The following is a 72089-nucleotide window of genomic DNA, read 5'->3' as shown; positions in this document are numbered from 1 at the left end:
ATTAGGAATGTTAATTCCCAGGTCAGGCGAGGATTTCATTGATAAGCCATGCAATGTACTAGTCTGTTCTGGTCCAGGAAATGGTTCCCTCTTGTTGCTTAGTCTCATATCTAGAGTTACACTAGAGTTACACTATTACAAACATTGATCTTATAGAACTATATTTGGTCAAGTGTTCCAAGTTACCTAGCCATCATTATTTTTATTGGAAGTTCAATCATACTTTGGTAATGCAAAAAACAATAGTCTTGTAAAATAGGCAGACTACAAGTAATATAACTAATACCATTGTGTTTTTCTGCTTGTTTATTTTTTGGCCATACCATATGGCTTGTGGAATCTTAGTTCCCTGACCAGGCATTGAACCTGCAAACTCAGCAGTGAAATCATGGAGTCAGAACCCCTAGACTGCCAGGGAATTCCTAGCTAGTAACATTAATAGGGTTATAAGTACATACTTATATAAGAACTTTAAGTGTGGCCCAGTATATCCCCAGGTCTGTTCCATACCAATCTCTGTCTTCAAGGTAATGATTATTTTGGCATTGCCCATAAGGCACCCAGCTCAATTACCTAGTGTCATTAGGCTGATTATCCTTAGTATGATTCATTTGTTCCTAACATTAGGGGCTGTAAACTTAGATGATCATAGCCTGATGCTAATCATATTAATCTATTCCATAACTGAAGAAGGTTATATTCTTTGATTGAAATTTAGCTAGTTTCTCTGACTGAGCTTGAATAACTTGAAAAGAAAAGCCATTTATGGTCATGCTCATAGCAAGTATGATTGATTGGCCAAGTGAGGGAATCCCATCTACTAATTATCAATACTGGCCAAAACAGAACTATAACTTCTTTCGTCTAGAATAAATTTCCTAAGGGCCCTCCAATTAGAGCCTTGGAGAGGAGAAATCCATCAAGGTAACCCAGAAGTATTGGATGTAGGTAAGTGTGGGATTGAGGATCTACGGAAAACAGGCAAGGAGAGGGAAGAATGAATGCTTATCAGATTCTTTCTTTGTCCTCCAGAGGCACCCCTACCTGACCCTTTCCCCACCACTCAGCGGGCTACCTGTGGGGAAAGGGGACTGAAGTGTGGGGAGCGATAGAGGATCAGCTAGAAAAAACATTGATTTATGCAAAACTCCAAGAAATTGAACTTGGGCAAACTCTGGGAGATAGTGAGGGACAGAGAGGCCTGGTGTGCTAGAGTCCATGGGAGCCAAGGAGCTGGACACAACTTAGCAACAAAACAGCAACAACCAAGAAAATAAGAAAGCACTGTAAATATACAGGGCAGGTCCAGTACCTTGGGACAGTTTTCTGCTTCTGATGTCATCTTCTCATCATGATGTGGGTGTAGTTCCTCCTATGTTGGAGCATTGGGTTAAGGTGATTTTGAGATCAGCAGTCTTCTGTACAGACCAGTCCAATGCAGGAGCACTTTCTAAGTGAGAAATATGAATCCAGAGTCAATTCCATTCAGTTTTGCTGTGTATGAGCTAGGTAAGAGAACCTGATAAGGGTCCTTCCTTCTAGGTTGGAGGCAGTCCTTTAAATGGTATCTTTTCCAGTATGCATAATATCCTAGTTGCAGGTCATGAGGCATCTGATCTTCATTCCAAGATAGATTACTGTGATGAGCTCAGAAAGAAACTTATTATAGGATATCCTTTTAGTAATTTAATTAAACTTTACAATAGTATAACACTGCAACAAGGAGTCATCTAGGAAGTGAGTCTTAGTCAGTGAATGCCAAACCTCAGGGGCCTCCCCGATGGCTCAGTAGTAAATAATCCGTCTGCCAGTACAGAAGATTTGGATTTGATCCCTGGGTTGGGAAGATTCCCCTGGAGAAGGAAATGGCAACCCACTCCAGTATTCTTGCCTGGGAAATCCCATGGACAGAGGAGCCTGCTGGGCTACAGTCTATGCAGTCACAAGAGACATGACTTAGCGACTAAAACAGCAACAACAACCAAACTTCAGCACTAGAACTTAATATCCACAAAAGTGTATTATTTTTAAAATTAAAAAAAATTGAAGTGTAGTCATTTACAATGTTGTACCTATCTCTGCTTTACTGCAAAATGACTCAGTTATACACATATATACATTATTTTCTTAATATTTTTTTCAATTATGGTTTATCACAGAATATTCAATATAGTTCCCTGTTCTATACAGTAAGACTTTGTTGTTTATCAATTCAAAATGTAATAGTTCTCATCTACCAACCCCAAACTCCCAAACTTGCAGTCCATCCTTTTCCCTCACCCCTTTCTTGGCAATCATCAGTCTGTTCTCCATGTCTATTTCTGTTTTGTGGATAAATTCATTTGTGTCATATTTTAGATTACACATATGTGTATCATATAGTGTTTGTCTTTCTTTTTGTGACTTATTTCACTTAGTATGATAATTTCTAGTTGCATCCATGTTGCTGCAAATGGCAGTATTTCATTCTTTTTTATGGCTGAGTAGTATTCCATTATATATATATCTTTATCCACTCATCTGTCTATAGACATATAGATTGTTTCCATGTTTTGGCTATTGTGAACAGTGCTGCCGTGAACACAGGGGTGCATGTATCTTTTTGAATTATAGTTTTGGCTGAGTATATTCCTAGGAATGAGATTGCTGGATAATATGGTAATTTTATTTTTAGTTTTATGAGGAATCTCCATACTGTTTTTTCCATAGCGGATGTACCAACTTACATTCCCACTAACAGTGTAGGAGGGTTCCCTTTTCTCCACATCCTCTCCAGCATTTGTTATTTGTAGACTTTTTGATGTGGACCATTTTTAAAGTCTATTGAACTTATTACAATATTGTTTCTGTTTTCTGTTTTGTTTTGTTTTGTTTTGTTTGGCCAGCATATGGGATCAAACCTGTATTCCCTGCTTTGGAAGGTGAAGTCTTAACCACTGGACCATGAGGGAAGTCCCTGTTACTTGTAAACTTTTTATTGATGGCCATTCTGACTGGTGTGAGGTAGTACCTCACTGTAGTTTTGATTTGCATTTCTCTTATAATTTGTGATGTTGAGCATCTTTTCATGTGCCTACTGGCCATTTGTTTGTCTTCTTTGGAGAAATGTCTATTAAGGTCTTCTGCTGATTTTTCAGTTGGGTTGTTTGGTTTTTGTTGTTGAGTTGTATGAGTTGTAAGTCCTTGTCTATCACATCATTTTCAAATATTTTCTCCAATTCCATAGGGTTGTCTTTCCATTTTTAATGGTTTTCTTTGCTGTGCAAAAGCTTGTAAGTTTGATTAGGTACCATTTGTTTATTTTATTTTATTTTTTCTATTGCCTTGGGAGACTAACCTAAGAAAACATTGGTATGATTTATGTCAAAGAATGTTTACAAAGCTGTATTATTGAAACATAATTTTTTCTGTCTAAAATTACCCTTATTTCTACTAACTAAAGCTAAATTAAGACTATTTTATGTGTAAAATAAGTCTGATTTCGATAAACTTGGCTTGATTATTTACATATGTGATTGAGCATACAGAGTTTTTCAAAAAACTGGCTTTGCTGGAACTTTTCATAATCTTAGATTCAAATTTCAAAAGATCTCTTCAGGCCAGGAAAGCCATGGCATGGACTTGTGATCAGATATCACCTGCAGTATCTATAGACTTGGATGACTTCCTCTCTTTTTCAGGTCCCCAAGATATCTTGAGATTCTTTCATCTGTCAGGAGGTGGCCTTTCTTAGGCCTGATAATAGCCTGTTAAGGCTGTTGGAAACCTAAGAATTTCCAATTAATGGAGGGATCATTCAGAGAGAAAAAAGATAAACTTTTCAATTCTGCTTTGGTGTGTGTGTGTGCTCAGTCCTGTCTGACTCTTTGCAACCCCATGGACGGTAGCCCGCCAGGTTCCTCTGTCCATGGAATTTCCCAGGCAAGAATACTGGAGTGGGTGCCATTTCCTTCTCCAGGGGATCCTCCTTACCCAGGGATCAAACCTGAGTCTTTTGTGTCTCCTGTATTGGCAGGCAGATTCTTTATCATTCGTGCTACCTGGGAATCAATTCTACTTACAATGGTATTAATATAGAGCTTCCCTGATGGCTCAGACAGTAAAGCATCCATCTGCAATGCAGGAGACCTGGGTTCAATCCCTGGGTTGGGAAGATCCTCTGGAGAAGAGAATGGCAACACACTCCAGTATTCTTGTCTGGGAAATTCCATGGACAGAGGACCCCGGTGGGCTACAGTCCATGGGGTTGGAGAGTCGGACATGATTGAGCGACTAGTGCTCTCACTTTTTTTCATAATTAGCTTAAGGATAAAGGTTTCTTTATTTCTGGAGTACACAGATTAGAAGCCAATAATATTTCAGACCAAAAAATCCCATAAAGTTATAACCATATTTATCAGTTCACTCAGTCATATGCAGCTAATTCTTGATCTTTTGTTAACAGTTTTATGAAACCATCAGGGTTTCCATTCAGTCAGTTCAGTCGCTCAGTCATGTCCAATTCTTTGCAACCCCATGGACTGCAGCATGCCAGGCCTCCCTGTCCACCACCAACTCCCAGAGTTTACTCAAACTCATGTCCACTGAGTTGGTGATGCCATCCAACCATCTCATTCTCTGTCATCCCCTTCTCCTCCCTCCTTCAATCTTTCCCAGCATCAGGGTCTTTTCTAGTGAGTCAGTTCTTCGCATCAGGTGGCCAAAGTATTAGAGCTTCAGCTTCAGCATCAGTCCTTCCAATGAATATTCAGGACTGATTTCCTTTAGGATGGACTGGTTGGGTCTCATTGCAGTCCAAGGAACTTTCCAGAGTCTTCTCCAACATCACAGTTCCAAAGCATCAATTCTTCAGTGCTCAGCTTTCCTTATAGTCCAACTCTCACATCCATACATGACTACTGGAAAAACCATAGCTTTGACTAGACAGACCTTTTTTGGCAAAGTAATGTCTCTGCTTTTTAATATGCTGTCTAAGTTGATCATAGCTTTCCTTCCAAGAAGCAAGCATCTTTTAATTTCATGGCTGCAGTCACCATCTGCAGTGATTTTGGAGCCCCCCAAAATAAAGTCTTTCACTGTTTCCATTGTTTCCCCGTCTATTTATCATGAAGTGATGGGACTGGGTGCCATGATCTTAGTTTTCTGAATGTTGGATTTTAAGCCAACTTTTTCACGCTCCTCTTTCACTTTCATCAAGAAGCTCTTTAGTTTTTCTTCACTTCCATTAAATTCTAATGGGTTTCCATTAGAATTATTTAAGTTCTTACCCAATTCAGTGGTATGATCTGAAATTTGTTGGAAACATACTTGTCAAAAAGTCCTTTCTATGAATCTTCTTGAAGATGAAGCATTTTTGCAAAGGCATCAGAGTAGACAATAACTGTCAATGAATGACAGACTTAAAAAGTTAAGGACCTGATTATTACCTTCAACAAAGGAAGCAAGAATATGCAATGGAGAAAAGATAGTCTCTTTGGTAAGTAGTGTTGGCAAAGCTGGACAGTTGCATGTAAATCAAAGAAGTTAGAACACTCTCTCACACCATACACAAAAATAAACTCAAAATGGCTCAATCTTTATAGAGCCAGAGAGCTATTGATATTTTTTACTTGACAAAGGGTATTTGAAATCAAGGACACATCTTGGTATAAGGTTACTGCTATTTTTGAGGAACAGATACTTTAGTTAATGATTTTTGTGCTTTTCTAAGGGCTTCCCTGCTGGCTCAGTGATATTTGCTTGTAATATATGAGACGCATGTTCGAGCTTGGGTTGAGAAGATCCCCTGGGGAAGGGAATGGCAAGAATCCCATGGACTGAGGAGCCTGGCAGGCTACAGTCCATGGGGTCGCAGAGTTGAACACTACTGAAGTGACTGAGCATGCATGCATGCTAAATATAGGACGATGCAAGAAATTTGGGTTCATAAAATTTTCTCTTGGAAATATCTAACTCTCTAAGGGCCAGTTTTGCCAGTTTTCCCAGTGAACAAAGTGCCTCATCCTGAGCTTTGTCCTGAATTCATTTCAGGGTGTACTGTAGGTCAGTGACTGTAGTGGCTGATAACTTGATTCTTGTAGAACTGAATAGTGAGCAACATTGTTTTATGATTACCCTCCCCTTTGGTCTTCATTTTGACCAAAGTTTGGGAGGCATTTCCTTTTGTCCCACAGAACTAAGAATGCTCATTCCTAGGTTCGACCAGGATTTCATTGTTAGGTCACTCAATGTGCTATTCCTGGACTAGGCCCTGTTAACAGTAGCCAAAAGTCTCTGGACCACCTGTCTTACTAGACAGTTATCATCCAGGAAAAGATTCCCTCTTGTTTCTTCGCATATCTAGAGTCAAAGATAAGGTGTCCATAGGTGTGTGGATTTCTCTCTTGTCTTTCTACTTTGTTCCATGGATCTATATTTCTGTCTTTGTGCCATTACATACTGTCTTGATGACTGTGGCTTTGTAGTATAGTCTGAAGTCAGGCGGGTTGATTCCTCCAGTTTCATTCTTTCTCAAGATTGCTTTGGTTATTCAAGGTTTTTTGTATTTCCATACAAATTGTGAAATTATTTGTTCTAGTTCTGTGAAAAATACTGTTGGTAGCTTGACAGGGGTTGCATTGAAACTATAGATTGGTTTGGGTAATATACTCATTTTCACTATGTGGATTATTCCACTTCTTTTTTAGATGGTGAGCTTTCAAGCTTGAGCATCAGGTGGATTTTAATTGGCTAAGTAGTAGAGTTTATTTTTTCATTCACTGACAGAATAAATGTAAATATCGCAATTGTACATAAATAGTATTTATTATTATAAAGTGCCATTAGCATTAACACCCTAAACTCCATGGTTTAGGGTAACTGCTTGAAGTACAGAAACTCCATGGTTTTTGTAACTGCTTGGTTATAAAAAATTCAATGTTCTATAGATCAGTGCCTTTTGAACTTAAATATGCATACAGATCACCTGGGGGAATCTGTTTAAAATGCAGACTCTAATCCAACCAATAGGTACAGATTGGAGCCTAAGATTCTGCATTTCTAACAAGGTTTCAGATGGTGCTGATGCTTCTTGATCTCAGATTATGCTTTTGAAAAAAAATTATTTGGCTGTGCTGGGTGTTAGTTGCAGCATATTGGATCTAGTTCCCTGTCCAGGGATTGAACCCAGGGCCCCTGCACTGGGATTATGAAGTCCTAGCCACTGGACCACCAGGAAAGTCTCTCAGATCATACTTTGAATAGCTAGAGTATGGATTATTCCACTATAGCTATTTTTGGAATCCCCAGGGAGTGCTTCTAGCTATCTGGGAATTTGTCGTCCCATATAAAGGAGTTAGAACTCTTAAGTTTCTGATCATAGCTATTTTTAGACAGGTTCTCCTCTACACCAGAACTCTGCTTATGGTACCATTTCTATATCATTATATGAGTGGATTTGGAAATCTGCCATGTCAGATATTACTGGATCTGCAAGCTATTACAGTCCCTTGATGTTAACAAGTGCTGTCTGATCAGCAATGGAGGCCAAAAAGAGAGGGAATCAGAAGGGAAAACACTACAGTCTTTTCTGCTGCTTGAGAGGCAGGGGAGAGAGAGGGAGCCCTGGACCATGGCTAGCATGGTCCATTCCACGGGGCAAACATACACCTGTAGCATAAATGAAATAACTGCATCAAATCACAGCTTGATGGCACAGACCGTGGAAACTATCCAACTCAGTCCCCTTGCTCTGATTCCATGCTTTTTAGGCAAATAAGTGATCACTGAAGATGGCAGTCAAGAACCATCATCTCTATTAATGTTTCTCCCAGCGTTGGTAAGTGCTTAACAAACATGCCTTCTAGTCATTCATTCAGATAAGCAAAGACTAATAATACTAATTTTCATACTGTTATGGGATTCTCAAGGCAAGAATACTGAAGTGGTTTGCCATTCCCTTCTCCAGTGGACCACATTCTGTCAGACCTCTCCACCATGACCCTCCCATCTTGGGTGGCCCCCTAGGGCATGGCTTAGTTTCATTGAGTTAGACAAGGCTGTGGTCCGTGTGATCAGATTGGCTAGTTTTCTGTGATTATGGTTTCAGTGTGTCTGCCCTCTGATGCCCTCTCGTAACACCTACTGTCTTATTTGGGTTTCTCTTACCTTGGTCGTGGGGTATCTTTTCATGGATGCTCCAGCAAAGCTCAGCCACTGCTTCTTACCTTGGATGAGGGGTATCTCCTCACGGCAATCCCTCCTGACCTGGAAGGTGGAGAAGCTCCTCTCGGCCCTCCTGCACTGTACAGCTAGCTGCCACTTCTTGGACGTGGGGTTGCTCCTCTAGGGCTGGATCATGGAAAAAGCAAGAGAGTTCCAGAAAAACATCTATTTCTGCTTGATTGACTATGCCAAAGCCTTTGACTGTGTGGATCACAATAAACTGTGGAAAATTCTGAAAGAGATGGGAATACCAGAACACCTGACCTGCCTCTTGAGAAACCTGTATGCAGGTCAGGAAGCAACAGTTAGAACTGGACATGGAACAACAGACTGGTTCCAAATAGGAAAAGGAGTACGTCAAGGCTGTATATTGTCACCCTGCTTATTTAACTTATATGCAGAGTACATCATGAAAAACGCTGGACTGGAAGAAGCACAAGCTGGAATCAAGATTGCTGGGAGAAATATCAATAACCTCAGATATGCAGATGACACCACCCTTATGGCAGAAAGTGAAGAGGAACTAAAAAGCCTCTTGATGAAAGTGAAAGAGGAGAGCGAAAAAGTTGGCTTAAAGCTCAACATTCAGAAAACGAAGATCATGGCATCTGGTCCCATCACTTTATGGGAAATAGATGGGGAAACAGTGGAAACAGTGTCAGACTTTATTTTTTTGGGTTCCAAAATCACTGCAGATGGTGACTGCAGCCATGAAATTAAAAGACGCTTACTCCTTGGAAGAAAAGTTATGACCAACCTAGATAGCATATTTAAAAGCAGAAACACTACTTTGCCGACTAAGGTCCGTCTAGTCAAGGCTATGGTTTTTCCAGTAGTCATGTATGGATGTGAGAGTTGGACTGTGAAGAAAGCTGAGCGCCAAAGAATTGATGCTTTTGAACTGTGGTGTTGGAGAAGACTCTTGAGAGTCCCTTGGACTGCAAGGAGATCCAACCAGTCCATTCTGAAGGAGATCAACCATGGGTGTTCTTTGGAGGGAATGATGCTAAAGCTGAAACTCCAGTACTTTGGCCACCTCATACGAAGAGTTGACTCATTGGAAAAGACTCTGATGCCTGGAGGGATTGGGGGCAGGAGCAGAAGGGGATGACCGAGGATGAGATGGCTGGATGGCATCACTGACTTGATGGACATGAGTTTGAGTGAAATCCGGGAATTGGTGATGGACAGGGAGGCCTGGCATGCTGTGATTCATGGGGTCGCAAAGAGTCAGACATGATTGAGCGACTGAACTGAACTGAATAATACTAATTAGTAACTTCTGTGAGCCAAATACTGGATAAGATTCTAGATATAAAGTATCTCTACCATCAAGAAAATTTCAGCCTGGAGGGAGACACAGATAAGTCACCTGCAGTGCATAGTAATGGGTGTAGGGTTATCATCAGAGCCCATAGCAGAGCCATTACACCAAATTTGGGATAGGTGGTGAGGAGGCGGGGCAGTTATAGGTACTGGTTAATGTTTAACAATCAGTTCTCTGGGGGGAAAGAAAGCCCTGATTTGTTAGTGCATGCTGATTTTTGTGGTGTAAATACTTCCCTTATCACCAGTTTCAAGCTACCAAATGATGTCACTGAACATAATAAGCTGTTAAAAGTCAGGGCAGGTTAATTCTAGCACATTATTAGGTTAGAAGTCATCCCAACGTGAATTATGTCTCAGAAGAGACTTAAAGGAAAGCTGAAGTTAGTCTATCAAATGCACAGGACAGACCAAGGGATTCCAGGTAGGAGAAACAGCAAATACAAATGAATCAATGTCAGAGGAAATATGTTGCTTTGGACTTAAGTGTTGATAGCCTGAATTTAAGTGTAGGAGTGCATAGTGTTAAATTTCCTAGCAGACAGACTAAGCACATATTTAGGACACTAGCAATGTGGGGGAACCAAGAAAAAGGAAAAAAAATTAGTTATGATAAAGTTATTAAGCTTGCATCAATACATTTGGAAGGAATGTTAAAAATTATTTTAACACTTGTTAAAATGGTAAGGAAGACTTTATTCAAAATTATTGCAAGAGAGGAGAGACTATTGCAGTAAGAGAGAGAGACTGATCTCAACTCCAAATACAACGACAACTGGGGATTTATAGCCTATGAGCACAGTGAGGGGGGTCACTGGATAGAAAATTACTAAGAGGAGACATCAAGGATATGGATATTCTTTGCAAACTATCTTAACAGGATTCTTTGCTAAAGGTAGGCTGAGGTTGAGTCTTAGTCAAGAAGAGAGCTCAGCGGAGCCTAATTAAAGCTTGGTCAAGGAAGGAGTCTTTGTCATGAGCTATTTTAATTTTAACATACATGTGAGTTTCGTACTATTGAATTATAGTAGAAATGAGAGTACCACAATATTTTTTAATTCTTACGGCTTCTGGTTCCAGGGATGGGGAAAAGATATTTGGAGAGAGTCAAAAGATATTCAGTTCAGTCGCTCAGTCGTGTCCGACTATTTGCAACCGCATGAATCGCAGCACGCCAGGCCTCCCTGTCCATCACCATCTCCCGGAGTTCACTCAGACTCACGTCCATCGAGTCCGTGATGCCATCCAGCCATATCATCCTCGGTCGTCCCCTTCTCCTCCTGCCCCCAATCCCTCCCAGCATCAGAGTCTTTTCTAGTGAGTCAACTCTTCGCATGAGGTGGCCAAAGTACTGGAGCTTCAGCTTTAGCGTCATTCCTTCCAAAGAAATCCCAGGGTTGATCTTCTTCAGAATGGACTGGTTGGATCTCCTTGCAGTCCAAGGGACTCTCAAGAGTCTTCTCAAACACCACAGTTCAAAAGCATCAATTCTTCAGCGCTCAGCCTTCTTCACAGTCCAACTCTCACATCCACACGTGACCACAGGAAAAACCATAGCCTTGACTAGACAGACCTTAGTCGGCAAAGTAATGTCTCTAGATAGTATTATCTAGGTTGGTCATAACTTTTCTTCCAAGGAGTAAGCGTCTTTTAATTTCATGGCTGCAGTCACCATCTGCAGTGATTTTGGAGCCCCCCAAAATAAAGTCTGACACTGTTTCCACTGTTTCCCTATCTATTTCCCATGAAGTGATGGGACCAGATGCCATGATCTTCGTTTTCTGAATGTTGAGCTTTAAGCCAACTTTTTCGCTTTCCTCTTTCACTTTCATCAAGAAGCTTTTTAGTTCCTCTTCACTTCCTGCCATAAGGGTGGTGTCATCTGCATATCTGAGGTTATTGATATTTCTCCCAGCAATCTTGATTCCAGCTTGTGTTGCTTCCAGCCCAGCGTTTCTCATGATGTACTCTGCATATAAGTTAAATAAGCAGGGTGACAATATACAGCCTTGACGTACTCCTTTTCCTATTTGGAACCAGTCTGTTGTTCCATGTCCAGTTCTAACTGTTGCTTCCTGACCTGCATATAGATTTCTCAAGAGGCAGGTTAGGTGGTCTGGTATTCCCATCTCTTTCAGAATTTTCCACAGTTTATTGTGATCCACACAGTCAAAGGCTTTGGCATAGTCGATAAAGCAGAAATAGATGTTTTTCTGGAACTCTTGCTTTTTCCATGATCCAGTGGATGTTGGCAATTTGATCTCTGGTTCCTCTGCCTTTTCTAAAACCAGCTTGAACATCAGGGAGTTCACGGTTCACGTATTGCTGAAGCTTGGCTTGGAGAATTTTGAGCATTACTTTACTCGCATGTGAGATGAGTGCAATTGTGCGGTAGTTTGATCATTCTTTTGCATTGCCTTTTTTTGGAATTGGAATGAAAACTGACCTTTTCCAGTCCTGTGGCCACTGCTGAGTTTTCCAAACTTGCTGGCATATTGAGTGCAGCACTTTCACAGCATCATCTTTCAGGATTTGAAACCGCTCAACTGGAATTTCATCACCTCCACTAGCTTTGTTCGTAGTGATGCTTTCTAAGGCCCACTTGACTTCACATTCCAAGATGTCTGGCTCAGATTAGTGATCACACCATCATGATTATCTGGGTCGTGAAGATCTTTTTTGTACAGTTCTTCCGTGTATTCGTGCCACCTCTTCTTAATATCTTCTGCTTCTGTTAGGTCCATACCATTTCTGTCCTTTATCGAGCCCATCTTTGCATGAAATGTTCTCTTGGTATCTCTAATTTTCTTGACGAGATCTCTAGTCTTTCCCATTCTGTTGTTTTCCTCTATTTGTTTGCATTGATCGCTGAAGAAAGCTTTCTTATCTCTTCTTGCTATTTTCTGGAACTCTCCATTCAGATGCTTATATCTTAGAAATAGTTTTGTGGCTGATTAGGGGTAAAGAAAAAGAATGAATCAAGAATTACTTTGGTTTTCTAGCTTCTGCAAGTGATTGGATGGTAGTGCCCATGAGATAGGTAACATTTGAAAAGGAGCACACATTTGGAAAGAAGATAATGACTCTACCATAAGACATGTTTGAATTTGAAATACTCAGAGAACATTAAGTGGAGATGTCCAGTAGGCAGTCAGGTATATGAATTTAAAGCTCAGCAGAGAGCACTGGGCTGGAGTTATGGTTTTGGGAGTCACCAGTATCATGAGAATGCCTTTTAAGGAAAAGATATAAAGTGGGACATAAGAAGAGGGTCAAGAAAAGATCCCTGAGGAACCCCAACATATGGAAGAATCCAGCAAAGGAGACTGATAAAGACAAATGGGATAAGAGGAAAATTAGTAGTCAGTGATATCCCAGGATTCAAGAGAGGTAACTGTTTCAAAAAGGGCTTCATCAGCTCTTAGGGCATCAAGTAAGAAGACAACAGAGATATGTCCATTGGATTTGGCAACATAGAGGTCTTCAGTACTCTTGACAAGAGCAGGCTCAGTGGTGTGATATAGACAGGAGCCATTCCAGAGTGCACTGAACAGTGAATGGGAGATTAGGAAGAGGAATCAATGAGAATAGATAATTCTTTAGAAAAATTTTGTTCTCAAGAACTGTTGAGAAATTAAGTGGAGAAGAATATGGATCAAGGGAGGGCTTTTAAAGGTGAGTGATACTAGAGCCCACATTTCCTGCATTGCAGGCAGATTCTTTACCGCTGAACCATCTGGGAAGCCATACTATGTTTAAGATTCTGGCATTTATTTCAAGACACAGGGGAAGACATAGAAGGGATTTAGGCAGGGAAATGAGCCTGACAGGATTTACATTTTGCAAACATTCTAGCTGCACTGCTGAGAATTGATTGGAGAGGGTAAGAGTGGAGGGATGGCTAAAAGAATTGAGAGGCCATTGCTGTAGTGTGGATGAGAAATTATGGTGGTGTTTGCTAGGATTATAGAAGGAGAGATGGAGAGAAATGGAAGTATTTTAGAATTATTTGCAAATTAACAGCTCTTGGTAAAGAATTGGATATGGAGAATACGGGAGAAGGAGTCAGTGATTCCCAGGTTTCTGGCTTGAATGACTGGTTCCAGATGAGACACTGGCAGCTGTTGCTGAGAGAAGAAAGGCAGAGGAGGAGACTAGGGGTGATGATAGAGACTACAGATGATCAAATTTGGTTTTTAGAAGAATTAACTTGCTGTCATCATTCTCTTACCAATGCATTTGGTAAATCTCCAAATACAATTGCAAAAATACCTGAAAAGTTCTGTTGTTGTTCAGTCACTCAGTTGTGTCCTGCTCTTTGGGACCCCACTGCAGAACTGCAGCACGCCAGGCTTCCCTGTCTTTCACCATCTCCTGGAACTTGCTCAAACTTATGTCCATTGAGTCGGTGGTGCCATCCAACTATCTCGTCCTTTGTTGTCGTCTTCTCCTCCTGCTTTCAATCTTTCCTAGCATCAGGGTCTATTCCAAGGAGTCGACATCAGGTGGCCAAATTATTGGAGCTTCAGCTTCAGCATCAGTCCTTCCAATGAATATTCAGGGTTAATTTCCTTTAGGATTGAGTGGTTTGATCCCCCTGCAGTCCAAGGGACTCTCAAGAGTCTTCTCCAACACCATAGCTATAGCCCACCAGGCTCCTCTGTCCATGGAATTCTCCAGGCAAGAATACTGGAGTGAGGAGCCATTCCCTTCTCCAGGGGATCTTCCCCACCCTGGGAGCTAACCCAGGTCTCCTGCATTGCAGACAGATTCTTTACCATCTGAGCTACTAGGGAAGCCTGAAAAGTTCTAGTATTCCTTTCATCGTGTTAACATCTTTAGTGCCCATGAATGGCCAAAGGGTTTAGCTTATGTTTGTTTTTTTTTAACTTACTGTGCTTGACCTTCATAATTCGTTTAATTATACTTCTTTTTCTGACCTTGTTACTGCATTTCTACCAAACTAGAGCAATGGTGCATTTATGTTCAGGATTAGTTCAACTCTTAGTAAGGGCATGAATTTATATTAGGGACACTATAGATGTATGCTTCTTATTTTTTCTTATGGATCTTTTCAAACATATATGCATAAAAGTAGATAGTAATGGATTACCATATTCTCACCAACCAACTTCAATAATTATCAATTTATAGTCAATCATATTTAATCCATCCAAACAGTATAGACTTTAAAGAAAAAATTGGATATGAATAACATAAAACAATTAACAATATTTCTTAATATTATGATATTTCCATTTAGTATTCCAATTTTCCTGAATGACTAATTTTTCTTTTATAGTTTGTTTGAAACAGGAATCAAATAAGCTCCATATGTTGTATTTCGTGGATGTCTCATAGGTCTCTCAATTCATTGATTCCCTGTCTCTGTTTTTATTTTAAAATTATTTCAATTTATTTGTTGAAGAAAAAGGTTGTTTATCCTGTAAAGTTTCTCACATTTTGGATTTTGCTGATCATATCTCTGAGATGTTGATTAGCATATTCTTTTGTTCCTTATACTTCCTGTAAGCTGGTAGACCTAGAGCTTTGATCTGATTCAAAGACTGATTTTTGGGGGAGCAGGAATATTTCATAAATTTTGTGTATGTTTCTTTCCATTGAGAGGTACAGAATATCTGGCTGAGTCTCTTTTCTAGGATATTAGTGGCCATTGATAATCATTACCCAGATTCATGATTTCATTAGAGGTTTATAAGATGGTGATATTCCAGTTCTATAATTCTTCCTTCATTTACCAGTTGGGATATGTCTATACAGGAAAAATTCCTCTCGAAAACTATTTCATCACTCTGAGGGGCAGCTTGGATTCCCTTAGCATCATCCTGTAAAGGTGACCAATGGATATATTTTTTGGAATTGTTATCAACTCATTGGTTTTTAACATTTTTGATATGTTTCAATTCATGAGGTAACTGCAGTTTTTATTCTTAATGATATTCTAATTGTCATTGTGGCCCTTTTCAAGTTAGTTCCCGAATGCTTTTGACATTATCCAAATTGTCTTTGACAGCTTTCTTTGCTTTCTGATATGATAATTGATGAAACAACATAAATAAATGGCTTTAATTATTTATGACAAGTTAACTGCCTGATTGCAGCTCTAAATTACCATTTAGATAGACTTTGTATAACAGGATGTAAACACTACCCTTGCCTTCAGTCTATGGAATGCTAAGCTGACACGCAGGCAGTCAAAGCTTCCTTTAATTCAATATCTCACTAATTTATGGCTTTACAGAAAAACAAACAGCCAGTTCATGACTTCACCTCCAAAAAGAAGCATTTATACTTCTCTAAACATGCTTTTTAAATAAGACGAAGTGGAATTTCTTCCTTCTTCAATTACAATAAATAAATTTATATAAAAATATGTCTCTGGAACTACCAAACATTTGCATATTCTAAATAGGTGATTAAAAAAAAAATCTTTCCTCCATATTGTTGAGGGAAGAAGGTGCTGGGACCACCGATAAGACTTGGTTTAAGTATGCCAGACTGACTTGACTTCTTTATATCCTGCTGCATCAGAGGCCATGCTCTCCTTTTCTTGTTGTTTTTTCTTTCCTGCAGTCTTCAGTGTCTTGGTTAACCACCCCAGTCCTAGTAGATTTCCATTTTTCTCCTCCTTTGCCTCTTGCTTGCACATTTTTCCTGAAGCTTTATTCTTTCTTGTTGCCTTTTGTTTCTGGCTTAGTTTCAATGTTGGAAGGGACAGGTTTGGCTATAATCTATGAATCTCCTCTTGGCCTCTTTCCTTATTGCCTCTACAGCTAAACTGACCCTCTTAGAAATCTAGGTGGTAGCTTCAACGGGGAAGATGTATGGCTGGGTGCCTAGGGGTTTTAGCAAAGCTAGGCTACTTTGCTGCTGCCAATCCCATAGCCTGAACTCCAGGGGCCCAAGATGGGAGCAAAGGGAGAACCAGATGAAATGGATGAGAAGTCTGCCCATCATTTTAACTTGATATCAGGAATCTATGTAGCTATCATTGTCTATCTCTGTCGTCTACATACTGTCAACCACAAATTGGCACGTACCAAGAGTATTGCCAAAACCTTCGACTGTGTGGATCGCAATAAACTGTGGAAAATTCTGAAAGAGATGGGAATACCAGAACACCTGACCTGCCTCTTGAGAAACCTGTATGCAGGTCAGGAAGCAACTGTTAGAACTGGACATGGAACAACAAACTGGTTCCAAGTAGGAAAAGTAGTACATCAAGGCTGTATATTGTCACCCTGCTTATTTAACTTATATGCAGTGTACATCATGAGAAATGCTGGACTGGAAGAAGCACAAGCTGGAATCAAGATTGCCGGGAGAAATATCAATAACCTCAGATACGCAGATGACACCACCCTTATGGCAGAAAGTGAAGAAGAACTAAAGAGCCTCTTGATAAAGGTGAAAGAAGAGAGTGAAAAAGTTGGCTTAAAGCTCAACATTCAGAAACCTAAGATCATGGCATGCAATCCCATCACTTCATGGCAAATAGATGGGGAAACAGTGGAAACAGTGGCTGACTTTATTTTTGGGGGGCTCCAATCACTGCAGATGGTGACTGCAGCCATGAAATTAAAAGATGCTTACTCATTGGAAGAAAAGTTATGACCAACCTAGATAGCATATTAAAAACCAGAGACATTACTTTGCCAACAAAGGTCCATCTAGTCAAGGCTATGGTTTTTCCAGTGGTCATGTATGGATGTGAGAGTTGGACTATAAAGAAAGCTGAGTGCCGAAGAATTAATGCTTTTGAACTGTGGTGTTGGAGAAGACTCTTGAGAGTCCCTTGGACTGCAAGGAGATCCAACTAGTCCATCGTAAAAGAGATCAGTCCTGGGTGTTCATTGGAAGGACTGATGTTGAAGCTGAAACTCCAATACTTTGGCCACCTGATGCAAAGAGCTGACTCATTTGAAAAGACCCTGATGCTAGGGGGGATTGGGGGCAGGAGGAGAAGGGGATGACAGAGGATGAGATGGTTGGATGGCATCACCGACTCAATGGACATGGGTTTGGGTGGACTCCGGGAGTTGGTGATGGACTGGGAGGCCTGGCGTGCTGCAATTCATGGGGTTGCAGAGTTGGACAAGACTGAGCAACTGAACTGACTGAACTGAAGAGCATTGCCAATGACTGAGCAACAAAGGCATTTGCCATCTGCCTCTACAATGATTGAACCCTGTGCCGCTATAGCTGTTGACTTTCAACAATCCCTGAGGGGGTTCAGGGTGGAGTGAGGCACTCTGTGCTCCAGGGAATTTGGTGAAACAGGTCTTTAGATCAGTTCAGTTCAGTTTAGTTCAGTCGCTCAGTCGTGTCCGACTCTTTGCGACCCCATGAATCGCAGCACGCCAGGCCTCCCTGTCCATCACCAACTCTCGGAGTTCACTCAGACTCACGTCCATGAGTCAGTGATGCCATCCAGCCATCTCATCCTTGGTTGTCCCCTTCTCCTCCTGCCCCCAATCCCTCCCAGCATCGGAGTCTTTTCCAATGAGTTAACTCTTCGCATGAGGTGGCCTAAGTACTGGAGTTTCAGCTTTAGCATCATTCCTTCTAAAGAACACCCAGGGCTGATCTCCTTGAGAATGGACTGGTTGGATCTCCTTGCAGTCCAAGGGACTCTCAAGAGTCTTCTCCAACACCACAGTTCAGAAGCATCAATTCTTCAGCTCTCAGCCTTCTTCACAGTCCAACTCTCACATCCATACATGACCACAAGAACAACCATAGCCTTGACTAGACGGACCTTAGTCGGCAAAGTAATGTCTCTGCTTTTGAATATGCTATCTAGGTTGGTCATAACTTTTCTTCCAAGGAGTAAGTGTCTTTTAATTTCATGGCTGCAGTCACCATCTGCAGTGATTTTGGAGCCCCAAAAAATAAAGTCTGACACTGTTTCCACTGTTTCCCTATCTATTTGCCATGAAGTGATGGGACCAGATGCCAGGATCTTCGTTTTCTGAATGTTGAGCTTTAAGCCAACTTTTTCACTCTCCTCTTTCACTTTCATCAAGAAGCTTTTTAGTTCTTCTTCACTTTCTGCCATAAGGGTGGTGTCATCTGCATGTCTGAGGTTATTGATGTTTCTCCTGGCAATCTTGATTCCAGCTTGTGCTTCTTCCAGCGCAGCGTTTCTCATGATGTACTCTGCATAAAAGTTAAATAGGCAGGGTGACAATATACAGTCTTGACGCACTCCTTTTCCTATTTGAAACCAGTTTGTTGTTCCATGTCCAGTTCTAACAGTTGCTTCCTGACCTGCATACAGGTTTCTCAAGAGGCAGGTCAGGTGTTCTGGCATTCCCATCTCTTTCAGAATTTTCCACAGTTTATTGTGATCCACACAGTCAAAGGCTTTGGCATAGTCAATCAAGCAGAAATAGATGTTTTTCTGGAACTCTCTTGCTTTTTCCATGATCCAGTGGATGTTGGCAATTTGATCTCTCGTTCCTCTGCCTTTTCTAAATCCAGCTTGAACATCTGGAAGTTCATGACTCACGTATTGCTGAAACCTGGCTTGGAGAATTTTGAGCATTACTTTACTAGCATGTGAGATGAGTGGAATTGTTTGGTAGTTTGAGCATTCTTTGGTATTGCCTTTCTTTGGGATTGGAATGAAAACTGACCTTTTCCAGTCCTGTGGCCACTGCTGAGTTTTCCAAATTTGCTGGCATATTGAGTGCAGCACTTTCACAGCATCATCTTTCAGGATTTGAAATAGCTCAACTGGAATTCCATCACCTCCACTAGCTTTGTTTGTCGTGATGCTTTCTAAGGCCCACTTGACATCACATTCCAAGATGTTTGGCTCTAGGTGAGTGATCACACCATCGTGATTATGTGGGTCATGAAGATCTTTTTTGTACAGTTCTTCTGTGTATTCTTGCCACCTCTTCTTAATATCTTCTGCTTCTGTTAGGTCCATACCATTTCTGTCCTTTATCGAGCCCATCTTAGCATGAAATGTTCCCTTGCTATCTCTAATTTTCTTGATGAGATCTCTAGTCTTTCCCATTCTGTTCTTTTCCTCTATTTCTTTAAATTGATCGCTGAAGAAGGCTTTCTTATGTCTTCTTGCTATTCTTTGGAACTCTCCGTTCAGATGCTTATATCTTTCCTTTTCTCCTTTGTTTTTCGCCTCTCTTCTTTTCAGAGCTATTTGTATGACAGCCATTTTGCTTTTTTGCATTTCTTTTCCATGGGGATGGTCTTGATCCCTGTCTCGTGTACAATGTCACGAACCTCATTCCATAGTTCATCAGGCACTCTATCTAACAGATCTAGGCCCTTAAATCTATTTCTCACTTCCACTGTATAATCATAAGGGATTTGATTTAGGTCATACCTGAATGGTCTAGCGGTTTTCCCTACTTTCTTCAATTTGAGTCTGAATTTGGTAATAAGGAGTTCATGATCTGAGCCACAGTCAGCTCCTGGTCGTTTTTGTTTGCTGTATAGAACTTCTTCATCTTTGGCTACAAAGAATATAATCAATCTGATTTCAGTTTTGAACATCTGGTGATGTCTATATGTAGAGTCTTCTCTTGTGTTGTTGGAAGAGGGTGTTTGCTATGACCAGTGCATTTTCTTGGCAAAATTCCATTAGTCTTTGCCCTGCTTCATTCTGTATACCAAGGCCAAATTTGCCTGTTACTCCAGGTGATTCTTGACTTCCTACTTTTGAATTCCAGTCCCCTATAATGAAAAGAACATCTTTTTTGGGTGTTAGTTCTAAAAGGTCTTGTAGGTCTTCATAGAACCTTTCATCTTCAGCTTCTTCAGTGTTACTGGTTGTGGCATAGGCTTGGATTACTGTGATATTGAACGGTTTGCCTTGGAAACGAACAGAGATCATTCTGTCATTTTTGAGATTACATCCAAGTACTGCATTTCAGGCTCTTTTGTTGACCATGATGGCTACTCCATTTCTTCTAAGGGATTTCTGCCCGCAGTAGTAGATACAATGGTCATCTGAGTTAAATTCACCCATTCCAGTCCATTTTAGTTCACTGATTCCTAGAATGTTGATGTTCACTCTTACCATCTCTTGTTTGACCACTTCCAATTTGCCTTGATTCATGGACCTGACATTCCAGGTCCCTATGCAATATTGCTCTTTAGAGCATCAGAGCTTGCTTCTATCACCAGTCACATCCACAGCTGGGTACTGTTTTTGCTTTGGCTCCATCCCTTCATTCTTTCTGGAGTTATTTCTCCACTGATCTCCAGTAGCATATTGGGCACCTACTGACCTGGGGAGTTCCTCTTTCTATATCCTATCATTTTGCCTTTTCATACTGTTCATGGGGTTCTCAAGGCAAGAATACTGAAGTGGTTTGCCATTCCCTTCTCCAGTGGACCACATTCTGTCAGACCTCTCCACCCTGACTTGCTCGTCTTGGGCGGCCACACAGGCGTGGCTTAGTTTCATTGAGTTAGACAAGGCTGTGGTCCTAGTATGATTAGATTGACTAGTTTTCTGTGATTATGGTTTCAGTGTGTCTGCCCTCTGATGCCCTCTTGCAACACCTACCTTCTTACTTGGGTTTCTCTTACCTTGGACGTGGGGTATCTCTTCACGGCTGCTCCAGCAAAGCGCAGCCACTACTCCTTACCTTGAACGAGGGGTATCTCCTCACTGCCGCCCCTCCTGACCTTGAACGTGTAATAGCTCCTCTTGGCCCTCCTGTGCCCGGACAGCCACCACTCCTTTAGATATTGGATGTTGTTAGGAACAGATTTTGTGATCTCAATCCTTACATCTCCTCATATCTAGAGAAGCACTAAATCCCTTCATGATGCCATCAGACCCTCACGATTAACAGAAAACCTTTTGTAAAATGAATGTTTGATTGTATTGAACTTCCCCTTCACCAATACCTTATATATTGACTTTCCCCCACTGCTGCTTTGGAGCAGTCTCTTGGAGCTATCTGAGATGCTGCCTCCCAGGCAGCAGTCCTCATTTTGCCCCAAATAAAACTTAATTCACAACTCTCAAGTTGTACTTCTTTTTTTAGACGACAGTACTTATCCCTCTCTTCCTTTTTAGATAAATGGTAGCATATTATAGTAATACGTGCTTTTTTCCACCTTTTTTTCCCCCACCTTAACAATATACCAAGGAGTCATTCTAAAGTAGAATATAAAGTATATATTCCTCATTCTTTTTACAGCTACATAATACTCTCAGTCCTTTACTGATGAATTTTTGGGTAACTTTCTGCCATTATATATAGAACTGCAGTGAATAGTCTATTTCATATTCCTTATTGTATTTTTGCCAGTTTATCCTTGGGATACATTCCTTGAAGTGGGATTACTGGGTAAAGGGAAAAGTGCCATATGTAATTTTGCAAGATTTGACAACTTCCCCTCCACTGGGCTTCCCTGGTGGCTCAGACGATAAAGCACCCACCTGCAATGCAGGAGACCTGGGTTCAATCCCTGGGTTGGGAAGATCCCCTGCAGAAGGAAATGGCAACCCACTCCAGTATTCTTGCCTGGAGAATCCCATGGACAGAGGATCCTGATAGGCTACAGTCCTTGGGGTTGCAAACAGTCGGACACGACTGAGCAACTTCACTTTCTTTCACTTGCTTTCCTCCACTTGGGTGGTACTATTTTACCTTCCCATGATCAAAGCAGGAGAGTTCCTGTTCACAGTATCATCAAAGACTATGTGGTCAAACCTTTGACTTTTTGCCAATCTGATAAGTGAGAGATTGTATCTCATTTTAGTTTTAATTTATACTTTTCTTATTATGAGTGAGGTTGAATATTCTTTCATAATTAAGTCATTTATATATCTTTTTTTTCTGAGAAGTGTCTTGACAGTTTAGAAAATATATTCAATGTGTTTCAATCTCTTATAGTCTTTTAAAAATATTGATTTATTTGACTGTGCTGGGTCTCAGTTGTGGCATGCAGGGTGGGAAATCTTTAGTTGCAGCCTGTGGTATTTTTTTTTTCAGCATACGAACTCTTAGTTGCAGCATATGGGATCTAGTTCCTTGACCAAAGACCAAACCCAGGTCCTTTGCATTGGGAGTGTGGAGTCTTAGCCACTGGACCACCAGAGAAGTCCCTCTTATAGTCTTTTTCTATGCTCAAGTTTTCTCTTAGGCAGTGGAAGACTTGTCAGGTTATATCTGGTGTCCTTTTGACATGATCTCTGTATTCTTCTATTTTTTTTCCCCAGTAATCTTTGACAGCTTCTTTGCTAAATGATGGGCTTCCCTGGTGGCTCAGATGATAAAGCGTCTGCCTGCAATGTGGGAGACCCAGGTTCTATCCCTGGGTTGGGAAGATCCCCTGGAGAAGGGAATGGCAACCCACTCCAGTATTCTTGCCTGGAGAATCCCATGGACAGAGGAGCCTGATAGGCTAGAGTCCATGGGGTCGCAAAGAGTCGGACACGACTGAGCGACTTCACTTTCACTTTCTTTGCTAAATGATATGACAAGATATTCTCGACTTACTTTGTACATTAAATATCTCAGAACTGGCATCAGTCATTTCTCTAAGCTGCTGACAGAATGATAATTCTGTTTGCTAAGCCTCATATCCCCATACACATTCATAGCACTCATCATTGCCTGACATTACGGCGTATGTTGTTTGCTTCGTCCTCTACAGCTTTAGAATTTAGTATGTAAGCTGCATAGAGGGAAAACATTTTGTTTTGTTCACTAATGTATCTCGAACACCTAGAACAAAGCCTGATACACAGAGGTCGTCAAAACCCGCTTCATGGGCTTCCCTGGTGGTCCAGTGGTTAAGGTTTCTATGCTTCCTCTGAAGGGGACATGGGTTCAATCCCTGGTCTGGGAATTAAGATGCCACATGTCAAGAGGCCAAAAATAAAAAATAAAAATATTTTTAAAACTCCTGCTTCTTTCCATTTACCAGAGGTCATGATTGTAGCCCTCTGTATGAAGAGATGGGTGACCATCCAGAGACTGAGCTCAAGAGTCACTGTCATTCATTCATTCATTCATTCATTCCTATGTACTGAGAGGGTGGTATGTTACAGACAATGTTCTAGGCAAGATGGCAATGTTTGTATTAGGCCTATGGCTCAAGTGAAACCTCTAGCCACACTGATCAGGCAGAAATGATTCCTCTCCAGTGTTAAACTTGAGCTAAACTAATATGGCCAAGTAACCACCTGGAATAAAAGGAAATGGCAGGAGTATTTTCTTCTCTGAGGACTCCTCCTACAATGAAGACACTTACACCAAAGTTTCATACACTATGCAAACTTATGTATACTTTACTTATTGGTTACATTTCCGGATGCTATCTCTGATATCTATATTCTATGTAGTTTATGTCAATGTAGCTTATTCTATGTTAGTTTTATGTAAGAAAGAAAGCAGGGCAGGCCAGGACTAATGCTTGTTGAAGTCCTATTGTGTACCAGAGATTTAAAAATAGATCTCACTATTATAGTCTCCTGAAAGATAAAGCCAGGAGGAAAAGAAAGCGCATTTTTTAAAGACTGTATTTTTTTAAAAGGAAATAGTATAAGGATTTTCTATTATTTTCCCAGCTCCAGGAGGTAATTTGTCTTACAATACAGAAGTGTCAACAGATACCATTTGCAAAGGATTTCCCTTTTATTCCTCACACCTCTGTAGTAAAGTGGGGGATTTTGTCATATCCACTGAGAAGACTGAGGTTCAGAGAGGTGATAACATATACAATTTAGCAGTCATTTCTAGATTTAGAGCAGTGGTTCTCAAACTACCTTGTGTCATCTGTAGGTTGTATAAACACTTATTACTGGGCTTCAACTCTGGTTGAGGGCCACGATTATTCTAACAAGTTCCTAGGTGATGCTGATGCTGCTGGTCTGGGGATCACAGCTGGAGAACTACTGATGAGAATAATAATAAACAAACAAAAGTGACATTTACCTTTTATGAGTGCCTGGAAAATCCCCATGAGCTGAGAGGACTGTGGAGACACATGGCCCTGAGTCACAGCAAAGGAGACACAGTGTGCAGTGTGCCCAGGCCCATGATTTAGGCCACAGACTCAGAGAGTGGCTGACACTATTTCAGTCTCCTAAAGTGTGAGGTGACTAGTCACTGGTCTACAGAACAGGTCGTATAGCATTGTGATTTCACCATTGTGGGGAGCCCTATAGGTGAAGCATTAAGCCCCAAGCTCCTAAGATTTCCATTGATCTTAAGAGCTCTTTGTCAAGCTACTTCTTGTTAAACCCTTAATTCAGACCAAACTATGGGAAATTAGGAGAGGTTAAGTAAATCAAGGAAACTGTCTTATTAATGCCTGCTCAGTAAACCAGTAATTCCAGAAACCTAGAATTACTCTCAAGTTTTCTCACTGTGTCCCGATGCTACAAGCTCTGAATACTCTAGTCTTGCTGGGCAACCAATGGTGGCCAGGATAATGCTTTCTGTTATTTTTAATAGTGAGCGGTATTACTTTAAAAATTATTTATTTCTTTAATTTAAAAATAATTGCATTTGTTTATTTTGGTTGCAGTGGATCTTCACTGCTCCTTGCAGGGTTTCTCTAGCTGGAGAAAGAGGGGGCTACTTTAGTTGTGGTGCATGGGCCTCACTGTGGCGGCTTCTCTTCTCACTGCACAGCCTTCTCTTCTCACTGCACAGCCTTCTCCCGCAGTCTCTAGGGTGCTCCAGCTTCCATAGCTGTGGTTCCTGGGCTCCAGAGGACAGGCCCAGTAGTTGTGGTGCATGGGTTTAGTTGCTCAGAGGCATGTGAGATCTTCCTGGCACTAGAGATGGAACCCATAACTCCTGCATTGGCAGGTGGATTGTTTACCACTGAGCCACCAGGGAAGCCCAGCTGTATTACTTTTAAACGATTCTATTACTGAAAAATTTAAAGCAGTCTATGGCAAACAACAACATCCCAGCAAAGTTTGTCTGAAATGGTTAAATACTTGCAAATTATTTAGGGCTAATTCTCATGATATATGAAAGCATTGTCAGGAACCAAAATATAGAGAGATGAGCAAATGATGTTGCAGTAGGCAGCCTGTAAGACGGCTCCAGTGAACCTGAGCCTCCCTTCCTGAGTGGCGCCGGGAAGCTGGGGGACCCCTTCCTGGAGCCCAGAGCCTGTGACCGGAGCACCCGGGGCTTCCTTTGCACATAGCCTGCCTTTGTACTGAGAGGTCCTGGTGGAGGCACTAAGCGGTTCAAGGAAGCCAGACACTGCCCCCCTCCCAGGAAGAGAAAATTTCCACTCCTGCAGCTGGCTTGTGACTCACACTGCCACCGCAACCAGTCAGAGGAGTCTTGAGTATGTGATTTGCCTGAATGTACAGTAGTGAGTTAATCATACAAGTACATCATACACGAAAATGCTCTTGTATTTGAACAGTGAAAAGACCCTTTAAAAAGGTTTGATCTTGCTCTTTTTTTTTTTTTTTTACCCAGTCTTTTATGGGTTCCTGGCAAGGTGGGCTGTTTCAGAATCCGAACCATGAGTTTCCAAAATACCGTGACCAGATAGTTCAGGACTTACATTTTTTTCCAAAATCAGTGACTGTGTTGGAATATTCATTCAGTTTGTCTGATCCAGACTCCTATAAAGGGTACATTGAAGACCTAAAGCCATATGACTTGGAAAAACGAAAGAATCTCAGTTTGCCCTGCTGAAGTGTCTTTTGAACAGAGAAGTCCAGTTTATGTTGCATGTCATGTTTCTTATTGCCTTACTTCAAGCATGCAGTGCTGCGGATGATCCTGAGTTTGGCTATATCAGAGGAAACCCTTGTATTCATGTGAAAATGAGCAGAGTAATTGGATTAAAGCCTCAAAGAGAATCAACTATAGAATATATTTTGAAGGATGAAAACATAGCAACTGTATTAACTTATCTTCCTAATGGAATTATAGAATTAAAATATTTTCCATATTATGAGAAAAAACTGCATGTGAGGCATCTACAGTCATTAGTTGCCATCTAGATTACCTTTGACCCATGCAGTACTGTCAAAAAAGTTACAGTGAAGTGCAAGGCAGATGGATTTTACTCAGTCTAAAACATCAGGGTGTTCTTGACAAGTTTTCAGGACGAATTGTGTTCAGAATCAGTGTGCATAGTGATGAGTTAGGGTGTCTCCACAGACTAAATGATGTGTTGTCTGTCTTTATTTTGTATCAGCTGGACCTGCATTCTAGAATTATGAGACCACCTTGGACAAAGGGGGTTGCTACACGACACTGTGGCAACTTCATAATGTGCTTCCAGATCATACTGTTCTATGTCTTTCAAAGCAACTGCCTGTTGCCTCTGCTGCCTGTTGAGCTATATACAGGCAGCCGATAGGGACTGTGAACACCTGATTCTGAACATGCAGAATGGGGGTCTTGTCCAATTTTTATGTGGTTTAATTGCCAAGCGTCTAAAGCTTAATGTGCTGTCTTATATAAATATTTTATAGATTTAACACTGGTTAACTGTCATATTTTGATGCCAGCAAAGTTTTAGGAGAGAAAATGGTACCTGACCAACATCAAATCCCTTTATAGTTGCAAGAAATGCAGTGTGTGGAGAAGTTTTGTATGTGAGGAGAAAAAAGGAAAATAAAAGTGGACTTGAAAGATTTTCCTGGGATTTTTATAAAATTATTTTTTTCATTCTAAATTAGTCTGTGGATTTCTTTTTATTAAGAGCACAACATTTTTGCTGTAAAATATGTAAAAAATGTAGTGATGGGATTATTTGTAGTGATGGAACTAAATCTCTTATATGTTATTTTAGACCATAGATGAGTCATATCATTTTTAGGTTAACTGGTAAGAATATGCACTTAACTTTTTATGAAAATAAGTTCATAAGATTTAAATTGTATGATACTTTATGAAATATCTTATTGCTGCTTTTACTTAGCAGATTGTGGACTCTAATAAAAAATATAAATTATGAACAGCCTATTTTAAAATGAGCACTGAGACGAGAGCAACTATAAAAAGATCATCATTTTGATTCTGTATTTCATCTCCTTCTATGAACTTGATATGATTGTTTCTTCCAGTCTACATTATTTTCAAAAAGCAAACCTACGTTTTCTATAAAAGTTGAGTTATAATTAATGTATAATGTTATATTAATTTCGGGTGTACCACAACACAGTGATTCAATAGTTTATACATTATGAAGTGATCACCACCATAAGTCCAGTTATCATCAGTCACCATACAAACTTATAACAATATTATTGACTATATTCCCTATGTGTACACTGTTGTTGTTTTAGTCACTCAGTCATGTCCAACTCTTTGTGACCCCATGGACTGTAGCCCAGCAGGCTGCTCTGTCCCTGGGATTCTGCAGGCAAGAATACTGGAGTGGGTTGCCATTTCCTCCTCCGATGTGCACATTACATTCAAGTAATTTATTTTTATAGATATAAGTTTGTATCTCTTAATCCCTTTCACATTGACCCATCCTCTTCCCCTCTGGCTTATGATGTCTGTAGAAGTGAAGCAGCATGTATCCACTGTTGTTGTTTAGTCACTAAGTCATGTCCAACTCTTTTCAGCCCCATGGACTGTAGCCCACCAAGCTCCTCTGCCCATAGAATTCTGCAGGCAAGAATACTGGAGTGGGTTGCCATTTCCTTCTCCAGGGGATCTTCCTGACCCAGGGATCAAAGCTGAGTCTCCTGCATTGCAGGTGGATTCTTTACCACTGAGCCACCAGGGAAGCCCCATATATCCCCCAGTCCAGTACATAGAACCTAGGAAGAAGACATATTAAAGGGCCATGAATGTGAGAAAGAACTACTTACTTAGGTTAACCATTTTCAAAATAAAACAAGATTTGATAGTGACTCTGGATAGAGGTGGGCTTCTCTGGTGGCTCAGTGGTAAAGACAATATACATACAGTGAAAAAAAAGATGGCACTCATGAGCCACGCCTCCCAGTTTTCATGCATGTGCATGAGTAATCCCTATACTTGAGTGTGGGCTGGGTTAACAGAGATAAATACTGAAGCCTGGAATCACTGTAAAGCTTTTCCTTTGTGTTTTGAAGCTGCCGGGGCTCTGAGTGCTCTACTCTCCCTAGGGGCTGGCGCTTGATATTCCCCAGTGTATTGCACAATTTCTATTACAATGGACTGTATTATTTATTTATTTGTAAAATATACATAATATTTACCATTATAATCCTTTTAAAGTGCAGTTTAGTGGTATCTAGCACATTTAGATTATTATACAACCATCATCAGCATCCATCTCCAGAACTCTTTTCATCTTGTTCTGTGCTCATGAAACAATACTTTTCTGTTTCCATCAGCCTTGGCAGTCACTGTTCTGCTTTCTGTCTCTATGAATTTGAATACTCCAGGTGCCTTATGGAAGTGGACTCATACAGTATTTGGGGGGTATGTGTGTGTGTGTCTTCTTTCATTTGGCATGTATCAGATTTTCAGTTCTTTTTAAGGCTGAATAATATTCCACTATGGGGCCTCCCTGGTGGCTCAGAGGTAAAAGAATCTGCCTGCAACACAAGAGCTACAGGAGACACGAGTTTGATTCCTGGATCAGAATGATCCCCTGGAGGAGGGCATGGCAACCCACTCCAGTATTCTTGCCTGGAGAATCCCATGGACAAAGGAGCCTAGAGGACTACAGTCCATGGGGTCACAAAGAGTTGGACACATCTGAAGCAACTTAGCACACATGCATAAGATTCCACTGTAAGATAGTCATACACTGGTAGGCATTTGAGTTGTTTCCGTTTTTTGGCTACTGCTGTTAAAACCAGAGCTGTATTTAGTTAACAGTAGTTAAAGTGTTAGAACAGATTTTATTCAGAAACTATTGTAATAAGAGTAAAGAGACCTCAGATTATAACTGAGTTCGGTTCTCAGTACAACATGGGGAAATACAGGTTCATAGCCAAGGAGCAGATTGGACAGTCAGTGGATGGAAAACCAAAGCAGAAACATCAGGGATAAGGATTGGGGGCGGGGGTGGTGCGGATTCTGATTAAACCGACCTGACCAGTGTTGTTGCTGAAGGTAGGCCACAGTGATCAGATACTGAGGGTGGGGATTCTTGCTAAATTGACTTAGCAGGATTTTTGCTAAAAATTAGGCTATTCAAAGATGAACTCAAGAGTTCAAAGGTTGCGACCTAGTTGAGACAAAAGTTCAGAGGAACCTGATTAAAATTTGAAGAGGAGTAAATCTTGTAGGTGTGAATAATACTGCTATGAACATTAATGCACAAATATTTGTTCAAGTCCCCGCTTTCACTTCTTTTGGGTATATACCTATAAGTGAGATTTCTAGATCATATTGTAATTCTATTTTTCATTTTTTGAGGAATTTCCAAACTGTTACAATAGCTGCACCATTTTACATTCCCACCAGCAATGCACAAAGTTCCAATTTCTCCACGTTCTCACCAACACTTGTTATTTTCTGTTTTAAGAAATGTAATAGCTATACTAATGGGTGTGATTTACTATTTAGTTTTAAAATAAACTTTATTTTGAAAAATTTTATATTTACATAACTGTATAATTTTAATAATATTGAAAAATGTAAAACAGAATGGTAGGAAAAAAGTAACAGTTTGAGAAAAGTAGAGAGAAAATATTTTCAAACTCTATGGAATTTACATTTCTGGTATGTTAGGTAGACTTACTAATCAACAGACAGGTGAGTCAATGATGTCAACAGAAAATTCACTAAAGAACCAATAATTGTGCCCAGGTTCCTGATGGTGGTTCAGATTGTAAAGAATCTGCCTGCAATGTGGGAGACCGCGGTTTGATCCCTGGGTCGGGAAGATCCCCTGGAGAAGGGAATGGCTACCACTCCAGCATTCTTGCCTGGAGAATTCCATAGACAGAAGAGGCTGGAGGTCTACAGTCCATGGGATCACAAAGAGTTGGACACGACTCTGTGACTAACACTTTCACTGTTGATTCCTGCATTGCAGGCAGATTCTTTATCATGTAAGCCAGCAGGGAGGCCCCAATAAACATTAGCAAATCATAGAAATCATATTAGTGAAATAGGCAAAATGCAGAAGAATATACATAATTTTGAAGAATATGTGCATTTTAGTATATTTTAATGTAAATATTTGATTGTATGTAATTATGCATTAATATATGATATACAGAGAAATACACATGAAGAATAGTCATCTGTCTATTTTCAGTGAATATCTTTGGGTCAAGGACTGAGGTTCAGGCATATGAGACTACAGGATGATTTCAATTTACACATATACATTTTTATACTGTTTGAAATTTATACTCAGGAAAATTTATTAAGATAAAAATTAATAAGGAGCCAAAATATGTAACCCATCTGACAAAAATTATGTACACATAGGTTTTATTTTGGAAATGTGTTCACAACATTCTGGTTTGTTAAGAAAATAGTAGATTAAAGCATCTGATTTGCTAGTATATCTGTGTATGTATTTGTTTCTATGGCTCAAACATCTTCACACATGCAGCTTTCTCTTATACTCACATAAGAGGTTGATGTCTAGTTTTAGGGCTTAGAGAACTCTAAATGTCTTGTATTCAGAGAGATTGCTGCCAGTGGGTGGTAACTTCTGGAAAGACCTAGCTGAGGCCAAGGCCAAGGCCAAGGCCAATCCCTCCATTCTTTCCTCCCCTTCCTCTCAATCTCAAAGCCCAGATATTCAGAATTGCAACTCTGATTCTGATTACTAGGTGGCATCTACCTTCATATTTTTCTGTTTTTTTTTGAATGAAAAGGCATTTTTAGAGTAAACAAAATGTTATTTTTAAGTGCTTATTAAGCAGTTCATATTCAAGCAGTTCTTGAAATGGGGCTTGAAAGATTTTTTATATAAAAAGACCAAAAGAATATCAATTTAGTTTCATATGTGTATTATTCATAGATCTATCAACCTCTCTTGCCCTGCCCCACCCCTGTTTTCATCAAGGTCTGCTGACCTGGCCACACTGTAGAGAGGGTCTCCTGGGTAGAAAGCAGGTAGTTTAAGCCCCCAGTGTATCATAGCACTGTAATGGCTTCCTAAACCATCCACCTGCCTCTCCCCAAGCCACTTCACATACAGCTGCCCATAGTAGTTTCCCTGAAGTGGACCCTGATATCATTAAACAAACACTCTCAGAAGCAATTTACTACCTACAAAGAGAACTTCAAACTCCCTTCCCCAGCTTACACTCTCCACCCCATGAATCCAGACTAGCTTTCCAGTTTTGTCTCCCAACTGCTCCGTGTTCTGGGAAAACTGCACTGCGGGCTACTCCCTAAAGGACTCCTGTGTTTACTGTGTATCTCTTGAACTGGGTGGGGATTGATTTGAACAGAACTTGGCTCTAGCACAGTGACAATATACAGGCTTGACGTACTCCTTTTCCTGTTTGGAACCAGTCTGTTGTTCCATACCCAGTTCCAACAGTTGCTTCCTGACCTGCATATAGATTTCTCAAGAGGCAGGTCAGGTGGTCTGGTATTCCCATCTCTTTCAGAATTTTCCACAGTTTACTGTGATCCACACAGTCAAAGGCTTTGGCATAGTCAATCAAGCAGAAATAGATGTTTTTCTGGAACTCTCTTGCTTTTTCCATGATCCAGCGGATGTTGGCAATTTGATCTCTGGTTCCTCTGCCTTTTCTAAAACCAGCTTGAACATCTGGAAGTTCACGATTCACGTATTGTTGAAGCCTGGCTTGGAGAATTTTGAGCATCACTTTACTAGCGTGTGAGACGAGTGCAATTGTGTGGTAGTTTGAGCATTCTTTGGCATTGCCTTTCTTTGGGATTGGAATGGAAGCTGACCTTTTCCAGTCCTGTGGCCACTGCTGAATTTTCCAAATTTGCTGGCATATTGAGTGCAGCACTTTCACAGCATCGTCTTTTAGCTATGAAATAGCTCAACTGGAATTTCATCACCTCCACTAGCTTTGTTCATAGTGATGCTTCCTAAGGCCCACTTGACTTCACATTCCAGGATGTCTGGCTCTAGGTGAGTGATCACACCATCGTGATTATCTCGGTTGTGAAGATCTTTTTTTGTGTATTCATCTGTGTATTCTTGCCACCTCTTCTTAATATCTTCTGCTTCTGTTAGGTTCATACCATTTCTATCCTTTATTGAGCTGATCTTTGCATGAAATCTTCCATTGGTATCTCTAAGACTGGTTCCAAATAGGAAAAGGAGTACATCAAGACTGTATATTGTCACCCCGCTTATTTAACTTATATGCAGAGTACCTCATGAGAAACGCTGGGCTGGAGGAAGCACAAGCTTGAATCAAGATTGCCAGGAGAAATATCAATAACCTCAGATATGCAGATGACACCACCCTTGTGTCAGAAAGTGAAGAAGAGCTAAAGAGCCTCTTGATGAAAGTGAAAGAGGAAAGTGAAAAAGTTGGCTTAAAACTCAACATTCAGAAAACTAAGATCATGGCATCTGGTCCCATCATTTCATGGCAAGTAGATGGAGAAACAGTGGAAACAGTGTCAGACTTTATTTTCTTGGGTTCCAAAATCACTGCAGATGGTGATTGCAACCATGAAATTAAAAGATGCTTACTCATTGGAAGGAAAGTTTTGACCAACCTAGACAGCGTATTAAAAAGCAGAGACATTACTTTGCCAACAAAGGTCCATCTAGTCAAGACTATGGTTTTTCCAGTAGTCATGTATGGATGTGAGAGTTGGACTACAAAGAAAGCTGAGCGGCGAAAAATGGATGCTTTTGAAGTGTGGTGTTGGAGAAGACTCTTGAGAGTCCCTTGGACTGCAAGGAGATCCAATCAGTCCATGCTAAAGGAAATCAGTCCTGAATATTCATTGGAAGGACTGTTGTTGAAGCTGAAACTCCAATACTTTGGCCACGTGATGCAAAGAACTGACTCGCTGGAAAAGACCCTGATGCTGGGAAAGATCGAAGGCAAGAGGAGAAGGGGACAACGGAGGATGAGATGGTTGGATGGCATCACTGACTCAGTGGATGTGAGTTTGAGTGAACTCCGGGAGTTGGTGGTATACAGGGAGGCCTGGTGTGCTGTAGTGCGTGGGGTCGCAAAGAGTCGGACACAACTGAGCAACTGAACTGATCTGGCTCTAGCACCTACATGGCAGCATTACATACTGCGATAAACCCTTTGGGGGAGAATTGCTATCCTCATTTTAAAGATGTGGAAACTGAGTCTTGGGAGAGTGAGAACCAGTCTTGTCTTTGGGAAAGATGTTGGGTTTGGCTTCCTTGGTGGCTCAGACAGTGAAGAATCTGCCCAGAATGCAGGAGACATGGGTTCAATCCCTGGGTTGGGAAGATCCCCTGGAGGAAGGCATGGCAACCCACTCCAGTATTCTTGCCTGGAGAATTCCATGGACAGAGGAGCCTGGCGGGCTACAGTCCATGGGGTTGCAAAGAAATGGACACAACTGAGCAACTAAAACTTTACAGAAGTAAGATATCGACTGATAGCTTGAAAGTAGTGATGAATGGTATTATTTTGCTGTGTAACAAAAAGGATATGGTGCTCACCGCTAGTAAGTGCCTGTATGCGTAAAATTAATTTTATTTCCCCTAGAATTTAAGCGATACTCTTTCAGTAGAACATTTGGATAATACATTAAAACAGAAAGAAAATAGGAATAAACACACCCCAAACCCACACCCTGAAAGGCCCATCCTTTTCTAGGATTTGCTGACATCTAGTGGTAGAACCAAGAATATTAAGTGACCTTCAAGCTAGACTTCCGTAGTACCTGAATGGAGAACTTCCAGATGTATAAGCTGGGTTTTGAAGAGGCAGAGGAACCAGAGATCAAATTGCCAACCTTCATTGGATTATGGAAAAAGCAAGGGAGTTCCAGAAAAACATCTACTTCTGTTTCGTTGACTATGAGAAAACCTTTGACTGTGTGGATCAAAACAAACTGTGGAAAATTCTTAAAGAGATGGGAGTACCAGACCACTTTACCTGTCTCCTGAGAACCTTGTATGCGGGCCAAGAAGTAACAGAACCTGACATGTGACAATGTCCCATGGTTCAAAATTAGGAAAGGAGTACCACAAGGCTATATATTGGTCACCTTGCTTATTTAACTTATATGCAGAGTACATCATACAAAATGCTGGGCTGGATGAGTCACAAGCTGGAATCAAGACTGCTGAGAGAAATATCAACAACCTTAGATATGCATATGATACCACTCTAATGGGATAAAGTGAAGAGGAACTAAAGAACCTCTTGATGAGGGTGAAAGAGGAGAGTGAAAAAGCTGGCTTGAAACTCAACATTAAAAAAACTTAGATCATGGCATCTGGTCCCATCACTTCATGACAAATAGAAGGGGGAAAAGTAGAAGCAGTAATGGTTGCTTGGGCTCCAAAATCACGGAGGACTGCAGCCATGAAATAAAAGGTGCCTGTTCCTTGAAAATAAAGCTATGATTAACCTAGACAGCATATTAAAAAGCAGAGACATCACTTTGCCAACAAAGGTCCATATAGCCAAAGCTATGGCTTTTCCAGTATCAAGTACGGATGTGAGTGTTGGACCATAAAGAAGGCCAAGCACAGAAGAAGAGATGTTTTCAAACTGTGGTGTTGGAGAAGACTCTTGAGAGTCCCTTGGACTGCAGAAGATCAAACCAGTCAATCCTAAAGGAAATCAACCCTGAATATTCATTGGAAGGACTGATGCTGAAGCTCCAATACTTTGGCTATCTGATTTGAAAAGCTGACTCATTGGAAAAGACCATGATGCTGAAAAAGACTGAAGGCAAAAGGAGAAGGAGGTGGCAAAGAATGAGGTTTTAAAATTTTTTTATTAATTTTTTAATTGAAGGATAATTGCTTTACAGAATTTTGTTGTTTTCTGTGGAACATCAACATGAATCAGCCATAGGTGTACATATGTGCCCTCCTTCTTGAACCTCCCTCCCATCTCCCTCCCCGTCCCACCCATCTAGGTTGATACAGAGACCTTGTTTGAATTCCATGAGACCTACAGCAAATTCCCATTGGCTATCTATTTTACATATGATTATATAAGTTTCCATGTTACTCTCTCCATACATCTCACCCTCTCCTCCCCTCTCTCTGTGTCCATAAGTCTGTTCTCTATGTCTGTTTCTCCCTTGCTGCCCTGCAAATAAATTCTTTGGTGCCATCTTTCTAGATCCTGTATACATGCATTAGTATATGATATTTATATTTCTTTCTGACTTTGGAGAAGGGAATGGCAACCCATTCCAGTATTCTTGCCTGGAGAATCCCATGGACAGAGGAGTCTGGCAGGCTACATACAGTCCATGGGGTTGCAAACAGTTGGACACGACTGAGCGACTAACACACACACTGGCTGCTGGCGATCAGAAGCCCTCTTTGGCTAGCCTTTCTGCATTATTCTGCCTGTTCAGGCACTTAGAGGGTTCCCTTGCCTGGGGTCCTTCTCTGTTGTTTGGTGCATCTGGCACATAAAGGGGTCCCCCTGGCTAGGGTCCTACTCTGTTGTTCTGCAAGTCAGGTGCTTGCAGGGCCAGCCTCTCTACTGTTCAGCTGCTGGTGCTGACATGCGGGGAGAGAGAGGCTATGGTGAAGGCTCCCTCCCCCTGCATATGACTCAGTAGCATCACCTTGCTTCCATGGCTGCCTGGCTTTCCTCCACAGACATTTCCCACAACAACCTCCTCCCTCATATCCCCTTGGGCCACCTCCCAGCAGTCAACAGCAGCTCTTGCCCTGGAATTGCTCCACAATCCCTACGCTACAGCTCCCAGCCTCTGTGCCTTCTAGGGGACCCACATCCCTGTCTGGGGTATGTATGGCTGCGGCAAGAATTTTCTGTGTGATTCTCACTCCATTTAGGCTATCACAAATCAGCTCTTTAACTTTCAGCCTCAACTGTTTCTTCTCTGACCCAGACAATTCTTCCAATGTGGGGATTGGACCCCTGCTTCAGTTCCCCCACCCTCCAAGGGCAGATCCAGTCTTACTAACACTCCTATTCCCCCCCTAGTTTCTTTGACCTACTGAGTCTTGTGTGGTTCTATATATTCTTTTCCGGTGGTCAGGTACACCTGCCTGCTCTCAGCTGGTGTTCTGCAAGCACTTCTGTGTCTGAAGGTGTATTCCTGATGTGTCCATGGGGAGAGATGTATTCCACGTCCACCTATTCCTCTGCCATCTTGGAAATCCAATGAGTTTTGTAGATAACATCACTGACTCAATGGACATGGATTTAAGCAAACTCTGGGAGATAGTGGAGGAAAGAGGAGTCTGACGTGATGCAGTCCATGGGGTCACAAAGAGTTGGACATGACTGAGCGAGTGAATAACACTATAAATGAAGATAGGCCAAGATGGGGTAAAAACATTTCCAGGTTTCCTGAATCCAGTCTGGGCTCCTCCCCTAACTTGATATGTACAACTTGCCAATTTTACCACATTGTTTCCACTTTTAGATAATGGAATTTGAGGGATCAAGGTCTGACTGTGATACAGCTGCTTGGGAGTAACACGTTTATATCAGTACCAGTTCATCAACCTCTCTTGATTGAGAGGGTAACAGGCAGGAAGGCCAAGGGTCTCCAAACGGAGGAAATAGCCTGCAAGTGTCAGACATTTTTCTCTCTCTTAAGCAGCAGGAGGGAACGAACTAGTGATATCTTTTCCTTCTCTATACAAATTTAAAAAGAAGTTTCTCTTAAGATACTGTGTTGCCATAATGACACTTGGTTTCACCTGAAGTTAACTATTCTCAAACCTTGAGTTAACCAATGCATTTTTCTTATGGAAATGTTTGTCTTAAGCTATGTTAATGTACTATGCATTTACCGCAAACTCTGTCTTCAAGTCGGTTCCCTCTAATGGCTCAGAACCTGCTTGACAAACCAGTATGTTATACTCAGATATTGTTCCCCTAATGTATGTAAATGAAACTATTTGTTTGGTAATCTGCCCTTCTACAAGGTTCAAGTTAATCATTTTATGGCCTGGGATGAATCGTCTGGTGCCAAGATTATCCCAAAATGCACCTTATGGGTGAGGGCCCTGGTGCCATTCTGAGTTTTAAGACATTCCTTTCTTTCATTAACAGACTGCTGGTGACTATATAACATATAACTATATAACACCAAGAATCCTGGTGTCTTTCTGTCGTTCAGCAAAAACCTTTCATGATGAGATTAGGAAAGGGAAATGAAAACTCCTACATTGGGATAAGGGCTGAAATGCAGGACTGATATTGAATGGTTGTTGCTGAGCCATGGAGGATGCCGGAATTCTTGGCCTCTGGAGGAGAGGAATTCAATCCAGGGCCAGTGATGAGGCTAGATTGCTCAGAGCTTTTGTGTGATAAAGTTTTACTAAAGTATAAAAGAGATAGACAAAGCTTCTGACATAGATATCAGAAGAGGGCAGAAAAAGTGCCCCCTGCTAGTCTTTAGCCGGGTGTTACATAGCTACTCAGTTCTGTTCAGTCACTCAGTCGTGTCCGACTCTTTGTGACACTGAAGAGCCTAAACTATTCCATCTTGTAAAAAAACTCCGTTTTGTAAAGGTTCCGGGCAAACAGACTTAGACTTTGGATATTGCCTCCCCACTGCGTGAGCCAATCAGCCCTTAGGTTAAACCTCCTGACTCTAAGTTCAAGGATTTGGAATTTACCTTGGAAGTAATGATTTACATTTGTGATATTTGTGATTTACTTTGGAAGTGATGATTTACCTTTGTGAAATAATGATTCACCGTGTAAGTGAAAAAATCCAATCAGAAATCCACACACAACCCTATAGAAGAGGGTAACCAATCATTAATCCTTCAGCCTGAACACCCCCTTTGTTACCCTTTCACCTGAATATTCCCTATATAAGCAGTGTAACCCAAAACTCAGAGCTCCCTCCCTATAGCCGCTGCATCGGTGCCAGTGGGAGCCCCATCTCGAGCTTGGTAATAAAAACTTTCTTGCTTTTGCATCGGATACAGGCTCCCTGGTGGTCACTGGGAGATTTCGCTACTTGGGCACAACAACACCATGGACCACAGCACCTCAAGCCTCCCTGTCCATCAACAACTCCCGGAGTTTACTCAAACTCATGTCCATTGAGTTGGTGATGCCATCCAACCATCTCATCCTCTGTGTTCCCCTTCTCCTCCTGGCTTCAATCTTTCCCAGCATCAGGGTCTTTTCAAATGAGTCAGCTCTTCGCATCAGGTAGCCAAAGTGTTGGAGTTTCAGCTTCAACATCAGTCTTTCCAATGAACACTCAGGACCAAGCTCCTTTAGGATGGACTGATTGGATCTCGTTGCAGTCCAAGGGACTCTGAAGAGTCTTCTCCAACACCACAGTTCAAAAGCATCAATTTTTCGCCGCTCAGCTTTTTTTATAGTCCAACTCTCACATCCATACATGACTGCTGGAAAAACCATAGCCTTGACTAGACAGACCTTTGTTGGCAAAGTAATGGCTCTGGTTTTCAACATGCTGTCTCGGTTGGTCATAACTTTCCTTCCAAGGAACAGGCGTCATTACATTTCATGGCTGTAGTCACCATCTGCAGTAATTTTAGAGCTCCCCAAAATAAAGTCAGCCACTGTTTCCCCATCTATTTGCCATGAAATGATGGGATCATGTGCCATGATCTTAGTTTTCTGAATGTTGAGCTTTAAGCCAACTTTTTCACTCTCCTCTTTCACTTTCATCAAGAGGCTCTTTAGTTCTTCACTTTCTGCCATAAGGGTGGTGTCATCTGCATATCTGAGGTTACTGATATTTCTCCTGGCAATCTTGAATCTAGCTTGTGCTTCATCCAGCCCAGCATTTCTCATGATGTACACTGCATATAAGTTAGATAAACAGGGTGACAATATACAGCCTTGATGACCTCCTTATCCTATTTGGAACCAGTCTGTTGTTCCATGTCCAGTTCTAACTGTTGCTTCCTGACCTGAATTCAGATTTCTCAAGAGGCAGGTCAGATGGTCTGGTATTCCTATCTCTTTCAGAATTTTCCACAGTTTGTGGTGATCCACATAGTCAAAGGCTTTGGCATAGTCAATAACGCAGTGAGTGAGTGAAGTCGCTCAGTCGTGTCTGACTCTTGGCGACCCCATGGACTATATAGCCTACCAGGCTCCTCCATCCATGGGATTTTCCAGGCAAGAGTACTGGAGTGGGTTGCCATTGCCTTCTCCAGGAAATCTTCCCGACCCAGGGATTGAACCCAGGTCTCCTGCATTGTAGGCAGACGCTTTACCATCTGAGCCAGATGTTTTTTTGGAACCCTCCTGCTTTTTTGATGATCCAGCAAATGTTGGCAATTTGATCTCTGGTTCCTCTGACTTTTCTAAATCCAGCTTGAACATCTGGAAGTTCTCAGTTCACATATTGTTGAAGCCTGGCTTGGAGGATTTTGAGCATTACTTTACTAGCGTGTGAGATGAGTGTAATTGTGCGGTGGTTTGAGCATTCTTTGGCATTGCCTTTCTTTGGGATTGGAATGAAAACTGACCTTTTCCAGTCCTGTGGCCACTGCTGAGTTTTCCAAATTTGCTGGCATATTGAGTGCAGCACTTTCACAGCATCATCTTTCAGGATTTGAAATAGCTCAACTGGAATTCCATCACCTCCACTAGCTTTGTTCATAGTGATGCTTCCTAAGGCCCACTTGACTTCACATTCCAGGATGTCTGGCTCGAGGTGAGTGATCATACCATCGTGATTATCTGGGTCTTGAAGATCTTTTTTGTATAGTTCTTCTGTGTATTCTTGCCACCTCTTCTTAATATCTTCTGCTTCTGTTATGTCCATAATACTTCTGTCCTTTATTGTGCCCATCTTTGCATGAAATGTTCCCTTGGTATCTCTAATATTAAATCTCCATTCTTTCCCATTCTATTGTTTTCCTCTAATTCTTTGCAGTGATCACTGAGGTAGGCTTTCTTATCTCTCCTTGCTATTCTTTGGAACTCTGCATTCAGATGCTTATATCTTTCCTTTTCTCCTCTGGGTTTCGGTTCTCTTTTCACAGCTATTTGTAAGTCCCCCTCAGACAGCCATTTTGCTTTTTTGCATTTCTTTTTCTTGGAGATGGTCTTGATCCCTGTCTCCTGTACAATGTTACCAACCTCTGTCTGTAGTTCATCAGGCACTCTGTCTATCAGATCTAGTTCCTTAAATCTATTTCTCACTTTCACTGTATAATCATAAGGGTTTTGATTTAGGTCATACCTGAATGGTCTAGTGGTTTTCCCTACTTTCTTCAATGAAGTCTGAATTTGGCAATAAGGAGTTGATCTGAGACACAGTCAGCTCCTGGTCTTGTTTTTGCTGACTGTATAGAGTTTCTCCATCATTGGCTGCAAAGAATGTAATCAGTCTGATTTCGGTGTTAGCCATCTGGTGATGTCCATGTGTAGAGTCTTCTCTTGTGTTGTTCGAAGAGGGTGTTTTCTATGACCAGTGTGTTCTCTTGGCAAAACTCTATTAGCCTTTGCCCTGCTTCATTTTGTATTCCAAGACCAAATTTGCCTGTTACTCTAGGTGTTTCTTGACTTCCTACTTTTGCATTCAAGTCCCCTATAATGAAAAAGACATCTTTTTTGGGTGTAGTTCTAAAAGGTCTTGTAGGTTTTCACAGAACCATTCAACTTCAGCTTCTTCAGCATTACTGGTCGGGGCATAGGCTTGAATTACTGTGATATTGAATGGTTTGCCTTGAAAATGAACAGAGATCATTCTGTCGTTTTTGAGGTTGCATCCAAGTACTGCATTTCGGACTCTTTTGTTGACTCTGATGACTACTCCATTTCTTCTGAGGGATTCCTGCCCACAGCAGTAGATATAATAGTCATCTGAGTTAAATTCACCCATTCCAGTCCATTTTAGTTTGCTGATTCCTAGAATGTCGATGTTCACTCTTGCCATCTCCTGTTTGACCACTTCCAATTTGCCTTGATTCATGAACCTGACATTCCAGGTTCCTATACAATATTGCTCTTATAGCATCGGACCTTGCTTCCATCACCAGTCACATCCACAGCTGGGTATTGTTTTTACTTTGGCTCCATCCCTTCATCCTTTCTGGAGTTATTTCTCCACTGATCTCCAGTAGCATATTGGGCACCTACTGACCTGGGGAGTTCCTCGTTCAGTATCGTATCATTTTGCCTTTTCATACTGTTCATGGGGTTCTCAAGGCAAGAATACTGAAGTGGTTTGCTATTCCCTTCTCCAGTGGACCACATTCTGTCAGAACTCTCCACCAAGACCTGTCCATCTTGGGTGGCCCCACATGGCATGGCTTAGTTTCATTGAGTTAGACAAGGCTGTGGTCCATGTGATTAGATTGGTTAGTTTTCTGTGATTGTGGTTTCAATCTGTCTGCCCTCTGATGCCCTTCAGTGCCTACTGTCTTACTGGGTTTTCTCTTACCTTGGACGTGGGGTATCTCCTCACGGCCGCTGCTACTGACCTTGGACGTAATATATCTCCTCTCGGCCACTCGCTGCTCCAGAGCCGCGGAGCTACTAGCAGGCTGCTAATTCGAGAAAGGAAATATCTCAAAACTTAGAGACTGGCACCAGGCCCCTCTCCCACAACATGCATTTTGAGATAACATTGGCACAAGGTGAGTTGCTTGGGGCCATAAAATGATTGACTTGAATCTTGAAGAAAGGCAGGTTTTTAAGCAAATATATAGTTTCATTAGCATAGATTAAGAGAATAATTGTATGAGTAAAACACTGGTTTGTTGAGCCATTATAGGTTCTGAATCTCTTAAGTGGAACCGATTTGAAGAAAGACAGAGTCTAGGGTAAATACATAGTCATTAACATAGCGTAAAAAAAAAAAAAAACATTTCCATAAGAAAAACACATTGGTTAGCTCAAGGTTTGAGAAAAGTTAAGTCAGGTGGAATCAGGTGTCATCATGGCAACACAGATTTTTTAAAGAAACCTTGAAATTTTGTATAGAGAAAGAAAATAACCTGACACTTGCAGTTTATTTCCTCCTGCCACTTAAGAGAGATGAAAAATGGCTGACACTTTGCAACCTATTTCCTCCATTTGGAGATCCCTAGCCTTCCTGCCTGTTACCCTCTCAATACCATTAGGCTTTCAAGGCAAGTATACACAGACAAAAAAGCACAAGCTTGCAAATCACAGATGGGAGTAGGGAATGCAAACAAGGAATCAAGTATCAAATTCAGAAGTACTTTATGTCGGACAGTGTCGTAAAATTATCTATATTAGATTTTAATAGTGTCTAGGATGAATTTTTAATCTCTATGGTGACCACTAAAATAACAGTAAAAATGTATCATCAAGAAGGTAATAGAGAGGGAAAATAGAATTTAAAAAATATTAAGCATCTTTCTAAACGATAACCCTGTATGCGAGACAGCAAAGGAGACACAAATGTATAGAACAGTCTTTTGGACTCTGTGGGAGAGGGTGAGGGTGGGATGATTTGGGAGAATGGCATTGAAACATATATAATATCATATATGAAATGAATTGCCAGTCCAAGTTTGATGCATGATACTGGATGCTTGGGGCTGAGGGATGGTACGGGGAGGGAGGAGGGAGGGGGGTTCAGGATTGGGAACACATATATACCTGTGGCAGATACATGTTGATGTATGGCAAAACCAATACAATATTGTAAAGTACTTAACCTCCAATTAAAATAAATAAATTCATATAAAAAATAAAAGATTAAAAAAATAAAGTGCATTTCCCAAATACTAAAAAAAAAAAATAAAATTAAGCAATCCAAAAAAGAGCACTAGAAAAGAGAAAGAACAATACAAAATAGACAGAACAAACAATCAAATAATGAGATGGTGATTTAAGCCCAAATATACCACTAATTTATTGGTAAACATGCTAAATATTCCAATCAAAAGACAAAACTTGTCAGTGGATTTTTTAAAAAGTTATGATTTGCTGCTTAGAAGAGATTCACTTTCAGTATCAAGCCACAGAAGGCTGAAAGGGGAAAAATGGAAAAACCTATACCATGCAAATATTAACAAGAGAAATCTGACATAGCAATGGTGATATCAGATAAAGTAGCTTTTAAAGCAAGGAGCATCAGTAAAGAAAAAAAGGGACATTTAACAGTTGTTAACATTTTATTTTATAAGTATTTATATATATATATATCCATCTAGAGTTTTCCCTGTTTATATATATATGTGTGTGTGTTTATACACATGTATTTGAATAAAAACCTATAATATACATATCATCCCTTTACCTATTTTTACTTAAAAAACGTATATCATAAATGTATTTCCGTTGAAAACTTTTGGTTCTGTTCTAGTTTGTGAAGGCAACACTGTACTCTATGATATGACAATATCATGACTTCTTTAACCTATTCCCTATTGAATAGTCAAGCTGTTTAGCATTATAAATAACACTGCAATGAGCATTTTTATGAATATATGTTTGTGCATTTGTTTTATCATTTTGGCAGAATGCTGTTCCAGAAATTAAATTCTTGGATTCAAAGGTATACACATTTTAAAAGCGTTCTAATATACATTCAACAAACTTTACTAGTGTATGCTCCTGACAATTACGTAAGTGCTGGCAAAGGTTAAAAAAAAAAAAAACTGAAGCAACATAAAAAGACCATGAAAAGGGAAACTTTAAGTAAATTAGGTTAAATTTATGTAATAAGGCTGACAAAAAGATTGAGGTCTGCATATCCTGATGGGAAGATACTTAGGGCATGTCACTATTTGCTTATTTTCTGTTAAACTATGTGTTTATTTGTCACTGTGTGCAAATTCCACAAGAATACATTCTAGTACAACATTCAAACCCAGAAAAAGCATTAGTACCACTTTAATGCCACTGTCCTCATCAAAGCACAGTTACCTCCCCAGTTTATAAACTTTTTAAAATGCTTTTCTACACATTACACATGCATGTCTTATTAAAATATATAAATGGGTCTCTTCAGTAAGTGGTGCTGGAAAAACTGGACAGCTACATGTAAAAGAATGAAATGAGAACATTCTCTAACAACATATACAAAGATAAACTCCAAATGATTTAAAGACCTAAATGTAAGACTGGATGCTATCAAATTCCTACAGGAAAGCATAAGCAGGGCACTCTTTGACATAAATCACAGCAATATCTTTTGGGGATCTGTCTCCTGGAGTAATGGAAATAAAAACAAAAATAAACAAATGAGACCTAACTGAACTTAAAAGCTCTTGACAGTAAAGGAAACCACTGACAAAATGGAGACAGCCTACAGAATGGGAGAAAATACTTGCAAATGAAGTGACCATCAAGGGATCGATCTCCAGAGTATACAATTGTTCTTGCAGCTTAATATCAAAAAACAAACAACCCATTCACAAAATGGGAGGAAGATCTAAACAGACATTTCTCCAAAGAAGTCCTTTTGGGTGGCCAAAAGGCACATGAAAAAATGCTCAACATCACTAATTGTTCAGTTCAGTTGCTCAGTCGTGTCTGACTCTTTGTGACCCCATGGACTGCAGCACACCAGGCTTCTCTATCACCAACTCCTGGACCTTACTCAAACTCATGTTCATGGCATTGGTGATGCCATCAAACCATCTCATCCTTTGTTGTCCCCTTTTCCTCCTGCCTTCAATCGTTCTCAGCATCAGTCTTTTCCAATGAGTCAGTTCTTTGCATCAGGTGGCCGAAATATTGGCGTTTCAGCTTCAGCATCAGTCCTTCCAATGAATATTCAGGACTGATTTCCCTTAGGATTGACTAGTTGGATCTCCTTGCAGTCCAAGGACCCTCAAGAGTCTTCTCCAACACCACAGTTCAAAAGCATCAATTCTTCAGTGCTCAGCTTTCTGCATAGTCCAACTCTCACATCCATACATGACTACTGGAAAAACCATAGCCTTGACTAGACGGACCTTTGTTGGCAAAGTAATGTCTCTGGTTTTTAATATGCTGTCTCGGTTGGTCATAACTTTCCTTCCAAGGAGCAAGCGTCTTTTAATTTCATGGCTGCAGTCACCATCTGCAGTGATTTTGGAGTCCAAAAAAAAAAAAAAAGTCTGTCACTGTTTCCACTGTTTCCCCATCTATTTGCCATGAAGTGATGGGACTGGATGCCATGATCTTAGTTTTTTGAATGTTGAGCTTTTAGCCAACTTTTCACTTTCCTCTTTCACTTTCATTAAGAGGCTCTTTAGTTCTTTGCTTTCTGCCATAAGGGTGGTGTCATCTGCATATCTGAGGTTATTGGTATTTCTCCCGGCAGTCTTGATTCCAACTTCTGCTTCATCCAGACAGAGTAATGATGTACTCTGCATAGAAGTTAAATAAGCAGGGTGACAATATACAGCCTTGATGTATTCCTTTCTTGATTTGGAACCAGTCTGTTGTTCCATGTCTAGTTCTAAATGTTGCTTCCTGACCTGCATACAGATTTCTCAGGAGGCAGTTCAGATGGTCTGGTATTCCCATCTCTTTAAGAGTTTTCCACAGTTTGTTGTGATCCACAGAGTCAAAGGCTTTGGCATAGTCAATAATGCAGTAGTAGATGTTTTTCTGGAACTCTCTTGTTTTTTCGATTATCCAACAGATGTTGGCAAGAGAAATGCAAATCAAAGGTACAATTAGGTATCATCTCACACCGATCAGAATGGTCATCATCAAAAAAATCTATAAATAATAAAATACTGGAGACGGTGTGGATAAAAGGGAAACCTCCCACAACTGTTGGTGGGAAAGTAAATTCATACAACCATTATGGAGAACAGTATGGAGGTTCCTTGTAAACTAAAAATAGAGCTACCATGGGATCTTACAATCCTACTTCTGGGCATCTATCCAGAGAAAAATCATAATTTGAAAATTTAATGCACCCCAATATTCATTGCAGCACTATTTACAATAGTTAGGACATGGAAGCAACCTAAATGTCCATTGACAGGGGAATGGATAAGAAGATGTGGTACATATCTACAATGGACTATTAGCCATAAAATAGAATGAAATAACATCATTTGCAGAACATGGATGGACCAGAGATTGTCATACCGAGTGAAGTAAGTCAGACGGAGAAAACAAATCTATGATACTGCTTATATGCAAAATCTAAAAAAATGATATAAATGAATTTATCAACAAAACAAAAATAGATGGACTTCCTTGATAGTCCAGCAGTTAAGACTCCATGCTTCCAATGCAGGAGGCATGAGTTTGATCCCTATTCAGGGAACTGAGATCCCACATGCCGTGTGGCATGGCCAAAAAATAAAACACAACAAAAACATATATTAAAAAAAAACATAGAGTAGTTACAGATGTAGGAAACAAACTTATGGTTACCAGGGGGAAAGAGGGGAGAGGGATAAATTGGGAGATTGGGGTTGATATATACTATACTATATATATACTATATATATATATACACCATACTATATATAAAATAGATAACTAATAAGGATGTACTATATAGCACAGGGAACTCTTCTTAATACTCTGTAATGATGTACATGGGGAAAGAATTCCAAAGAGAGTGGATATATGTGTATGGATGACTGATTCACTTTGCTGTACAGCAGAAACTAACACAACCTTGTAAATCAACTATATTTCAATAATTTTTTCGAAGTCTACAAATAATAAATGTTGGAGACAGTGTAGAGAAAAAGGAACCCTCCTACAATATTGGTTGGAATGTAAGTTAGTGCAGCCACTATGGACGTTGATGCTATGGGGAGGGAGGAGGGAGGGGGGTTCAGGATGGGGAAGACGTGTATACCTGTGGCGGATTCATGTTGATGTATGGCAAAACCAATACAATATTGTAAAGTAATTAACCTCCAATTAAAATAAAGAAATTTATATGGGGAGGGAGGTGGGAGGGGGGTTCATGTTTGGGAATGCATGTACACCCGTGGTGGATTCATGTCAATGTATGGCAAAACCAATACAGTATTGTAAAGTAAAATAAAGTGAAAATAAAAATTAAAAAAAAAATTAAAAAAACTAGAAATAGAATCAGCATATGATTGAGCAGTTCCACTCCTGGGCGTATACCTGGAAAAATCTATAATTTAAAAAGATATATGCACCCTAATATTCAGAGCAGCACTATTTACAACAGCCAAGACATGGCAGCAACATAAGTGTCCATCGACAGATGAATGGACAAGAAGATGTGGTACAGATACACAATGCAGAAGTAAAAAAGAGTGAAATACTGCCATTTGCAGCAATATGGATGGACCCAGAGATTATCCTAAGTGAAGTAAATCAGATAAAGACAAATATCATATGATATCACTTATATGTGGAATCTTTAAAAAATGGTACGAGTGAACTCATTTACAAAACAGGCTCACAGATATAGAAAACAAACTTATGGTTACCAAAGGGATGTAGAGGGATAAATTAGGAATTTGGAACTAAAACATGCATACTACTACTTATAAAATGGCTTCCTGTGTGGCTCAGTGGTAAAGAATCTGCCTGCCAAGCAGGAAATGAGAGTTTGATCCCTAGGTTGGGAAGATCCCCTGAAGACAGAAATAGCAACCCACTCCAGTGTTCTTGCCTAGAGAATCCCATGGACAGAGAAGCCTGGTGGGCTACAGTTCCTGGGGTCACAAAAGAGTCAGACATGACTTAGTGATTAAGCAACCACAACAATATATGAAATAGATAACAATCATACCTTCTGTATAGCACAGGGAACTATACTCAATATCTTATAATAACCAACAATGGGAAAGAGTCTAAAAAAGAACATATATATCTCAATTTGCTATACACCTGAAACTAACACAACATTGTAAATCAACTATATTTCAATTTAAAAAATTTATATATATTTGGGATCATATTTAAAATGTGGTTTCACAATTCCCTTTTTTTGTGTGCATGTGCCATGAGGCTTGGATCCTAGTTTCCTGACCAGGAATTGAACCCACACCATAACAGTGAATGTACAGATTTCTAATCACTGGACTTCCAAGGAATTCCCCGATTTCTTTTTTTTCCACTTAAAATTATATCTCAGAGAGCTTATACATATAATGTATATGAACCAGTACGTATAATGTTGCTTTATTCTTTTTAACTGCTGCATACTCTTCCATAGCTTGTTTACATTGTTGCTTATTTACTTCTACCTTCATCCCTACATTGATGTACATGAAATTGTTCTGAGTCTGGAGTTAATAAAAATAAGGTAACAATGAACAACCTGGTATGTACAGCTTTGCCCACAGGTGGTCTTGCTTTAGGATCAGTTCAGTTCAGTTCAGTTGCTCAGTCGTGTTCGACTCTTTGCGACCCCATGAATCGCAGCATGCCAGGCCTCCCTGTCCATCACCATCTCCCGGAGTTCACTCAGACTCGCCTCCATTGAGTCCGTGATGCCATCGAGCCATCTCATCCCCTGTCGTCCCCTTCTCCTCCTGCCCCCAATCCCTCCCAGCATCATTCTTTTCCAATGAGTCAACTCTTCGCATGAGGTGGCCAAAGTACTGGAGCTTCAGCTTTAGCATCAGTCCTTCCAAAGAAATCCCAGGGTTGATCTCCTTCAGAATGGACTGGTTGGATCTCCTTGCAGTCCAAGGGACTCTCAAGAGTCTTCTCCAATATTCTACTACCCCCCCAAAAAAAGTTCAACTCCAGAAAGACTAGGCTGTTTACACTCCCCTCAATCACATGACAGAACCACTTTCTCCATGTTCTCATGCACACTGTAAATTAGTAATTAGTGGCAATATAGGATGTTTAAAAAAGTAAGAGATTATTCTTTTAACTCACATTTTATATATAGTAGTATGCATGTTTTAGTCCCAAATTTATCCCTCTACACCCCTTTGATAACCATGTTTGTTTTCTATATCTGTGAGTCTATTTTGTAAATAAGTTCATTTGTACCATTTTTTTTGTTCCACACTTAAGCAATATCATAGATTGTTTTTCTCTGTGTTACTTACTTCACCCAGTATGATAACCTCTAGGTCCATCCATGTTACTGCAAATGACATTATTTCATCGTATTATGTGGCTGAGTAATATTCCATTGTAGATATGTACCATATCTTCTTTGTCTATTCATTTGCCTATGGACATTTAGGATGCTTTCATCCTGAATGAATAGTCCTGGCTATTGTAAACAGCACTGCAATGAACATTGGGGTGCGTTTTTCTTTCAGTACATGCTTGGGACTAGAATTTCTGGGTCATATTTAGAATCCCCATGGACAGAGGAGCCTGGAGGGCTTAGTCCATGGGGTCGTGAAGAGTCAGATATGACTGAGCGACTAAGCACACACAGGCTGGCTCTGTTTTTCAGTTTTCTTTAAGAAACCCATGCCCACCCTCTCCACCATTTACTGTTTGTAGATGTTTTTGATGGTGGCCATTCTGACCACTGTGAGATGATACCTCATTGTAGCTTTGATTTGCATTTCTCTAACAATTAGTGACGTTGAGCATCTTTTCATGTGCCTTTTGGCCATCCAAAAGGACTTCTTTGGAGAAATGTCTATTTAGATCTTCTTGTGATTGGGTTGTTTTTTTTTTTTTTTGATATGGAGCTACAAGTATGATTTGTATACTTTGGAGATTAATCCTTTGTCGGTCACTTCATTTGCAAGTATTTTCTCCCATTCTGTAGGCTGTCTCCATTTTGTCAGTGGTTTCCTTTACTGTCAAGAGCTTTTAAGTTCAGTTAGGTCTCATTTGTTTATTTTTGTTTTTGTTTCCATTACTCCAGGAGACAGATCCCCAAAAGACATTGCTGTGATTTATGTCAAAGAGTGCCCTGCTTACGCTTTCCTGCAGGAGTTTTATAGCATCCGGTCTTACATTTACGTCTTTAAATCATTTTGAGTTTATTTTTGTGCATGTTGTTAGAGAATGTTCTCATTTCATTCTTTTACATGTAGCTATCCAGTTTTTCCAGCACCACTCACTGAAGAAATCCATTTACATATTTTAATAAGACATGTATGTGTAATATGTAGAAAAGCATTTTATCATTTTATTTACTTATTTTTTACTTTATAATATTGTATTGGTTTTGCCATACATCAACATGAATCCGCCACGGGTGTACACTTAAAAAGTTTATAAACTGGGGAGGTAACTGTGCTTTGATGAGGACAGTGGCATTAAATCAGTACTAATGCTTTTTCTGGGTTTGAATGTTGTACTAGAATGTATTCTTGAGGAATTTGCACACAGTGACAAATAAACACATAGTTTAACAGAAAATAAGCAAATAGTGACATGCCCTAAGTATCTTCCCATCAGGATATGCAGACCTCAATCTTCTTGTCAGCGTTATTACATTAATTTAACCTAATTTACTTAAAGTTTCCCTTTTCATGGTCTTTTTATGTTGCTTCAGTTTTTTTTTTTAACCTTTGCCAGCACTTATATAATTGTCAGGAGCATACACTAGTAAAGTTTGTTGAATGCATATTAGAACGCTTTTAAAATGTGTATACCTTTGAATCCAAGAATTTAATTTCTGGAACAGCATTCTGCCAAAATGATAAAACAAATGCACAAACATATATTCATAAAAATGCTCATTGCAGTGTTATTTATAATGCTAAACAGCTTGAATATTCAATAGGGAATAGGTTAAAGAAGTCATGATACTGTCATAGAGTACAGTGTTGCCTTCACAAACTAGAACAGAACCAAAAGTTTCCAGTGGAAATACATTTATGATATATATTTTTTTAAGTAAAAATAGGTAAAGGGAAGATATGTATGAATTTTTTATTCAAATACATGTGTATACACACATGTATATAAATGAACAGGGAAAATTCTAGATGGATATATATACTTATAAAATAAAATGTTAACAGCTGTGAAATGTCTCTTTTTGTCTTTACTGATACTCCTTGCTTTAAAATATACTTTATTTGATGTTGCCATTGCAAGATTTTTCTTGTTAATATTTTTGTGGTATATCTTTTTCCATTTTTTCACTTTCAGCCTCTGTGGCTTGATATTGAAGATGAATCTTTTCTAAACAGCATATAGTTATTTTTAAAAAATCCAGTCTGACAAGTTTTGTCCTTTTATTGGAATGTTTAGGCTGTTTACCAGTAAATTAGAGGTATATTTGCACTTAAATCTATAATCTTATTATTTGATTATTCATTCTGCCTATTTTGTATTGCTCTTCCTCTTTTCTCTTGATTAGTAATTTTTAAATTCTGTTTTCCCTCTCTATTACCTTGTTAATTATACTTTTTTCACTGTAATTTTAGTGGTCACTCTAGAGATTACAAAATTCATTAAAGTCTAAATATAGATAACTTTACCACACTGTCCGACATAAAGCAGTTCTAAATTTAATACTTGATTCCTTTCTTGTGTTCCCTACTCCCATTGTGATTTTGAAGCTTGTGCTTTTTTGTCTGTGTATACTTGCCTTGAAAGCCTAATGATATCAGTTCTACATTTCAGCCCTTTTTCATAACATAGGGGTTTTTATTGATGAACTTTTTATGTTTCATTTTTTTTATCCTGCAAGAGATACCCTATTGTATGTATCTTTTGTGAAACTGTGTTAGTATCAGGCTGGCTAAACTCCTAAGAATTGCTTAAAGAATCTGTGGGATATCAGATTTTGCCAAATTGCTCTCCATAAAAAGGCTTCGTCACAGCATCTGTATCCAACAGAGTGTGGAAGTGTCCATTTTCCCATAAACCAGTCAACAAAATTATCAAATTTCTAAATTTTGATACTCATAGCTGAAATAGGGCAACACATAGTGGTTTGGATTTACATTTCTTTGAAGTTGAGTCTTTTTTTTTCCATATGTTTATCAGTCACTGGTATTTCTTTTCTGCAAACAAATCCATTCGAGTCTTTGGCACACTTTTTATTGGGTTGTCATGTTATTAATGATCAGTAAGAGTTTTTAGATTATTGCAAATGAGCTGTTTGACATTATGCTCCTGGGTTTTTTGTTTCTTTGTTTTTTTTAAATTTTTCGTAAGTTTTAAATGTCTTTATAATGAATTTCTAAATGTTTTCCTCTGATGGAGAGCATAAATTGGTCACAGTCGAATGAGTTCTGAAAACCCATTAGTGGGTCTAAGGCACTCTGGGCATCCTAGTTCACCTCCTGAAAAGGCCTCCCCTACACAGGGGCCCCTCACCCAGGGAGCTTCCTTCTGGGGTGTCAGATTTCAATGTTCTAAGAGACAGGTTGCCTGAAGAGTTTATATTTAGTGTAGGACTCCCCAGCCCAGACAGCTGGATGTCTGGGGAGTAAATTCTGCAGACTTTGTCCCTACCTTATGGGATTATTTTGAGGGGCTTGTATAGATGGTACAATGAAATTATAACAGAAGGCAGAGGGTGAAAAAAACCTCTTTTTTCCTGGCATCACTGTTTGGGATCCTGTGAACTGTGCCTTTTGTGAGAGAAAAAGGACATGGATTTCAAGGGTATTGCCCATAGCCCTTTACCTTGGCCACAGGCCCTACCCATTATCTCTACTGGAAGGTGCTGAACAGTGTATATTCCTGCTACTCGGGGACCTACAGTGCATGAAAGGCAGATAGTGGAGCTCTCTTACCACTGTCATGGTCTAATGAAAATCCACCTGTTGAGCCTCCTTTCCATTAGTGGGATAGCACAGTTGGTCCTTTCCTGGGTGTGATGAGACTCATTTGATTACAGGCTTATGCAAAATCCCAATAAAACTCCTTGAATGGAAAACAGGTTAATCTGGGAAGTCACTGTTTTTTCAGGCACTCCTGGGTTCATCAACCAGGAGTCATCTATGAAGTTCTCAGACACCTGATGGAAGATCATCAATGAAGCTAGAATTTCAAAAAGTTGTAAACCACTTGTGCGAAACTGCTAAGATTGGACAGCTGAATGTCCTTCCAAAGACGAATTTATTGGTCCTATTGAAAACCTACTGGTTTTGTTTAGGAAAACTTTATATTTAAAATGTTAATAATCACTAGTCTGTTTTCAAAGCTATGAAATAGTTTACAGCAACTAGAAAGCATTCTTAGTGTGGCATAAATGAATGAGTCTTTTGTTATTTTTACAACCTAATTTGTAAATGTCAAAAGAAAATGGCTTGACGCCATTTCCTCATTACAAAAACAATGACTGTGACGTAAAAACGGGAAAAAAAGGGGCACAACAAAAGAAAGGTAAACCTCTCCTTGCGCTCTCTACTCCCCTTCCTGACACCCCTTCCCTGGCCCATGTAGGTGTGGCAACTACCGTAGGGCAACTGTCTTAGAGACAGTCCTCAGAGAAGCTGCAGGAAAGGCCGGAGCCAAGGCCTGGAGGTGGAAGGGGGGATGCAGACCCTCCCTGGTAACAAGAGAAGGGCAAACTCCAACCGCAGGGAGATGATGCCACTTGTGGGCTCTCAGATTGGAGGGAAACGAGCTGAGTGACGGGGCCTCGCGCACAGCTGGGTGGAGGGGGAGACCGTGCGTGCGGAGGTGGAGGGGAGGGTCCTGCTGAACTCCCCACCAGCCCCTGGGAGGGGGGTTCGGAGGGCGAGCTCGGTGGTGACGCGGGGCCCTCACGTGACCGCGAGCTGCAGAGCGACGCAGCCTTCGGTGCAGGCGTCACTCCTGTCTGGGAACCAGCTCCCCGCTGCCCTGCGCACGGCGGGCTGGCATCGGGCCCCGCGGCAAGCGGAGCAGGTAAGGGCCCCGCGCACAGAAGCCAGAGCGGCAGCGGACTGCCAACCCGGGAGCTGGCCTGGGGATGGGGGAGAAAGCGGCTCAAGTTCCCGGAACCTTCGCTCGATTCTCCCAAGCCCTGCTCCTCCTGCCTAAGTCTGTGCTGGGCAATCCTGGGCTTTGACAGGGCGGATGGTGGGGGGAGTGTCTCAAGAGGGAAATGCAGAGATTGAGATGTTCCTTCTTCTCTGACTCTAATCACTGATCGCACACGTCCGCTCAGCTTCCTGCTCGTTTCAGTGGAAGGGACACGCCGCCACGGTGGCGTTTGCAGAGAAAATGGTGGGCCTTAGTGACTGGACGGCGGGGTTGGTGCGGGTGGCGTCTCGCAAGGTGCGCAGGGACGTTTGATAACCGGGTTCCTGAATCCAGAAAAGCGAGTATTGGGATCTGCGTCCTGGATGCTAGTCCAAGCGCTCAGTGCCTTTCCTCTCTCTTGTCTGACGACAGTGATTGTGGGGCAGTGTTTGTGGCGAGGCGAGGGAAGAAGAAGAGCAAACTGCACAGGATCTGCGGAGGTTAGTGTGGGTACGGACACTCGCTGTGAACCGTGGAAGTGCTATACGAATATTCTCTATGACAGGAACTTAGGCGCCGCTATCTGGATGGTGTATAGGGTGGCTCTATAGGGGACTTTCTCTAAACTGTGTTTAGTTACCAAGCTTGGGCTCTTTAACTTAAAGTGTATGTTGAAGACCAATAAAGACAGCAACTTTTCTATGGATGCTTTTTTTTGCACCTCAGATAATACTGCGAAAATACAAATTGCTGTCTCAAAGAACTACTTTTTTTTTTTTTTTTTGGAGATAACCTTTGCGGGGGAGGGATGGAGATTTTGCAGAAGCAAAAGCCCCCGACTCCCAACACACATCCTGTCTCTTTTGTTGGAGCCTGCTAGAGATGGGTTTAAGGAGAAGTAAATGGCAGTAGGCTGTCATTCTAGAGTATAGGATCTACGGGCCTCCATCTGTCTCCCTGTTTTCCAGTTTTCCAGATTCTTCCACCTGTTGGCACAGGTGAAGGAAATGATAGACTGGGGAGAAGCCCTAGAATCCTACAGGTGGTTTTAGAACGATTCGCCTCTGTTGCTCCCCTTTTACCTGCCTCCCTTTTCTACCCTGCCTGTTTCAGTGCTGGAGAAGCCCTAGGTTTTGTTTGCCAGAGAACGGGTGTCTAAATCCAGATTGTTATTGTTTGGTCACCAAGTCATGTCTGACTCTTCTGCAACCCCATGGGCTGTAGCCAGCCAGACTCCTCAGTCCATGGGATTTCCCAAGCTAGAATACTGGAGTCGATTGCCATTTCCTTCTCCAGGGGATCTTCCTGACCCAGGGATTGAACCCAAGTCTCTTGCATTGACAGACATTGGCAGGCAGATACTTTACCACTGAGCCACCAAGCCACCAGGGAAGCCCAGTAAGGTGGGTACTGGGACCCATGTTTTAGATGCTGAAATGTCATAAGTACTCACCATTTACCTTTCTTTTTTTCTCTGTTTGTTCCTAGGTCTTCTCATAGGGCAACAGTAGGGCTCTTTACCACTGAAAGCAAAGGAAAGTGGGAGACTGGCCTGGAACTGTGGAGGTTGGTGTGAAGATGGACAATGCATAGGGTTAACAAGAGAGGGTGGGCATATAAGATGGCTGAGACTTGAGAGAGTGTCAGTGGAGGGTTCTTCCACTTCTGCACTCTGCCAGATTTCCCCAGTGTTGCCATCCTCCCTGCTGATATCAGTGCAGGAAATGGTAGGAACATTGGGGTAAGCGTGGGCTGCAGTGGGACTGAGAGAAGACTTGAGAGGATGGATCATATTAGCAAATTGGACATGGGCTCTCACAAGGCAGGGATTGGAGTCAGGGATCAGGGTACTTGTCTATTCTGTGAAAGATCTGATCTCTAGTACCTGTTTGTTTACTTGTCCACAGCTGGGTCTACAGGTCTGAAAGGCTTGAGATCACTGGAAGCAAGGAAATAAGGAGGATATTATTCCTGATCAGTATATGCTGGTAAGAGGATGGGGATTGCCCGGGTAGACATCTAAGGTGGGTTGTTGGAGGTGAGTGTCTATCTGAAGGTATCCAGTGTCCAGTCTGGAGGATACTTAGCCTCCCCCTTTTCCAGGCACTCTCCTCACCATCCCTTCACTTACCCCACACCTTCACCTTTATTGTGATAACAGGAAATGGGGTGAATTGAAGAGGATAGAGAGAGGTTTGTTAATAATATATGTCATTGTAAACAAAATCTTCACTCCCGTCTGTTTCTCCATCTGTCTGTCTGTCTCTAGGTCCACAGATCTCATGAGTTTATAGATCTCCTTTAGGATATACCTCCAGTCAAGAGAAGGAAAGAGGAGGGAACTGCCTTGATCATTACAGGTTGGTATGAGGGTGGGGACCTGTGGGAGTGGTGACCAGAGTAGGTCCAGTAAAAATTAGGGTGTGAGGGCTTCAGTCTACCATCCGTAGTCAGTGCTACCACCATCCTTTCCACTGTTCATTTGATGTAAGAAAACGTGTATGGAAGTGCCCTGGGGGAAATTGTTGGGCACTGGGAAAGATGGAGAGGGGATAAAAGGGATGGAAGGAGAATTTGCTAATTATCTTCTTCTCCCACAAAGCACATCATTTTTACACTTCCCTATTCTGTGTATCTGTCTGTGTGATGCACAGAATTAGAAGAGAAACTTTAGCCAGTTTCCTTCCTCCACTTCTAGGTCCATTTCCAGTGGCAGCTCTGCTGGCCTTTGAGTGGCTGAAGACCAGCACCCTTGCAGGGTTACATGCAGACCTACTACCCTCTTTTCCCAGTCTAATTGAACCGTTTTGTATCTTGTTCTTGCCTTCATCAAGGGTGATTACATGGGTCGCATTCAGGAAGTGGGCTTGGTGACTGCAGGACTGATGTTCTGGGCTGGTGCCTGCTACTGCATTTACAGATTAACCAAGGGAAGAGCCCAGAGTGTGAGGCGACTTACCAGAAATGGGTCCAAAGTCAAGATGGAGACTGTGGCTGGGATACAAAAGCAGACCTTGGCCATGTGTGAAGCCATGGTTGGGACAGAGATTGAGACTAGACCCAAGCCCAAGACCGGAGCAGAAGCTGGAGCAAGAGATAGGTCTGGAGCTGAAGTAGAGACTAAGGTCACTGCTACAGACAGAAGCAAAGCCTATTCTCAAGCCAAGGCAATGGCTGAGGCAGAGACAGAGACCCAATCTGAGGCCAAAACGGTGGCTGGAACAGTGATAATAACAGAGGCAGTGATTCTGACTGACACCAAAGCCAGTGAAGTGGCCATGAGGGAGGCAGTGACCCAAACTGACTCTGGGTCTGGGAAACTGATCAAGAAAGAGGCAGTGACCCAGACCAAAGCTAAAGCTTGGGCACTTGCTACTAAGGTAGAGACCAAGAAAGAAGCAATGACCCAGACCAAAGCAGAAGCTCATATATTGGCCGGAAAAGAGATAGAAATGAACAGAGTGGTGGTGACACAGAATGAGGCCTTGACAGTAATCAGGGAAGTGACCAAGACGGGCACCATAAACAAGATCAGAAGTGTGGCTGACACCAAGGCAAGAGCCCTGGAAGAGACTGTGAGTGTGGCTAAGACTCTGTCTGAGGTCTGGTCTGGTACCTCAGTTGATGCTCAGGGAAATCCTAATTTTGTGTCCGAGGCAGAAGCTGGAGCAGTCATGAAGCCCTGTTCACTGTCTCAGGCTGTGGCCGAGATCCAGATTGACAGTGTTCTTGGTACTGAGGTTGAGGCCAAGGGGAATTGCAAAACCAGGTCTCAGGCAGGGTCTTTGGCAGATATGAGGGCTTCTGCTCAGCCTCAAGTTGTAGCCAAGGCCCAGGCTGAGGCCATGCTTGGGGTGGCAGTTGATGTAGGGGGTAATACCAAGGCCATGTGTGAAGCAGGGGTTGGGGCAGATACAAGTGTTTCTCCACAATCTCAGACTGTGACCAAGAAACAGGCTGAGACAGTGTCTGGTGCCAGGGTTGATGACAGGGCAAATACCAGTGTCATATCTAGGGCAATGATGGGAGCTGACATGACGGCTGCCACACAGCCTCTAGTTGTAGCCAATACTCAGATTGAATTTGCACCTGATGCCTGGGTTAAGGGTAGAGACAGTCCCTATGCTGTATCCATGGTGAGGGCTGGAACAGACACTGAGTCCCATATGCAGCCTCAGCCTATGATCCATGTCCAGGCTGATGCTGTGCCTGATGACAGGGTTAAGGCTCAAGGCAATGCCAACACCAAGTCTAAAGAAGAAGCTGGGACAGACAGAAAGGCACAGTCTCAGACTTCGACCAAGAGCCAGGCTGAGGCTCTGCCTACCACCAGACGTAAAGCTAGGAGCAAAGCCAAAGGCAAGAGTAAGGCAGGGCTTGGAATGGAGATGAAAACCTGTGCACAGCCTCAAGCTGGGGTCAGGGCCCAAGCTGATGTTTCCCCTGATTCCAGAATTGATGGCAAGGGTGATCCGGATGCTATTTCCGGGGCAGGGGCTAAGGCAGAACTGAGGGCCTCTGGTGAACCTCAGGATATGGCCATTTCTCAGAGCGAGGTCTTACCTGGTGCCCAGAATAAGGTCCAGGACAATCCCAATGCTGTTTCTAAGGCAGAGACTGGGTCAGATACAAAGAGCTCTGCTCAGTCCCAGGCTGTGGCCAGTTCCCAGGGGGAAGCCTTGCCTGGTGTCAAGAAGAAGGCTCTGGGCAGTGCCAGTGCTGTGTCTAAGACAGGGGCTGGTCCAGATGCAAAGGGCTCGGCCCAGCCTCTGACTGATGCAGTAGGCCCTGCCCAGCTCCAGGCTGTGGCCAGTTCCCAGGGTGAGGCTTTATGTGGTGTCAAAAATAAGGCTCGGGGCAATGCCACTGCTGTGTCTAAAGCAGGGACTGGACAGGATACAAAGAGCTCTGCCCAGCCCCAGGCTGTGGCCAGTACCCAGCGTGAGGCCTTGCCTGGTGTCAAGAAGAAGGCTCGGGGCAATGCTGGTGCTGCGTCTAAGGCAGGGGCTGGGCCAGATACCACAGGGCCTACTCAGCCCCAAGCTGTGGTCAGTTCTCAGAGTGAAGCCTCACCTGGTACTAAGAATAAGGTCCGGGGCAATCCCAATGCTGCGTCTAAGGCAGGGGCTGGGTCAGATGCAAAGGCCTCTGCTCAGACTCCAACAGATACAACAGGCCCTGCTCAGCCCCAGGCTGTGGGCAATTCCCGGGGTGAAGCCTTGCCTGTTACTAAGAATAAGGCCCAGGGAAATCCCAATTCCATGTCTACAGCAGGAACTGGGCCAGATGCAACGTGTTCTGCCCAGCCTCAAACAGATACAACAAACACTGCCCAGCCCCAAGGTATGGTCACTTCTCAGGGTGAGGTCTTGCCTGGTGCCAAGAATAACGTCAGGGGTAATCCCAACAATTTGTGCAAGGCAGAGGCTGGAGCAGACCCCGTGGGCTCTGCTCAGCCCCAAGCTGAGTCTGATTCCCCAGGTGAATCCTTGCCTGGTGCCAGAAGTAAGGTCTGGGGCAATCCCAGTACTGTGTCTAAGGTGGACTCTGGACCAGATACCAAAGGCTGTGTTCAACCACAAGCTGCAGCCAGTTCCCAGGGTGAGACCTCGTGTGGTACTAAGAAGAAGGCTCGGGATAGCGCCAGTGCTGCATCCAAGGCAGGGTCTAAGCCAGATACCAAGGGCTGTGTTCAGCCCCAGGCTACAGCTAGTTCCCAGGGCGAAACCTCGTGTGGTACTAAGAAGAAGGCTCGGGGCAGTGCCAGTGCTGCGTCTAAGGCAGGTGCTGGGCCAGCTACAATGGACTCTCTGCAGCTGCAAACAGATACAACAGGCTCTGCCCCATCCCAGGCTGTGGCCAGTTCCCAGGGAGAGGCCTTGCTTGGTGCCAGGAGTAAGGTCAGGGGCAATCGCATCACTGAGTCTAAGGGAGAGGCTGGAGCAGGTATGGTGGGCTCTGGCCACCATCAATCTTTAGCCCATTCCCAGAGCAAGACCTCGTTGGGGGCAAAGGACAAGGCTAAGCATAAGTGTGAGTCAGAAGCCACAGGAGATGTCTCTGTAAAGCCCAAGGCTAAGGCCACGCCTACTTCAGAGAGTGAAGGTGGGGCAGGCCCTCAGGCCTGCACAAAGTCTCAGTCTAAGGTCCATGACTACTACTGGAATGGGATTGGTGTTGAGGACTGGGTTGCTTCAGAGCGATGGATCAAATTTAGGTTTCAGGCTAGGGATGGATACTGGGAGAATAGCACGTCCTGGGCTGATGATGAAAATGAAGCCAATACTGAGTCCTGGAGTGTGGCTAAGAGTGAGAATGAGGTTGGTGTTCAGTCCTGGGCTGGAGCTGGGGACCAGGCCAGTGGAGGGTTCTGGGCTGGGAGTCATGCCAGTCAACAGTCCTGGCCTGGGGGACAGGCCAATGGAGGTTACTGGGTAGAGGCTACGGACAGGGCTGTTGGAGGGTCCTGGGCTGTAGCTGAGAACCAGGCCAGTGGGACTTCTTGGGCTGGCACTGGGAACCAGGCTGTTGTGGTGCCCTGGACTGGAGCTCAGGTGAGTGACACTGCCTGGGCTGGGGGCCAGACCAGTGGGGTATCTTGGACTGGGGGAGAGGCCATTGGAGTATCCTGGGCTGTGGTTGAGAACCAGGCCAGTGGAGCATCCTGGACTGGGGCGGAGGCACAGGCTGGTGGAAGGTCCCAGGATGGGGCTGGGATTCAGGCCAATGGAGCCTCCTGGGCCCAGGCTACAAGTGGGAATGTGCTTAACATTGGGTACTGGGCTGTGGCTGTGGACCAGGCTACTGGAGGTTCCTGGATTCTGACTAGTGACCTCTCTGGTGGTGCAACCTGGGTTGGGACTAGTGATCTGGCCAAGCCTAGACTTGAGGTTCAGGCCACTGAAAATGTGTCCTGGACTGGGACTGGGCTGGGGCCTGAAAACCAGTCCAGTGGAAAGGCCTGGGCTGTCACTGCCAACCAAGCCAGTGGAGGGTCTGGGCTAGCGTCTGTGGATCAGTCCAGTGGTGTGTCCTGGGTTACAACTGGAGAACAGGCCAGTGGAGGGGCTAGGCCAGGGATTGTAGGCCAGTCCAGTGCTGGGTCCTGGTCTGGCACTGGGAACCAGGCCAGTGAAGGATTATTGGTTGGGACTGTGGAGCAGGCCAGTGGGGGTTCCTGGACTGGGACTGGTGATCAGTCTCATGGTGGGTCCAAGCCGGGATTTGAGGATGGACTTCATGTCAGTGAAGAAGGTTCTTTGCCCCGTGCTGGTGGTCAGGCTGATGGACAGTCTCAGTTGGGACCCGAGGAGCAGCCCAGTGGAGGGTCCTGGGCTAATTCTGGGGACCAAGCCAGTGGAGGGTTCTTGGTTGGAGCTGCAGACCAGGCCAATGAAGGGTCCTGGGTTGGACCTGGGCATCAGGCTGGTAGTGAGGCAAAGCCTAGGTATGAGGATCAGGCCAAATCTGGAAGAGTATCTTGGGCTGACAGTGCAGGTCAGGCTAGTGGAGGGTCTATGCTGGGGCCAAGGGACCAGCCTGTTGGAGATTCCTGGGCTGCTATTGGAGACCAAGCCAGTGGAGGATCCAGGCCAGTGCCAGAGAATCAGTCCAGTGGATGGTTCTATGCTTGCAGTGGGAGTCAGGCCCATGCAGGAGGGTCCTGGGGTGGGGCTGGTGACCAGGTGGTTAGAGGGCCTGTGCTCGAGCCCATGAACCAGTCCAGTGGTGGGTCCTGGGCTGATACTGGGAGTCGAGCCAGTGGAGGGTCTTGGGCTGGGGCTGGGGCTGGGGCTCAGGCTCAGGCTGGTAGCTGTTCCAAACCTGGATTTGAGGATCAGGCCAGTGGTGGAGTGTTCTGGTCTAGTGCTCAGGACCAGGCCATTGGAGGGTCTAGTCCAGGGCTTGCAGACCAGGCCAGTGGTGGGTCCTGGACTGGCACTGGGAGTCAGGCCAGTGAAAGGTCCTGGATTGTGACTGGGGATCAAGGCAGTAGCTGTTCCAAATCTGGATTTGAGGATCAGGCCAGTGGAGGAGGCTCCTGGGTTGGCACTGAGGGTCAGGCTTGTGGAAAATCCTGGACTGGAGCTAAGCCTGCGAATGAGGCCGGAAGAGCATCTAGCATGGGGCCTGAAGATCAGGCAAGTGGAGGGTCGTGGATGAACCCTGGAGATCAGCACAGTAGAAATTCTCAGGTAAGAGCTGGGGTAGAGGCCAGGGAGGGATCCTGGTTTGGAGCTGGGAGTGAGGCTAGCACAGGGTCTTGGTTCTGGAGAGGGGAAGAAGTTTGTATTGTATCTAGTCCTGGGAATAAAAACGAAGCCAGTATTAAATCCAGCTCAGTAGTTGGGAAAGAAGCCATCATTGGTTCCAGATTTGGGGCCGAGAACAAGGCCAATGTTGGGTCCTGGATGAAATCTGATGAGGCTGTCTGTATGGATTCCTGTTTGGGAGCTGAGGCTGGAGCTGTGGCTGGAGCTGAGGCCAGGCAGGAGTCTTGGTTGTGGGATGGAGATGTAGCCACTACAGGGTCTAGGCTTGGGGCTAGGGCAGAGGCTAGTGGGCGGTCCTGGACTTTGGCTGGAGATGTAGATGAGGATGAGCTAAGTAGAGCATCCAGCCCTGATATTGAGGAGATCAGTTTAAGGTCCTTGTTTTGGGCTGACAGTGAGAACAGTAATGCAGTCAGATCCAAGTGTGAGAAAGATGTCAGCTTTGAGCGTGGGGCTAGACATAAGGTCAGCAACAAGGACAAGCTGGAGGCTGCTGGTGGAGTCGATGTAAAGTCTTGTTCCTGGGATGGTAAAAGAAACAGAAGTGAGGATAAATCTGTGCCTAAGACTAAAGCCAAAAAGGCAGCTGAGTCAAGAGTCTCATGTCCATCCATGGTCCCTGGGGCAGGAATGGGGTCATGGGCAGGAGCCATGATCTGGACAGAAATGAAATTTCCATACCAAAATGAGTCTTGCTTCCCACCTGAAGATGAACTCAGAAAGCAAATTAGGTCTGGGGAGAAAACTCAGCCCTGGGTTTGCCGTTGTAAACGTGAAAATAACGTGGATCCACGAGAGCTCGAAAAACTCATTTGCATGATTGAGATGACTGAAGATCCTTCTATTCATGAAATAGCCAATAATGCTCTATATAACAGTCGTGATTACCCATTTTCCCATGAAATAATTCGTAATGCAGGTAGAATCTCAATTATTGAAGGCTTGCTTAATAATCCCTACCCCAGTGTTAGGCAGAAGGCTTTAAATGCACTGAATAATATCTCAGTGGCTGCTGAAAACCATAGGAAGGTTAAAACCTACTTAAATCAAGTATGTGAAGACACCATCACCTATCCCTTGAATTCAAATGTGCAGCTGGCTGGACTGAGACTGATAAAGCACCTGACTATTATCAGTGAGTATCAGCACATGGTTACAAATTACATTTCAGAGTTTCTTCGTTTGTTAACTGTGGGAAGTGGAGAAACTAAAGACCATATTTTGGGAATGCTTTTAAATTTCTCTAAAAATCCCTCTATGACAAAGGACTTGCTCATTGCCAATGCACCAGCATCACTGATTAATATCTTTAGCAAGAAAGAGACAAAGGAGAATATTCTTAATGCTCTTTCACTATTTGAAAATATAAATTACCATTTTAAAAGAAGAGCAAAAGTATTTACCCAAGACAAGTTCAGTAAAAATTCCCTTTATTTCATATTCCAACGACCTAAAGCATGTGCCAAGAAACTTCGCATCTTAGCGGCAGAATACAATGACCCTGAGGTGAAAGAAAGAGTTGAGCTGTTTTTAAGTAAACTATGATTAGTTGTAATTTTCCAAACAAATTTGAGTAATATTTTGGTTTTGCAGCTTGGAAGTAATGCACATTGTAAATCGCATTATAATTTCTAAAGATGTTGCTTATGATGGTCGATAGCTGGACCATTTTATGAACACCAAATGAATTCAATCTTGTACTGAAAATACATGTGTTGATTTTTACCTTGTCTGGATTGAGATATTTTTGGTATGCTTCATGAGCAGAAACTGAATTGATTCTTCATAAGTAATCTTTGGTCCTTTGTGTGGACTTACGTTTATACATTTGAGACTTTATTTTTATGTCATCAATAAAGTTGTGTGTTTTAAGCAGAAAAAATAGCCATATCTTTGTCCTTGAACCTATGATCTATTTGGAGAGGCAAGATGTATGGAAACACAAAGGTACCGACAGCATGTTGGAGCCTCTGGTCTTGGCCAGCTGTTTCGTATTAGTGCTTAAAGGCAACAGAAACTTCCGTAGGCGACAGTGTTCAGGGAAACGTTTACAGAGGAGGGGGCACTTAAGTAGGCTGGGCATGAAGGATGGGCTAAAAACAGGGCAGAAGGGCATTGGAGAAGGGAGGAGTGATGGGAAGAAAGGCATGGAGGTGGTAATTTTGCTCCAGAGAGGAGGCTGGCCTGCCTGGAATACAAAGTGTGGGGAGGGGGTGATGGGAAATACGGTCTAACAGTTGGGGTGAGTGCCATGCATGGAGGGATTTCTAGACTGAATTCAGTTCAGTTCACTCACTCAGTCGTGTCGGACTCTTTACAACCCCATGAATCGCAGCACGCCAGGCCTCCCTGTCCATTACCATCTCCTGGAGTTCACTCAGACTCACGTCCATCGAGTCCATGATGCCATCCAGCCATCTCATCCTGGGTCGTCCCCTTCTCCTCCTGCCCCCAATCTCTCCCAGCATCAGAGTCTTTTCCAATGAGTCAACTCTTTGCATGAGGTGTCCAAAGTACTGGAGCTTCAGCTTTAGCATCATTCCTTCCAAAGAAATCCCAGGGTTGATATCCTTCAGAATGGACTGGTTGGATCTCCTTGCAGTCCAAGGGACTCTCAAGAGTCTTCTCCAACACCACAGTTCAAAAGCATCAATTCTTTGGCGCTCAGCCTTCTTCACAGTCCAACTCTCACATCCATACATGACCACAGGAAAAACCATAGCCTTGACTAGATGGACCTTAGTCAGCAAAGTAATGTCTCTGCTTTTGAATATACTATCTAGGTTGGTCATAACTTTTCTTCCAAGGAGGCAGCGTCTTTTAATTTCATGGCTGAAGTCACCATCTGCAGTGATTTTGGAGCGCAGAAAAATAAAGTCTGACACTGTTTCTACTGTTTCCCCATCTATTTCCCATGGAGTGATGGGACCGGATGCCCTGATCTTCGTTTTCTGAATGTTGAGCTTTAAGCCAACTTTTTCACTCTCCTCTTTCACTTTCATCAAGAGGCTTTTTAGCTCCTCTTCACTTTCTGCCATAAGGGTGGTGTCATCTGCATATCTGAGGTTATTGATATTTCTCCCGGCAATCTTGATTCCAGCTTGTGTTTCTTCCAGTCCAGCATTTCTCATGATGTACTCTGCATATAAGTTATATAAGCAGGGTGACAATATACAGCCTTGACGTACTCCTTTTCCTATTCGGAACCAGTCTCTTGTTCCATGTCCACTTCTAACAGTTGCTTCCTGACCTGCATACAGATTTCTCAAGAGACAGGTCAGGTGGTCTGGTATTCCCATCTCTTTCAGAATTTTCCACAGTTTATTGTGATCCACACAGTCAAAGGCTTTGGCATAGTCAAGAAAGCAGAAATAGATGTTTTTTCTGGAACTCTCTTGCTTTTTCCATGGTCCAGCGGATGTTGGCAATTTGATCTCTGGTTCCTCTGCCTTTTCTAAAACCAGCTTGAACAAAATCAGGAATTTCACGGTTCACGTATTGCTGAAGTCTGGCCTGGAGAATTTTGAACGTTACTTTACTAGCATGTGAGATGAGTGCAATTGTGTGGTAGTTTGAGCACTTTGGCATTGCCTTTCTTTGGCATTGGAATGAAAACTGACCTTTTCCAGTCCTGTGGCCACTGCTGAGTTTTCCAAATTTGCTGGCATATTGAGTGCAGCACTTTCACAGCATCATCTTTCAGGATTTGAAACAGCTCAACTGGAATTCCATCACCTCCGCTAGCTTTGTTTGTAGTGATGCTTTCTAAGGCCCGCTTGAGTTCACATTCCAAGATGTCTGGGTCTAGATTAGTGATCACATCATCATGATTATCTGGGTCATGAAGATCTTTTTTGTACAGTTCTTCTGTGTATTCTTGCCACCTCTTCTTAATATCTTCTGCTTCTGTTAGGTCCAGACCATTTCTGTCCTTTATCGACCCCATCTTTGCATGAAATGTTCCCTTGCTATCTCTAATTTTCTTGACGAGATCTGTAGTCTTTCCCATCCTGTTCTTTTCCTCTATTTCTTTAAATTGATCGCTGAAGAAGGCTTTCTTATCTCTTCTTGCTATTCTTTGGAACTCTGCATTCAGATGCTTATATCTTTCCTTTTCTCCTTTGCTTTTCGCCTCTCTCCTTTTCAGAGCTATTTGTAAGGCCTCCCCAGACAGCCATTTTGCTTTTTTGCATTTCTTTTCCATGGGGATGGTCTTGATCCCTGTCTTCTGTACAATGTCACGAACCTCATTCCATAGTTCATCAGGCACTCTATCTATCAGATCTAGACCCTTAAATCTATTTCTCACTTCCACTGTATAATCATAAGGGATTTGATTTAGGTCATACCTGAATGGTCTAGCAGTTTTCCCTACTTTCTTCAATTTAAGTATGAATTTGGCAATAAGAAGTTCATGATCTGAGCCACAGTCAGCTCCCGGTCTTGTTTTTGTTGACTGTATAGAGCTTCTCCATCTTTGGCTGCAAAGAATATAATCAGTCTGATTTCGGTGTTGACCATCTGGTGATGTCCATGTGTAGAGTCTTTTCTTGTGTTGTTGGAAGAGGGTGTTTGCTATGACCAGTGCATTTTCTTGGCAAAACCCTATTAGTCTTTGCCTTGCTTCATTCCGCATTCCAAGGCCAAATTTGCCTGTTACTTCAGGTGTTTCTTGACTTCCTACTTTTGCATTCCAGTCCCCTATAATAAAAAGGACATCTTTTTTGGGTGTTAGTTCTAAAAGATCTTGTAGGTCTTCTTAAAACTGTTCAACTTCAGTTTCTTCAGCGTTACTGGTTGGGGGATAGACTTGGATAACTGTGATATTGAATGGTTTGCCTTGGAGATGAACAGAGATCATTCTGTTGTTTTTGAGATTGCATCCAAGTACTACATTTCAGATTCTTTTGTTGACCATGATAGCCACTCCATGTCTTCTGAGGGATTCCTGCCCACAGGAGTAGATGGAATGGTCATCTGAGTTAAATTCACCCATTCCAGTCCATTTTAGTTCGCTGATTCCTAGAATGTCGACGTTCACCCTTGCCATCTAGACTGAGGTGTCTATATAATTACTCCACCCACCCCTGGAAGACACCAAGCCTTTCGTGGCCAGAGGAATGACAGGATGAAAGGGAAATTATGTGACTGGCGTGTGCAGAATGGGTCAGAGTTGGGGTGGGGACAGGGGTAGCCACTGGATGGATATTGAAGCATTACTTAAAGAAGTTACCACTATAGTTCAGGCATACATGCTAGAGGTGTGAAATTTCACTGGTGCCCATGGGAGTGGTAAAGGGAGGAAGGAAGTGAGAGACACTTTGAGTGAAGAAGTGCTGCAACCTATCCTGGGAACATACATAAAGGGACAATTTTATTGTAGGGTCCTGAGTGCATTTGATAGGAAAACATCCTCTTTTTTGTCCAACTCTGGTATTTATGGGAGTGAATACAGTAATTATTATTTTGATTTTATGAGAAAATATAATAGAAGAAGGGCCTCCCTGGTGGCTCAGTGGTAAAAAAATCCACCTGCCAATGCAGGAGACACAGGAGATATGGGTTTAATCCCTGGGTCGAGAAGATCCCCTGGAAGAGAGCATGGCGACCCACCACAGTATTCTTGCTGGGAAAATCCCATGGACAGAGGAGCCTGGCAGGCTATAGTTCATGGGGTCTCAAAGAGTCGGACACGACCGAAGCGAGTGAGCACACAGAGCATAATAGAAGAAAGAATGCTTTTTAGTGCTTCTATCAACTTTCTTCTACGAGGTTAGTTGGGGCAGGGCCTTTATGGAACCATCGAGGCGGCTGTTGACATCCATACTGGAGATCTACCTCCCTTCCATCCCAAAGTGTGCTGAAGTGTGGGAGGAGGGGCACCTTCAAACTGTGCTAGTGGGACCATGCTTGGTACAAGACCCATCTGGATGCATGTTTCAGAAGCTTTCAAGATGTGCATGCTCTTTGACCCAGTAATTCCATTTATACTAATTTATCCTTAGGAGATAATCAAATAATTGTCTTGTACAAGGCTGTGCATCTTTGCACTGTTTTGAAGAGTGAAAATTGTGAATGACCCAAGTGTCTTGAAATAGGCACTTGGCTAAGAAATTAAGGTATGTCTACCCATTGAAACATTATTCAACTCTTGAAAGTGATGTAGGCAACTACACTTACTTACATGGGAAAAATTCTGTGATATATGTGTGTGTGTATATATATATATATATATATATATATAATGGAGAAAATAGGCTGCAAAAGCATATTCTATAACTTTTATGAAGAAAGAGCATATACTTAAATTACCTCTATGTATATAATTTGGTGTGTATATTCTGAGAATGTGGATAGTTCCCTATGAGTGTAAGATTAGTGGATAATTTTACCTGTTTTCACTTTTATGTATTTTCTTGTATTAATGTAAACCAGAACTTTTGCATAATTTGCCAAGAGGGAAATGGATGAATTCAGGCTAAGCAGGCCTGTCAATGGCATTTTGGGGAACTAGAGCAAAAGTATAAATAGAGGTTCACATACTCATCTCTAAGTATTTGGAAGGTATAAATTAAAAATTTAAACTAAACATTGCTTAAGTAAGGTTGTAAATATAAGTGTAAATATTTGAAATTTTAAATGTCATTAACTGTTTTGAAAGTAAAGCTCTTCTCAATTCTAGCATTTGATGGTCACCAACTTTCCAGTGGAAAAAATGATGTCACACTTGCAGTGAATTCTGCAGTCTGCTACTCTAATCCTCCTTTAGGAATAAAGAGTTTATTATTTCAGTTGCTTGGAGTGTTTCCAGCAGACAGCCCTCAGCTGTCAACTCTTCAGGAATTGCCTCAGCTAGAAAGCCACCTCCCCCAAGGTCATACCTTCTTTCTGGGGGACTTCACATTCAATGACTGATCTACATGGCCTTCTTGCCCCAAATGAGACAGCTTCACTTCTCCCTCTGTCCAATCCTTCTTCTTTATTTTCCTTTCTACAGGTTTTGATCCTAAGAACATGCCTTAATAAAAACCCTTCATCCTGAATCCTATCTCTGAGTCCGCCCTCCAGGAAGCCAAACTACAACAGTTGGTACAAGAAGAGGTTCAGAAAAGCATACACTGAGATGAAATTTTGGAGATGGATCGCCTGCTGCCTGGCTGGCAATGGGGATTCCATCATTTGTGGGGTAGATAGGCATGTGGAACCTCTAGCAGAGGAGCTGTTAGAGCTTTCGCTGGTAGTGAACTGGAATGGCATTGGTGGAAGGGAATGCATTATTAACTGGTGCTGTGTGGTAGATGTTTGAGAAATTTGTGAGGAATATTAAATATAAAGAAGGCCAGAAAATTGAGTGGTTATTGATATTCCAAGATCAGGGCCCTCGTTAGGAGGGACTATGACCCTGACACATGGAATGAGGACGTCTGGATTGATGTCCCTAGATGTCTTACTTCCTCTGCTTTCCCTGAGCCCCTTGAGCATTCCCGGTCCTTCCTTTTAAAGGTTAGTGCTTACCTTGCTTGAATATGCAGAGCCCTTTCCCAGGTAAGATAATGTATATTTTCTGCAGAATCTGCCCCCACCTCCCATCCTGGTCACTGGGTCTATGTCTAGGGTTAAATCAAAACATTACTGCATTGGTGATGTGCTGGGCCTAATAAGGAAGGAAAGGGAATACCTCAGGAAGGAGCTGCAGGACCTAGCCAGCATGCCGGACTTAGCAAGTGCTGAGGGAGTAAGCATGGGACTGAATTCTGAGGGCCTTGATCAGGGCAGCTAGAATACAAAATTGAATAAGGGAGAATGAATTGATTTGAGAGTCCTTTCCCAAAATACAGGAATTAACACCCTGGAAAAGACCCTAGGAGATGAATATGAGCTCACTACTAGAATGACTCCTCAAAGAATGTAGAAAAAAAAAAAAAAAAAGCCCCGCTTTAAGTGAGATGTAAATGCCAGAGGTGCAATAGTAGATGGTGGGAGGTGGTTGGTTAACATCACTGACTCAATGGACATGAACTTGGGCAAACTCCGGGAGATAGTGAGGGACAGGGAGGCCTGGCGTGCTGCAGTCCATGGGGTCATAAAAAGTCAGACATGACTTAGCAACAGAACAACAACAACATCAATGGTGGGAGAAGGCTCAGGGAAGCAGGAATACAATAGAGTCAGAAATGCCTCCAGAGGACTATGTGCTGCAAGAATTTGCTAAAGCTATAAGGAATGCACTGGTTAAAGGGGTACCAGTTCAGTGGTGGCTTGCTCCTGCAGATCAGGGCTCAGAGCATGAGAGGGTGTTACAGGACAAAAATCATTGATAGAAATGGTGATGTATCTGAAACAATAGAGGCAAGATAACTGTACTCAACTGTCAGAAGTCAGGTGGATGCAAATACCATAATGCACCACTGGGTCAGCGTAATAGGGAAGCCTGATCTGCAGAAAGCTTTGGAAAGGATTACTAGAACAAACACAGTGCTCCCAGTGGATCAATAATTGATGTTGTTCAGTCACTCGGTCGTGTCTGACTCTTTGCGACCCCATGGACCACAGCATGGCCAGCTCCTCTGTCCTCCACCATCTCCCAAAGATTGCTCAAACTCATGTTCATTGAGTCAGTGATGCTATCCAACCATCTCATCCTCTGCCGCCTCCTTCTCTTGACCTCAGTCTTTCCCAGCATCAGGGTCTTTTCTAATGAGTCGGCTTTTCGAGTCAGGTGGCCAAAGTATAGGAGCTACAGCTTCAGCATCAGTCCTTCCAATGAATATTCAGAACTGATTTCCTTTAGGATTGACTGGTTTGATCTCCTGGCAGTCCAAGAGACTCTCAAGAGTCTTCTCCAGCATCACAATTCTAAAGCATCAATTCTTCGGTGCTCAGCCTTCTTTATGGTCCAACTCTCACATCCATACATGACTATTGAAAAAAAACATACCTTTGGCTATACAGACCTTTGTCTACAAAATGATGTCTCTACTTTTTAACACACTGTCTAGGTTTATCATAGCTTTCCTTCCAAGAAACAAGTGTCTTTTGATTTCATGGCTACAGTCCACAGTGGTTTTGGAACCCAAGAAAATAAAATCTGTCACTGCTTCCACTTTTTCCTCTTCTATTTACCATGAAGTGGGTGCCATAGTCTTAGTTTTTTCAATGTTCAGATTCAAGCCAGCTTTTTCACTCTCCTTTCACCTTCATCAAGAGGTTCTTTAGTTCCTCTTCACTTTCTACCATTAGAGTGGTATTATCTGCATATCTGAGGTTGTTGAGATGGTTAAGACAGTTAATAGAATGTGGTGGTCAATATAACACATTACTCTAGGAAAAAAGCATCTGACAATTTTTATTCAATCCATGCAATAAAAAAAAAAAGAGATGCTCAGGAGTCTGAAGGAATGTGCCTCAATAAGAATTACACTCCTCCTTGCTCAGCTTTGGCCCTAAGTCAGTTTTTGATCCAGAGTGCACTGTTTAAAGGAGAGGGGTACCCAGTCCTGGGCATCCCA

General features: G+C 42.1%; 1 protein-coding gene and 1 pseudogene across 3 annotated transcripts; both read left to right on the top strand.

The window, feature by feature from the left end:
- Positions 1-26003: 26003 nt before the first annotated feature.
- On the top strand, positions 26004-54640 carry LOC102184506 (annotated as a pseudogene).
- Positions 54163-64452, top strand: ARMCX4 (armadillo repeat containing, X-linked 4). Of its 3 annotated transcripts, none has more exons than XM_018045164.1 (6): positions 54163-54250; positions 54740-54807; positions 55796-55873; positions 56215-56295; positions 56577-56667; positions 57142-64452. In XM_018045164.1, the coding sequence occupies exon 6, from the start codon at positions 57151-57153 to the stop codon at positions 64123-64125; it is 6975 nt and encodes a 2324-aa protein (XP_017900653.1). In that variant the 5' UTR covers positions 54163-54250; positions 54740-54807; positions 55796-55873; positions 56215-56295; positions 56577-56667; positions 57142-57150; the 3' UTR covers positions 64126-64452. The 3 variants fall into 3 exon arrangements, with proteins under 3 accessions (XP_017900653.1, XP_017900654.1, XP_017900655.1); XM_018045165.1 differs by having other exon boundaries at positions 57006-64452; XM_018045166.1 differs by lacking the exon at positions 54163-54250 and having other exon boundaries at positions 54548-54807.
- The last annotated feature ends 7637 nt before the right edge of the window (positions 64453-72089 follow it).

This window comes from Capra hircus, unplaced genomic scaffold (genome assembly GCF_001704415.2).
Source record: "Capra hircus breed San Clemente unplaced genomic scaffold, ASM170441v1, whole genome shotgun sequence".
Taxonomy (NCBI): Eukaryota; Metazoa; Chordata; class Mammalia; order Artiodactyla; family Bovidae; genus Capra; species Capra hircus.
Note: the sequence above shows the minus strand (reverse complement) of the source record. Positions and strands in the feature narration are given on the sequence as shown.

What these genes read in the sequence shown, in the direction of transcription:
- ARMCX4 (XM_018045164.1), top strand. Translation starts at nt 57,151, where the DNA reads ATGGGTCGCATTCAGGAAGTGGGCTTGGTGACTGCAGGACTGATGTTC.